We start from the raw sequence: 72,089 nt of genomic DNA, 5'->3' as shown, positions 1-72,089 counted from the left end.
TGAGGATTGCCCTCACTTATGGTTCAATTGCCAATGCAAAAAGGAGGTCCTTTTTCTCATGCAGAAGATTCTCTCCCATTCAACCCTCAAAACCTTGCACTACAAAGTTCTTCTTCTAGATAATTGCAAGGGTAGGGATGTCCCACTATGGAACATCTAGAGAGGATACATTTTGTGGTTTATATGGATTTGGAGGAACGCCTCAGTCTTTCTAGAGCCCTATTCCTATCCTCTATGTCTTGTCAGTAGGGATATGTTAAATGCATCCGATCAACTGTGTGACAAATCAGTAGATTCCCATATGGAAAATGAAACAATCTCTGTTGTCCAGAGAAATCCTAAGTGACAGCATTGGCTCAGAATTGTTCCTAGGTTTTATCATGCCCGTAGGTTCAGAATGAGAGAGGCCCTTACTCTTTGACCCTTGTAAAGCGGTTTACCCTAGGTTCAGAATGAGAGAGGCCCTTACTCTTTGACCCTTGTAGAGGGGCTTACCCACCCCCTACCTGTGGGTACCATATTGTTTTTTTTTTTCTGATCAAGCAAATTTTCTACTCTCTTCAAAAAAAAACCGATAGAAAGTGTGCCATGTGGGTTACTGAGAGGCTAGGGATACGATTTTGGCTTCTACGCTAACGTAGTAAAAACAGAGAAGTGAACAAAAGTGCAGGGTGGCCCGCCACGCCACTGGAATGCTCCCCCTAAACCTGAAGCTCCAATAGCCTACACCAACACCATCACGCATGTTCGCACTACATCCATGTTCTTCTAAAAACCATTCCAATCACTCATCTCCCACTCTCTTGCGGTGCGCACATGCGTGCGTTTGGATCGAATCGATCATGATGTTGTTGGAATGACGACAGACATGCCTACGTTCGGAGCAAAAAACCTGACACACAGAACAGCTTTTGCAGGAGGTGTTGGCAGAGCCTATGCAGACTCTTTGCAGCCAGCCTTGTAAACTCCCGCCATTTGGAAGACGAGGTGTTGGCAGAGCTTGTGCAGACGCTTTGAAGCCAGTCTTGTAAACTCTCGCCCATTTGGAATGGAGACGTTCCAAACAATCAACTTCTCTCAGCCCCCCAGAAGTCGCTCGATCCCAACGTTCCCTACCTGGATAGGGACGTGATGATGTGCCTGCTCCCCATCACAAGAAGTTTTGGACAAATTCTCAGAATAATTCCCACATTGTGACTTACCTCAACATCATGAGCTTTTGTGAGGGAGGCACTGCATACCTAGCTAGGTACGATTGGGGCAGGGGACCGGGCCGACGGTCCCCTGCCCCCAATCGTACCTAGCTAGGTATGTGGTGCCTCTCGAGCAAAAGCTCATGATGTTATTCATTGTATGAAAAACACTGGAAAAGACTCCGTTTTCCTACATGAGAAAATTTCTAAATCTTCTTGTGCATGTGCGCACTACCTCTAATTTGACATGCCCTCCAAAACCTTACTGTATGCTCTTTATCCCCCCCCCCCCAAAAAACCACACGCGCGCGCACACACAGCCTTTGGTGTACAGAAGGGAAGAAAGGGTGAGGAGCTCAAGTAGCAAGGGAATGGAGTTTGAGCAATTGCAGGGAAATCAAAGAATACCTTAGTTTTAGTTACTACTTTAATTTGGAATAGTGGCTTTTCCAAATTAATGGCCTCTCGACCATAATAGCAAATTCATCACCTTACAAGTATCGTATGCGCTCAATCTTACATACATTGCTAGGAAAAAATTTGGTTCTCTTAGTATTTTTTATGAAAGTTGCAAAAGGGAATAAATTTGGTTGCTTATCATCGCTTATGCTTGTTAAGAGAGAGAATACAAAAAAGCAAGGGGGCGATCCTGGCCTTTGGAAAGTGAGAACCAAGTTAATTGACACCCCTTTCACTGTCTCTCATAGATAAGGACCATGTGTTGTTCGCAGGGTGACTCCCCTTTTAGCCATGACCTCTAAGTTGTCATGGCTCGACATGAGCATGGCAAGAATATGTAATTTTTTGTGGTTGTCAATATAATTTACTCACAGTTTTACATAAAAAATAGATGCAACTCTCTTCACCATCACATAAATGTAACACTACCCAGAGTTTTAGACTGTTCTCTTTCAAAGCTACAATCTCTCTCTTCTTATTTACAATTTTAAGGTGCTCTCTCTAATATCGCTCGGTTTTGTGATTGCTCGGGAAGTTCACTCAAAGTCTCAAAATCCTCCTTTGGAGTTATTTTGCTTTTGGGACGACTCAAGATCCTCTACCTTGCAAATTTTGGCCCTTAGGTAGCCACAATTGCCTTGGTTTCAGATTATTGTGCCTTGTGTGGCATTCTCCCTTGTTTGGTATCGCGTTTTATAAGACCTGTGTTTGCCTCTATGTTCATGCCTCTTGGTAGAGATGTTTATCTTGGCTTGCAACTTGTACACTAAGGTGTGGTATTGGTAGCCACAACTTTGCTTGGCCTTCATAATGTCCTTGTGCCTCCAAAGGCTTCTTTGTAGTGAGCCACCCTGTTGAGTTGTTTTCCTGTCTTGACTGGCCTTCAGCCCATCGAGGCTCATCACCATCACTTACTTATTTACCTTGGACTAGCCCTAGCTACCAGTGGAGCTAAGGAATCCGGTACCAAGTTGTCCATCCTGAAATTAGGCAAATCTCCAGGATTTGTGGATGAGGAAGCATAATATCCATTGGACATTTCCCGTAGGACGTTAGGCTTCCCCATCTCAAATTGACTATGTCCAGAAATGGAAGCTAGCGCTTCACTTTCAATGGTGGGACACGGGCATTAATGGAGCCACATGATCCTTCACTCATCTTGCGAATTTGGAGCAGGTAACAATAGCATTGTAGCATTGATGGAGGTCCATCCATGGTTGACCAAGGACCATATCAACATGTGAATTCCCTCAACTTACCATGCGAAATTCAGGTTCCTCAAATGTGACTAAATGCTCCAGCTTGCAACAAAGAAATCCGCTTTACCAGTGCATGGCATGGCATTGCTAGCTTGATTTAAATAATCTCATCATGACGGCCAGAGTCTTGCATAATGCCGCATGCCTTCAAGATGTAAGCACAGCCTTCAAGACAAAAGTATAGGTGACTGAATTTGGAGAGATACACTCGCTCCGCATCCGCTGGAAAAAGCCTAGAGCTTCCTGGCCCTGCCCTTGTTCGGCATATCCTGCAATCAGTGCATTCCAAGAGTCCACATTTCGTACAGGAAGCTCCTCAAGCACTCTTTGTGCTTTCTGAAGTGCACCACATTTAGCAAACATGTCGACCAAGAAGCTGCCAAGCACGACATCTTTTTTCAACAGCCCCTGACTGACAATATCAGCATGAACTTTTGTGCCCCTATCAACAGCTTGGATACAGCCACATGCCTTCAAGATGCAGACGTACGTGATTGCATCTGGAGAGAGGCCCTCGCTTTGCATCCGCTGAAAACAGCCCAGAGCTTCCCAGCCCTGTCCCTGTTGCGCGTATCCTGCGATCAATGCATTCCAAGAGACGACATCACAGACAGAAAGCTCCTCAAGCACTTTCTGTGCTTTCTGAAGGGCACCACATTTAGCATACATGTCAACCAAGGCATTGCCAAGCACGACATCTTTTTGCAACAGCCCCAGACTAGCAATATCATCGTGAATTTTTGTGCCCATATCAGCATCTTCCAGAGAACCACATGCCTTCAAGATGCACGCATAGCTGATTGCATCTGGAAAGAGGCCCTCACTTTGCATCCGCTGAAAACAGCCCAGAGCTTTGCTGCCCTGCCCCTGATGCGTGTACCCTGTAATCAATGCATTCCAGGAGACGACGTCCCAGACAAAAAGCTCCTCAAGCACTCTTTGTGCTTTCTGAAGTAAACCACATTTGGCATACATGTCGACCAAGGCATTGCCCAGCACGACATCTTTTTGCAACATCCCCTGACTAACAATATTAGCGTGAATTTTTATGCCCATATCAGCATCTTGAATAGAGCCACATGCCTTCAAGATGCAGGCGTAGATAATTGCATCTGGAGAGAGGCCCTCGCTTCGCATCTGCTGAAAACAGCCCAGAGCTTCCCGGCCCTGCCCCTGTTGTACATATCCCGCAATCAGTGCATTCCACGAGACGACGTCCCGGACAAAAAGCTCCTCAAGCACTCTTTGTGCTTTCTGAAGGGCACCACATTTGGCATACATGTCGACCAAGGCAGTGCCAAGCATGACATTTTTTTCCAATAGCCCCTGACTAGCAATATCAGCGTGAATTTTTCTGCCCATAAAAGCATCTTGCATAGAGCCACATGCCTTCAAGATGCAGATGTAGGTGATTGCATCTGGAGAGAGGCCCTCAGTTCGCATCTGCTGAAAACAGCCCAGAGCTTCCTGGCCCTGGCCCTGGCCCTGCCCCTGTTGGGCATATCCTGCAATCAGTGCATTCCAAGAGACAACGTCCCGCACAGGAAGCTCATCAAAGACTTGTTGCGCCATGACAGGTGCACCGCACTTGACATACATACTGACCAACATGTTCCCTAAGTACGTGTTCATTTCAAGTAACCCACTATCACGAATATCAGCATGTATCCTAGTGCCTTGGTACAAATCCTTCTTCTTAGCACAGTCTTTAAGTGAGCTCACAAAAGAAAGACTCATTCGCTCCATCTCCATGTTTGCTTGTGTAGCCTTCATTGCTACTTTCTTGGCAGTGCTCTGTGAACACAAAACCAGTGGTGCTGAGAGAGAAAACGAATGTGTGTGTGTGTGTGTGTGTGCGAGTGCGCGCGCGCGTGCGTGCACAAAAGCAGCGGTTCTCACACACCGTTCCATAAAGGCGACCCCCATCGCATGTCTCTTCTGCTATGAGGGTGGGCTCCCAGCTGCGATGCTACACGCCTCATAAGGTCCGAAGCGTGGGCAAACAGCCCGCTCTTGCATGTTCTCCACCTTCTTCGCCTGTGGTGTTTGTGCTTCGTTGTTTCCAAGCTATGGTGAAGCTGGTGCAACAGCGATGATGACGCTAAAACGGAAGCGAAAGATGCCAGTGCAACAGCACATGCTGTCGATAGGCCTCTACACGCTCTTTGCCTCGTCATGGAGCCTGCTCCTGCCCGCCTTCAACCGACCTGTTCGACTTTAGCCTGTCCGCCTGATCTTGCCTGCATTCGTAGCCAACCCCTTAGTCATAGTTGAAAGAGCTAATCTATAGAGCTTCGAAAAACACAAAACCAAGCGAATCTTCCCAGATTCGCTTGGCTTAGTTTGTACAGCAAACACACTGCCACTCGTCTCTCTCTCTACCCTGCAGCAAGCTCTCTCTCTTAGTTGTTGGCATGCAAACCACGGCTATGAGAAGGTCGTGTTTGGCGATGCTTTGGACAGGAAGTGATTGTGGGGGAGTTTTGGACCACCTTGGATTGTTGCTCAAGATTAGATAAAGAAACTAGACCCCAAGTCACACAAATGCATCTTCATTTGTTATTGTGTAGATAAAGAGATGGGTTATTGTCTCTGGAACCTAGAATATAGAAGAGTTATTTGCATCTCACAATTGATATTTACTGACTTAAAGATGCACAGACACCCCGTGAAAGATGTTGAGTATGGTAAAGTGAGATTCAGGAACATAGTCTCAAGTCCAATTACACAAACAACTCAATCTACTAGCAACCCTGCCGCTATTAATACTTCAGAGAGAGCTATTGATGCTCCAGAGAGAGCAAAGTCCAGTATTCAAGCAATGAGAAAATTTACACGAGTCTCTCGTGCCCCTGAGACTTGGGAACTGACAAAGTTTCGAGAGGCAAATAAGTGTTGCCTTGCAAATGGGTGTACAAGAAGAACTACACGGGTTGTTGAGGGTTTCAAGCAAAAGAAAGGCGTGGTTTTCGATGAAATTTTCTCGTTAATGGTCAAGATGACTATGTTCTGTCTTATGCTTGGATTGGTAGCCATAAAGGACATGGAACTTGTCTAGATGGATGTGAAACTGTACTTTTCTTCATGGAGATCTTGATGAGGATGTCTACATGACACACCCAGAGGGTTTTGAAGTCAAACCTAACAAGTCTACGAGGATAGAATTGGTGTATAGATTGCATGAGGCATTTATGGCCTAAAACAAGGCTCAAGGTAGTGGTACATGAATTCTGACAAGTACATGCACTCCCAAGGGTATGAAAGGAGCCAAGAAGATCATTGATTGTATACTTGGAAGTTGAACGATGGTTCACTTATCATCTTGATACTTTACGTCAATGATATGCTCATTATTCGAGAAGTCTAAAGATGAGATTGTCATCTTGAAGAAGTCACTTAGCATGCAATTTTCTATGAAGGATTTGGGAGATGCAAGTTAGTTTCTCGGTATGCATATCAAGAGGGATAGAAAACATGGAATACTAGAGTTATCTCAGGAGGCGTATATTCACAAGTTCTTGCAGTGTTTTTAACAAATATGTTCTTGTTTACATGGATACAAGTGAGAATTCTATCATTATTTAGGAATTTTTTGGCTTAGCTGTTGTCCGTCACACTGAAGAATTGGGCTTCATATGCATGGTGGACCTCCACAACTCAGTAGTTTTTTGAATAGGATCATTAGAATGATGCCTCATTCTTATAATATTATATAAGAATGAATCTAAGACTAATTTGTTTTTGTACAAATCTTTGTCCAGTGATCTAAGACAATTGTCTTTTGAACATTATGTTCTTTTGTGTATATGTATTAAGTTTAATATAGCAACATACACGTTGGTGCAACCAAAGTTGGTCGACCATAGAAGATGGCATGGGCAAGTATGTACAGGCTTGCAGATGCATGGCAAAGGGCTAGAGCAGATACAAAGATCCTAGGCAGACAAGTATCAGTAGATGTGTATGACTGATGAGGTTTTTATAGACAAAAAATACTCGAGGATGGGCATGACAGGTGAAAGAGGATTGCAGGGCTGTTTTTTGGCTTGAGGATGTAGAACTTGAGTTGCTAAAGGAGCAGGTCCAGACAGCTCATCAAACTGAGCTTTAGAGCCCAAGATATTTGAGTTTGAAGGTGCAGTGTATTGCAGATCTCAGACGGCCAGAGTAGGTGGTGCGAGGTAGTTCGAGCCGGTTCCAGTGGATAGAGTTGTAGTGCTTGAATTATGGGCCATGCACGTCTTTTCAAGTTACGAATCGTAGCTCTAGTTTGCAAGTTACGGCCATCGGAAAATTTTTCGGGGGCCAGTTATGGGCCAAGTTGACCGCATGGGGAACCATGCCATCTGATTATTTTTGGATCTTGACAAAGTTCAAGAAGATAGTGGGTGATGCATGGAGCTAGCCGGAGCAGACATCTTGGCAAACGGATGCACGATGGTCGAGATACAGTAAGTGGAAGTGGACGGTTGATAATGACCGTAAGGAGACGCTTTTCAGTAGATGTGTATGGCTGATGAGGTTTTTATAGACAAAAAATACTCGAGGATGGGCATGACAGGTGAAAGAGGATTGCAGGTCTGTTTTTTGGCTTGAGGATGTAGAACTTGAGTTGCTAAAGGAGCAGGTCCAGACAGCTCATCAAACTGAACTTTAGAGCCCAAGATATTTGAGTTTGAAGGTGCAGTGCATTGCAGATCTCAAACGGCCAGAGTAGGTGGTGCGAGGTAGTCCGAGCCGGTTCCAGTGGATAGAGTTGTAGTGCTTGAATTATGGGCCATGCACGTCTTTTCAAGTTACGAATCGTAGCTCTAGTTTGCAAGTTACGGCCATCGGAAAATTTTTCGGGGGCCAGTTATGGGCCAAGTTGACCGCATGGGGAACCATGCCATCTGATATTTTTTGGATCTTGACAAAGTTCAAGAAGATAGTGGGTGATGCATGGAGCTAGCCGGAACAGACAGCTTGGCAAACGGATGCACGATGGTCGAGATACGGTAAGTGGAAGTGGACGGTTGATAATGACCGTAAGGAAGCTGACGCTTTTCTGCCATTTTGATGCTCGATGATTGCAAGCCTCCGACATGTCTAAGTGTAGGGCAAGCAGATAACCTTGAAGTTCGGGTTGGCGGATTTCGGTAGCACTTCATAGCTAGAGGGTTGGTTCACCAGGCAACTAGTGGCAAGGCTCTGAAGTTAGTGGACAGAGGGAATTCCAATGGGCACTACTCAGAGATTTTTTGGAGAGTTGTAGAGGGCAAGGGTCATGCCAAGGGTAGGACCGGGCAGGGCCAAGAACCAAGATGGACATGCAGTCAAGGGGGTCTCTATGTTTAGCAGGCCAAGGGCCTATATAGAGCATGGCTGGGTAGAGATTAGCATGTTCGAGTCCCCTCAACCTTATACTGGTATCAGAGCTCAGGGTGGGGGAGCCATGGAGGAGGGGGGAAGGAGATCGGCATGCATGGTCTCTCTCTCTCTCTCTCTCTCTCTCTCTCTCTCTCTCTCTCTCTGGGAGTTTTATTTACATTAATTACATCATATCATCTTGCACTTATGTCACACTTGTGCCATAAACTGCAAACATCTCTCCCTCAGCTTCCCATCAGAGACATTGATGTTAGAAAATATGACGTAGCTAAATAGATATTTGAGTAGATTACTTAATGGAGAGAGATAGATTTCACACGCACGAGATTATAGAGTAGAGAGAGAGAGAGAGAGAGTACACACAATATACGTGATTCACCCAATGTAGGCTACGTCCACGGGAAAGCAGCCATTCAATGTCTTTAGTACTTCAAAAGAAGAAGTAGTTTACAAAGGGATTATACCCTTCATAGAGCTCCCACCTTGCTTCACTCTCACCACCTCACACTCACCTTGTTGCATCAACTTCACACTATGACATGTGTGTAGAAATGGCCTCCTTTTCTAGGCCAAAAGGGTTGCCCTCTCTCATGAGAGGCAGCCATGTGTAGCCGCCCTTGTGTAGATAAGTCCAAATCGGACCCTCCAATCCGCCCATGTGTGGCCGCCCTTGAGAAGACAAGTCCACTTTTGAATTCGGCCACCGGCCACTGGCTATTGACTTCCGACCACACCGGCCACTGGCCATTGACTACCGGCCACCGGCCAACCGATCGGTCCTTTTTCGACCAGTTTCCGGCCGCCGTCCGGCCATAATATTCCGGCGAAAAGAAATATTTCGGAAAAGGGGAAAAAAAGTCTTGGGGCTTCCGCCCCCGAGGCCCCTAAAGTTGCCCCTAATTTTTGGCCATGAAAATTTTGGTTTCCGACGAGTGATTTTCCTTCACGCACGATGGCTTCTCCTCATAATGGTGGCCTTGCAAATGTGTGCTTTTACCACAGAAAATTACAAGGGGTAAATCAGGCTCCATACTTAACAATTGAGACAATCCTCCATCATCTTTTTCTTAATGATCTCCCATGGGATAGTGACTCTACAAAGTGAGACTTTTTCAAGCATGCATAATTCTCGGCATTCCAAATGAAAAAAAGTACCCATATTCTCATGGACTGCATACAAAACTGCATAGCCTCCTCTGGGTATTTGCACAAACCAAAAGCCATAGAGAAAATAGACAATTTAACAGGGACTCATTTTTGCACATGCTGAAGAATCCACAACCACCATTGTCTTACATTTTTGCAATTTCAAAACGTATGTTTAAGCGTTTCCATAGCCTTACAATTAGGACATTTCCCATCCACAATACATTTTTTAAGCAATAGTTCTCCACAGGGAAGAGAACCTATGAGCAGTCTCCACATAAACATTTTGTGCTTGTTTGAGAAAGGGAGACTCCATAAGGCAGCCAGTCTCTGTATCCACCACTCTTATGACTATTAAATCTCCAGTATCTATTGCATCTAACATATATTTCCATAGTTGGTATAAGCAAAATTGATCTATAGAAGACTTCCACCAATCGCCTGCATTCCCTGGGAGGTACCAGTCTTTGAATCTCTCCCAAAGGTTCTCTGTAATGGGAACTTGCAGCCTGAAAGTCTGAATACACAAATCTGTCCAACTTGATCTAAAGGCATTGGAAAGTCAGAACTTTCTCCTGGCTGCAAAAAAGGGAACAAACAATCCCTAAGAGTCCAACATTTGTTCAATGCATGTGATACCTTTTCTAACATCCTAATGGCTGGTTTTTTAATAATCAAAGTAGGAGGATTTTTAAAGACAAAAATCCAGAAGACATTTTATTTGCCAAGAGAGTTGCCTATATACCTAAGGCGACCTTGCCATATCAAGTTAGAGCATATATGTTTCTAGGAGCTTATCATCAGGTGAGCAATGAGACATCCTCTCTTAAGAGGGGCATGGGAGAACAATTTATCCCAATCAGACATATTCCACGTCCCATGAAAGTACACCGCTGACAAAGATATAATATCCCACATACATTTGGACCAAATAGTGTCTCTTTTGAACATATGTTTCACCATAGTAGCTCGTCTAGCACGAGCGTGTGCCTGCAAGTTTAGGACTCCCAAGTCCCCCTTGGTTCTTAGGACAGACAACAAAGTCCCATTTGATAAAGGCACGGGTTTTCCCTTTATTCCCCCAAAGAAATTTTGTCATAAAAGTTCGTATATGAGCTAAATGAGTCTTTTTCCAGTCCAACAATGGCAAGTAATACAACTGATAGGGAACAAGAATATCCTGTATAATTTTGAGCCTGACATGCAATGGCCACTTATCACAATACCATGCTGCCATTTTAGTTTGGACTCTAGATAGAACCCACTGAACCAGCTGGTTGTTGGGTGTGTGCACTCTTATAGGATACCCCAAATACCTGACAAATGACCTTTGTGAACACTCTTTCCGGACCAAATGAGATTGTCAAACTGATCAGCATTTATATCAATAAGTACAAATTTCTCCAGGTTCAAATTCATACCAATAGCGAGAGAAAACAGAGCGAGGTAAGACATGCATTTAGTCATGTTTAGATTTGTAGCATGTAAAAAGATCACAGTGTCATCAGCAAAACCAAGAGCCAGCAATTGTTCTTTGGTCAATTTCAGACCAGTAATTCTCCCTAAAGTTGCTTGTTTCTCCAAAAAGCAAAAAATTGGATGAGTACTAACTGCAAAAAAAAGAGGACTTAAGGGGCACCCTTGCCTCACTGATCTTTGAATATGCACAGGGTCTGAAAGTTGACCATTCACTATGATCCTTGAAGCAGCATTTTGACCCAGCAAGAAGATGCAGGCACTCATTTTGGCCCCAAAACCCAACTTTTGCATAATGGCATGAATAAAGTCCCAAGCTACAGTATCAAAGGCTTTGGCATAATCTAGTTGTAGCAGTACTGTGTTCTGGTTAGTTTTGACAGCATATTCAGTCCCCAATTGTATAGCCATAATGTTATCCATGATAGACTTGCCCCCAATAAACCCAGTCTGATTCATATGAATATGTTCCCTTAACAGAGGAGACGGTCTTATGGCCACCGAGTTAGCCAGAACCTTATACAACAAACCCATCATGGTTATGGGTCTCCACTAGGAGAGTGTTGAGCATAACTTTTGCTTAGGAATGAGTTTTATAATCCCCTCTTTGAGATGGGGGTCCATAGACTGTGATGCCCAGATAGCATTGATTGCCTCCTTAACCATACATTTGAGGTGGGGCCAAAAATACATCAAGAATTCCTTAGAAATCCCACAAGCTCCAGGGGTTTTATCATTCCCCAACTTGGAGACAACATAGTGAAGTTCTCCTTCATCAAATGCACTCGAGCCTCTGAGCATCACAGTTATTAATTCAAGAGTCCACAGAATCTAACATCACATCCACAATTGCCTGCTGCATTTCCTTGGAAGTATCCACTGGTTTATTGAGAATGGCTTTAAAGTGATCCACATAGGTTTGCATAAGGTTCTGGCTGTCAATGACCTCAGACCCATCTTCTCTTATAATTTTAGTGATAGCTTCTCTATTATGCTTAGCCTTAAGCTTAAGAAAAAACCCCTTAGAGGTGTCATTCACATCAGATAACTCTCTCACTCTACATTTAACCTGCACTTAGCAACCTCAGCCTCAGCTATTGAGAGAAGAGCACCCCTTATGTCCTCAATTTCTTTACATATATGTACAGTAACCTGTCCTTTGTGCACCTGATCTAGCAAGGGTTTTAATTTCTCATTCAAATCGGCCAGTCTCTGTCCTTTTTTTTGCAGCCACCATCTTACCATGATGTCTTATGCATTTTTGCATTTCAGAGAAAAAAAAAATCCAGGTATTAACAGGATCATCATTCAACCTTTTAGCATGGCTAGCACAGCTTAATACATCTTCTTGAAAGTGTTTATTGTGTAATAGCAGATTATTCACCATTAGAGGCCTCACTTTACTAGTTTTAACAGACATAGCATTAGCACCAAAAAGATTCATAATGAGAGGAAAGTGATCAGACATACAAAAGTCAACTTGAACCTGCATTTGACAATTAGCAGGTAGCCATACATCCTACATAAAACAAAATCTATCCAACCTGGACCAAGATGACATATAAGACTTAGAGTGGAAAGTGAACCCATTTGAATTGAACCCATTTAACCAGGCATTTGACAATTGTTGCAAAGATTCCAGCTCATCCCAACAAGTAGCTTCTTCCTTGCACAAGATAGTGCCCATGGAAGTGGTATCTACTAGCTTAGTTACCATGTTAAAATCACCGCCAAAAATACCATTTCCTAGATTCATCACTTTTAGCCATGACCAGAGCTCCATTCTATGAGTCCATATGTTAGCAACATACACATTGACAATATGCAGAGGTCCCCATGCCTAATCCATTGTAAAAACAGAGCATCGGCTAGAAGGGTGATCAAGCACCCACTGAGGGTTGAGAGAGTTTTTTATAAAGGTCAGTACCCCAGAATACACCCCTATTTTTCCCCCATAAAAACAAGAGTATCCTTTAAAGTGATAAATTTCTCCGGCTCTTTTATGCTAGGTATGTTCCTATATGAGCACTACATCAAGATCTTTTTGCAAAATCCATTTATTAAGCATAGCCAACCTAGTGGGGTCATTAAGACCCTTAGCATTAAAAGCTGCAATTTTCATGAGGGAGTATTCATAACAACTTGGGTGTTACCCCCTCGTGAGAGCTCTCATCTCACTATCCACCATGTTAACCTCGAGATTAATAGCAAGAGCCTCTCGATTGGGAGGTACTTTTTTAGCGGTAGTACAAGCTGCCTCAATAGCAGCTAAGGTGTCAGGTGAAGTCATATCATGTAGAATATCAAACACATTTGGGCTAATGTACCCTAAGGATTGTTTTTGAGGTTTGAAAGACTTTCTAGCAGAGACTGCTTGGAACCCCTCAGCATCAATAGGCCTTTTCCCCTTATCCATGGTTCTATTGATACCATGAGGGTTAGCAGATGAGGAAGGACCTTGGTGCCCACTACCAGATTTTTCATGGTTCCCTGCATGACTAGGATTGAATAGAGGTCTAGAGACCCCTTTAGCATGGCTAGCTATTATGTCAGGTGCATGAGCATAAGAAGGAGAGACATTTGCAGATGTCTGATTCACCACAGGACTACTGCCATTGCCTGGCTGAAATGTACTAGGAGATTTTCCAAATATTTGTTCCCTTGGAATCAAGTTCTTATTGCCTGGATAAGAGGGAATTAGATCCCTGAGGGTTGAGACACCGCGGGGTAGTTTTTAGAGAAGTGCCCCAACTTGTTACAACAAAAACATGCTCCTGTTAGAGAACCCCATTTAAGATACAGCACCATCCTACCTACAAAAGGAATGTTTATATATGTAGTTTGTGGAAAGGGGTTTTTGGTATTCCACAATAGGCATGCTTTGTTTCTGTTGGGGGAACTAATTGTGGGGGCATACAAGACTTGGCCCAATGTAGCATTAATATCCTTAATGCATAGCCACATAAAGGAGGTAAGTCAATGTATTCTACCCACACGGGGCACTTAGAGAGCAAGGCATCCTTTATCATTTTAATGGGTTTCCAATCAAACATGTGAACAACCACCCCAAACAGTATAACAATAGATTTCGACAAGAATGCAGCCTCATCTTGAGACTTAAGGAACAATACCTCGAAAATTCTTTGCCTAGCATGAAAGATTTGATCTATAACATGAGCACCAACCCCCTTATCAATGGCATGTCCTATATCATTGATTTGAGGCAGTCTACCAGTACAAAAAAGAACAACAACTCTAGCTTTGAAGACAGAGATTTGTTGCCGAACCATTTCAGAATCCAGAGATACCTGATGATCCCCTTTTATCTGAGGATCGTTAGTGATGGAATCTTGTAGAATAACAGACAGAGCCGACGCATCAAAGGAGGGGGTATTATCCAGTTGTTCATGAACTAAGCTCTGAACTTCTTCCCTAGGGTCTACACTAAAAGCCGAAGGTAATGCATAATAGGCCATAGCAAAGAACAAAGGAAGGACATGTTTATTTAAGTGGTAATCATCGAAGCAGGGTTGAAGCTAAGTGTCGAGGTGGGTATTGCAGGGTCGTTCACCAGTGTGTTGCCCGCTCATAAGAGGCTTCAGGTCGGATGCAGGCATTGTGGCGGTAGGTCCTAAGCACAGTTTCATCCTCACCTCGCCATTCTGCTCTCTCTCTCTCTCTCTCTCTCTCTCTCTCTCTCTCTCTCTCTCTCTCTCTCTCTCTCTCTCTCTCTCTCTCTCTCTCTCTCTCTCTCTCTCTCTCTCTCTCTCTCTCTCTCTCTCTCTCTCTCTCTCTCTCTCTCTCTCTCTCTCTCTCTCTCTCTCTCTCTCTCTCTCTCTCTCTCTCTCTCTCGCTTGTGAGGAGTCCTGTGGCAAGATGGACAGAGAACAGGGGACGCAGGAGCGGTCCCTTGCATGAAGGTGGCAGGTTCAACAGGGAATAAGGCCATGAGGGAAACCCCCCTTGCATGCAAGAGAAGACGCAGGTGGACCTGCACAATTGGGGGCACGATCAGAACCAAAAATAAGCACCATAGCGTACTTTGCAATTTTTGTTTCCTTGTTGAGGCCACTCGGAGTCGGAAAAAGACGACGCAAACAATTTTCTCCCTGCGTGCACTGTGTGCAGAAGCCGCCATGGCCAAGGGCTTGAAGTTCATACTTTTCAAGATTAAATTTTATCTAGGGTGCCCTATTTTTGGGCACCCACTCTCGTTGAGGGCTGAGGCCCATGGTGGACAGACCACACAAGCAAGCAGTTCATGGATGGTGGCAACAATGATTGCAGCAGAGTGTATAATGCTTCAAATCTTCCATCAAACCAGTCAATTGCAGTACAAGCTATAAATCTGCAAAATTGTGTACTCTTTACAAAGAAGAAAGTTATGGTCATAGCTTAACTAATATTAAATCAGGACGGTTGTGATCCAACATGGATTAATAGTAAGCTTGGCATGGAGGGCCATGCAACATGCAAGATGTTGCATTGTGGCTACGAAGACATGTTCCAACCATTCAAAGTGGACTTCTAAGAGTCGGTAAGCAAGTCAACTTTAAAGGTTTCAATTATGAGTTCATTGAATCTCGCAGAGCTCTCTGCATTATAAGCACGGCAAGCAAAGGCAAGCATGACAACTTATTCTTTAGTGATATTTGTCCTTAGCATGGGGCAATTTGAGCATGTTCGCTAAGTCTTGAACATTTTTCATGCATGGCATGTGATATCTTAAACGGCTATGAGCATAGTCGTTGGCCGAATGAATTATACCATCAAGGGTCTACCATTATGGATGTCAAATTCCCAGTTTTGGCTTGGAATTTTTTGGTCCTAGGCAATGTTTGCTCCTCAGGTTTAGGCAAGGCATGTTGCGTGTAAGGTTCCGGTATTTGGCTAGGATATGGCTCATAGGCAAGTTGTTTGACGTTGATGCAATCAGGCAATGTCAGGATCCACCCATTGTCGGCAAGCGGGATCCAACGAGTTTTCCAAGACATTACGGGAGCAAGGCTCCGTCTACAAATACTCAAGATAACAATAATCAAGCCTATCAGGTATGAGGTATATACTTTGCAAGAATTTTATGTTTTTCAATATGTGGTACAATTCAACAAGGTCGATTATCTATGAATGCTCGACAACGTCGACTTTCTTTTGCTATGACATTGTATGTATTGGCAAGAGTATATGTTATTCATGAGAACCAAAACTCCATGAGTACTTATTTGAATCAAGACTTTCCTTTTGACATTTGCCAATAGCGGTTTCCATAGTTTGGAATATGCTATTAGCATACGAACTTAGGGAAACTTGTCAAGATGTCTGCAGGTTCTTTAGATCACAAGAAGGTGTATATGATACATATGCTAGCTCACTCAAGCAGTATATATGGCTATGAGCCGGATTCAAGCAAATTACTAGAAACATGGCCACAAATGGGCGACAAGTTTAGTAAATTTCAAGTTATATTTGTTTTTGTCTATGTTTTTCATTTTGGAAAAGATCTCTCTACTGTGAAAGCAAAGTGCTTGGGCAGACTCCATAAGAAGCCATTGTACAAAGCAAAGTGCTTTACCCGACTTCACGTGAAGCACGGCTTCTATTATGTACCACAGTCTTCTCCATTGATTTTTTATCAACGATACTGTCATACATCTTTGGCACTACGTGGGATATAAGCTCATAGTTTATGCAATGATGCAATGTGATGTATCCATGTCAGTGTGATCGTGCAAGGCACGTATACTAGAAGCTCACATGGTTGAGACTTTCATTGAAGCCAAGGGCTTATTATTCTATTTTTTGCTATGTATGCATGGCATACTAGTACGATAGACGTATGACACCCATCATTGCACACGCTTCCACTATAACACAGCACGACTGTTGACAAAAACCCAAGATTACTAATTATTTTAGGTTTGGAAAAGACCTAGTGGTGAATACAATTCCACCTTCAATGGATCTCCTACTTCATCTATAGCATGAAGAGTGTCTATATGCGTACAGTTTGGGGGTAAGAACTAGCTCATGATTACTAAATCATTTATTCAGTGTGATGGTAAATTCTTGGAATCTTCACACTTGCGATGTCAAGGAAAGAAGTCCATAAGCTTCCAAGGGCTAGTGGATAATTTCAACCTCCAAAGTTGATTTCAGATGTTGTTGGCTGCTAGTTGAGCAGTTTCCATACAAAAATCTAACCAAGGGGTTTGGCAATGTCAACTTTAACAGAGGGGTTGGATTTCAACGGCAACACCCAAGGTTACATGTGCAATATTACTTGCATTTTACTAATTTTCAAATTAGTGCTCCCAGGCCTTTGCAGGTGGGAAATTTGGGCAAGTGCCTTTCACTACGGATAAGTGAACACTATGTTCAACCTCCAAGTACACATCTCATTTGGTTTTGTTTTGTTTTGGTTGCTTTTCCATGTAGGATGCATAAACTATGTTGTCATCCATTTTTTTCTCTTAAGAGAAATGACAAGGTCATATAAGAGCCAAGAAATTTGGGTTGTAGTGTCCAAAATAAGTTTTCGCATTACGCAGTTATAGACCCACTTGTAGGGTTTGATTTGGCACATGTTGTCTCATGGATACAACATGGTCTAGGAACTCAAGGAGTTTGGTTTAGCCAATGTGGAGCATGGATAATGAGGGTCTCTCTCACGCACATCGCATGCATGTTTATAGTTACCTCCACACCCAAGAAGATCTTGCACTTGAAGGATGTTCTTTTTTTAAACATCCTTACCTGAGACATATTCCACATGTGGAGAATATGAGTCTCTAGAACTGACACTCACACCGCTACTTCAATTAGGTGCCGCAATGATGTCCCTAGGTGCTGGTCAAATCCATTTTCTAGACCATTTTTTTCACGTTAAATCAAGAACAATCTTAGTGGCCAAAAATTGTCGGATACTTACAACGACTTGTTAAGGTATAAGTACCACTAAACAACCTTAACACATGGTTGTTTACGCATATAGCAAGGCTATGGGTTATTAATGAAAAGGTTTCATTGTTTGTACCTAGGAGTGATTGATGTTTCACCTTCTACTATGGTTCAAACGCTTCAGCAAGGCTTGCTAAATGATTGCATCGAAAAGTATTTAGTTTCTTTTCAAAACTATTTACACTCCTCTTTAATGTGTGCTAGGAGCATCACATTTGCATAAGTATTGGCAAGGCTGATCATGGATATACAGGTTCGGATTTGTTTTTTACTAAATGCATGCACACTAGGTGTTATGGGCCCTAGTGTTTAGCAAGAGCTGATTTGGAATGGCATGCACATTCATGACATGGATCTAACAATCACCAATAGAGGTCATGGCTCGGTTTGAGTGCCTGTGGATCTTTCAAGTTAACCACGATAGTCATTCATACCATTGTTGATTTCTCAACAATGTTGTAAGGAATGGTGATCCCTATTTATCAATCATTTTGAAAGACTGTCTATAAACCATGGGAAAACACACCTCAATACTGTCAGTACCCAAAGGGATAGGCAGATTACAAAACCTCAATACTATCAGTATCCAAGGGGATAGGTAGATTAAAAGTGTAATCTTGTGCTAAATATATGCAAAGTGTGTATGTTAGCACCAAGCAATCCAATTAGTAAGCATTTATTGCTCTAGTTGGAGTTTGCTTACCATAAGTTAAAGCATGTTTGCGACTAGGTTTAGTCTCTTCATGTATAATTCAGGTTCTTAACATAGAACACTCGTTATGGTGGGGTTGTTTACTAATGAGAATTGAGAACAAGTCAAGGACTTATATTTTGCTGATAAGTTACCTCAGCCAATTACTTTCATAGAAAGTGAAAAGAGGTACTCTTTTGGGTACATCTTTGTTGTGATACCTCATTTCGCATGCTCATGTGCATTCTAAATGGAGTCTACACACTATGTTGGATCGGAGCCGGTAATGATGGTTGCAAATGGACAACAGTGTGAAAAATCAAGATGTTACTCTTAGTTTTATTGAACCTCCTACTGAACCATGTTCCGGTCAAGCAAACAGTTGGATCCATGGAGGATGCCACTGTGGAAAACATTGTTGTCTCACTACTCTGGTTTTTGAGGACAAAAACACTTCTCCAAGGGGGGAGTAATGTCATGCCAAGGGTAGGACCTGGTAGGGCCAAGGGCCAGGACGGACATGCACTCAAGGGGGTCTCTATGTTTAGCAGGCCAAGGGCCTATATAGAGCATCACTTGGTGGATATTAGCATGTTCGAGTCCCCTCTCCCTTATAGCAAGGCCCTTGCGAGTGCCACATGGCGGGCAGAAGATCCCACATGCGGGGTTTTGAAGTGAGCAGGCAGGGTGTAAGTCCGGGTCCATGGCCCATATGGGGAGTGTACAAAGAAGAGAAAGAGTTTCTATCTGCGTGCCTCGCTATGCGTGCTTGTCAAGGCGCTGCATGCGTGGCAGTGGGCAAAAATTGGCAAGTTTGGTGGGCACAGTGGGCGCGTAGGCTGTCAGACGGCGGTCCTGGGTAGAGCCAGTGACAGTGGTGACATGGCATGGCGCCCGCCAGGGCCGGGTTCCCACAGGCTTGAGCCTACTAGCGAGGTCGCTAATGCTTGGGGCCTAGGGGTAGGAGATGAATACCATGAAAAGGGAGAAAGAGAGGGTGAAAGAGAGAGAGAGAGAGAGAGAGAGAGAGAGAGAGAGAGAGAGAGAGAGAGAGAACCCAAAGGGCAAAGTGGGCGGCCAAGCTAGGCAGAAAAATCAAGGGAGGAGTCATGTGAGCATGTGAGAGAGAGGAAATAGAAGCTTGCCGATGTGGCGAGCCCATGCAATTATGCCTAAAAATGAACAGGCCAAGTGTATGCAAAGCAAGAAAATCCTATAAGGAGTGTTGAATTTCACAAGCTAGGGAATCCATCTTTTTCTTTTTTTGAGCTTAGTCATTCCTATAAAAAGAGGATCTCACACCATTTTTTGGGCTTTTGGCCATCTTGACGGTACGGATAGCCAGAGAGGGTTGCCGACCCGGATTTTGAGCTCGTCGAAACTGTGTCGATTGAGCCGTTTTGAACATGGTTGTGTTGATGATAATGGAATCCATCATTGCTATTTCTCTCGGCGTCAACTCCCCTCTCCCCCTTCTCTTCTCTGATTGTGTGCGTGTGTTGGCGTGTGTGCCCCCCGAAGTTTGTTGTGCAAAGGGAGATAGAGAGAGGCTGAAGGCTATGAGTTGAGCGGAGAGGAATGATTGGGTATGTTTGGTGCATTGCAAAGCGTGTGTGCGTATGGTCGTGTGCAAGCAATGGTTTGCTTGTGGATAGTGTCAACTTTTGAAGGTGAACTCTAGTGGATTGGGGCGCTATGCAAACCCTGGGCTATAGTGAGGCATTGTGTTGTGTTTTGGGTGTGTTCCCCTTTCCCCCTCTCCATCTTCTGGTGCCCCCACTCAGGAGCTGTCTGATGCTCAATGTTTGGTAGTCGACAAAGCGGTTGGCTAATGGTCAAAGTGTTTGGTGGTTGAGTTTGAGGCTAAGAGAGATGATGTAGCCAAGTTTTGGCCCCATATTTATGAGAGTTGAAGATCGTGATGATTGGTTAGTAGATTTTGAGCTATGGTTGTTGGAGATGCATATGTGACGGATGAGGAAAAGCTGCAGATGGTGTCACCGTTGATGCACGAATGGGCCAAGATGTGGTTCGATGATTTAAAGAGCAGTGATCGAGGATCATGGCAAGAGCTGCAGAGTCAGCTTCTGGAGCCGTTTCGAGCAGTGATTACTCCGGAGGAAGCTGGTCGAAAGCTGAAGACGGTACGCCAAGACGTAAGTAAGGATTTTTCCATTTTTCTTGTTGGGAGTAGTTAAAGATTGCTACTCGGTTAAAAGGCAATCAGTATTTGAAGTTGTTAAAGCTATTAGAGTGCTTTGATCTGAGGATTAGAGAAAAGGTCGATGAAGACATGGTCTATCTGGCCAACATGAAGAGCTGAAAGGTAAAGCGGAAGCTGCAATTGGGCGTGTTGAATCCTATAGATTATGTGCATGTTGTGGTGGTAGCAGAGTGCTCTTTGGTTGACTAAAGGTGGTTCCAATTGTTTTAAGTGCAAAGCATGTGGAGGTAAGGCCTATGGTTGGTATGTTCCTTGGAGGTTTCCAGTTTGTGATGTGCATGTGCCGAGGGTGGACTAGTTTGCCAACGAGGAGAAGCCCCATGTTGAAGCGAACCAGGTACAAATGGTAGCAAATGTTGAGGTTCTCGTGCGGATTAAAGAGGTAAAGCCTATTCTTGTGGAAAGTTTTTTGAAAAGGTAGCGGAATGCAATCAGGTTGCAGATACCAAGAGCTTGGAAGCAGATGAAGAAAGTGTGCAAAGCCAAAGAGATGGTCAAGCATTTATGGAGCAGCAAGCAAATGAAGATAGATACGGAGTCGATATATGATGCTGGTGAGGGAGAAGAGAGGATAGAGAGGATGAGTCCACATCCTATGGTGAGGAAACAGAGTCTGATGAACTTGAGCTGGTAAAGGTAAAGCTGCCTTATTATGTGCTTGATGATATGGTGATAGAGAATGTTCAAGAACAGCAAGGAACCAAGCAAGCCATTGTGCTTGATGGAAACCAAATGGAGGAGTCTATGCCCACCAATGGAGGTATGCAGATGAGACGATGCATTATCGCAAGGGATGAAGTGGCCCTACCTATGGATGACGACCAAGAGGAGGCAGTGTGGGGAGAATTTCTCTCTGCCTTGGAAGAGTATGATGCAGCGGTAAAAGAGGAGATCCAAGCACAAGCAAATGAAGTTAATATGCAAACAAAGATGATTGATCTTCAAGAGCAGCTGGTTGAAGCAGGAGGGGTGGATGATGCTATAGTCCAGTGCTTGGCTGATGAAGAGGAGGTCATGGTGCCAAAGATGGTGGAGATTCCAGTTCAGCAGGCATGTCCAGTGGTGGATCCAGGAGAGTCCCAGGCGGTAGCTCTGCTTCCATTGAAGGTATGTGAGCTATGGTTGATGATCATGGACCATGGTGGTAGATACTGTTGTGTGGTGGATGGTTCAACAGGTGCAGGGGTCTATTGATGAGGCCTGCACTTTACTTGGTTGGGAGGGAGGGTCGGATATGCGTTCAAGTGTGTTGTCAGGTACATGTTTCTTGCATGTTGGTATGCTTGGTGATGCTTGGTATGGAGTATGCAGTTTGCAAGTGAGTGCATGGAGTGTTGAAGGAAGGCTATGGGTGGCCTATATACATGATGGTCTATGTGTTGGAGTGTAGCACAATGGAATTGTGTTGCAGATGGGTGGACGTAACCAATGGCATGTTTTTTATCAAGGCGGAAGCTATGTGATGCAGGGGGTGGGGCAACCCACTTGAAGGTTTGGAAATAGGCTACAATAAAAAGTATATATGGTTTTGGTTGTTGATAGTGTGTGCCATGTTTTGCAGTTAGAAGTGGAATAAAGCTCTTTTTTGGTTCAAATTAAATGTTCAACTAGGGGGTGGGCAATGATGGTGCAGCCAAAGTTGGTCGACCATAGAAGATGGCATGGGCAGGTATGTACAAGCTTGCAGATGCATGGCAAAGAGCTAGAGCATATCAAAGATCCTGGGCAGACATGTAACAGCGGATGTGTATGGTTGATGAGGTTTTATAGACCAAAAAGGCTCAAGGATAGGCCTGACATGATGAAAAATGAAAGAAGGTTGCAGGGTTGTTTTTTGGCTTGAGGATGTAGAGGTTGAGTTGCTGCCAAGGAGCAGGTCTAGACGGCTCGTCAAACCGACCTATAGAGCCCAAGACATTTGAGTTTGAAGGTGCAGTGCATTGCAGATTTGAGACGAATAAGGCATGTGGTGCCAGGTAGTCCGAGGTGGTTTCAATGGATAGAGTTGCACTGCTTGAATTATGGGCCAAGTTGACCGCATGGGGAACCATGCCATCTTGCATTTTTTGGATCTTGACAAAGTTCAAGAAGATAGTGGGTGATGCATGGAGCTAGCCGGAACAGATGGCTTGGCAAACGGATGCACGATGACCGAGATACAGCAAGTCGAAGTGGGTGGTTGATAATGACCGTAAAAAGGAAGCTAATGCTTTTCTACCATTTTGATGCTTGATGATCGCGGGCCTCGAACATGTCTAAGTGCAGGGCAAGCAAGTAATTTGAATTTTGGGTTGGTGGATTTCGGTAGCACTTCACAGCTAGAGGGTTGGTTCACTAGGCAGCCAATGGCAAGTGTTACGAGACTGGGCACCCTCCTGTTGTAGTGGTTAGCTGCAATTGGGATAGTTGGGCAAAATGGTTAATTGTGTGCTGTCTATTTATTTTACTAATTGAGTTGATGATGATTCTGTAGAGAGGAATGCGGGGAGTTGATGAAGAGGTGACGGCAATTACTCTTGGCCACTTTATATTTGCACAGTATCTTAGAACATCATTTCAATAAGCCACTATGGCTCTGTAAATAGTTGTAGTGGGAACTCCCCTTATGGGTCATGCAAGAACTAATGAGCTTCACTCATTTACAAAAGTAAAGTGGTTGTAAAAGAGGGGCCTCAATTTTTGGCACCCTAAACTCAAAAATAATATATTAAATACCAACTCCACAAGAGAGGTGCCGTGGAGTTTGGGGCTGGATTTAGGCCTTTCTCTTGCAGATTCTCTTCTCTACTCTCTTAAGCTATGGTTATTTGCTCTGTACTCTCTAATTTAGTCTCCATCTCTTACGCATCTCTTACACTCTCTTACAAGCATGTCTATGTCAATTCTATGTTTACTGTGTGTGTGTGTGTGTGTGTGTGTGTGTGTGTGTGTGTGTGTGTGTGTGTGTGTGTGTGTGTGTGTGTGTGTGTCATAGTCTAGGTGAGTGTGTGTGCTTGGAAATTGGAAGAAGAGGTGGACAGTTTGATGGTGATGGCTTGAAAGCTTGTGTTGAATATTCTAAGTGGTCGATCTCCCCCTCTTCTCCCAACAGCAAGGCTCTGAAGTTAGTGGACAAAGGGATTTCCAATGGATAATACTTAGAGATTTTTTGGAGAGTTTTAGAGGGCAAGCCCCTTGCGAGCGCCACGTGGCAGGTGGAAGATCCCACATGCAAGGTTTTGAAGTTGGCATGAAGGGTATAAGTTTGGGGCCGTGACCCATATGGGGAGTGTACAAAGGAGAGAAAGAGCTTCTCTCTGCGTGCTTGTGGCTATGGCGTGCTTGTCGGGGCGCTGCGTGCACGACAGTGGGCCAAAATCGCCAGTCTTGGTGGGCCCAGTGGACGTGCAGGCTGTCAAATGGCGGTCCTATGGCAGATCCATTGACGGTGGTATGTGGCATGGTGCCCACCAGGTCCGAGTTCCCATGGGTGTGAGCCTCTCAAAAATTTTGAAGTCAAGGCACCCCCCCCTTCCACTAGCGAGGTCGCTCGTGCTTGGGCCTAGGGGTAGGAGATGAATCCCATGCAAAGGGAGAAATAGGGAGTAAGAGAGAGAGAGAGAGAGAGAGAGAGAGAGAGAGAGTTCAAAGGTAAGTCTCAAAGCTCGGGCATCTTGCGACAATTTTGTGTGTGTGTGTGTGTGTGTGTGTGTGTGTGTGTGTGTGTGTGTGTGTGTGTGTGTGTGTGTGTGTGTGTGTGTGTGTGTGTGTGTGTGTGAGAGAGAGAGAGAGAGAGAGAGAGAGAGAGAGAGAGAGAGAGAACCCAAGGGGCAAAGTGGGCAGCCAAGCGGGGTAGACAAAACAAAGGGAGGATTCATGTGAGCATGTGAGAGAGAGGAAATAGAAGCTTGTTGATGTGGCGGGCCCATGCAATTATGCCTAAAAATGAACAGGGCAAGTGTATGCAAAGCAAAAAAATGCTATAAGGAGCTCAAAGTTAAATTGCACGAGCTAGGGAATCCATCTTTTTCTTTTTTTGAGCTTAGCTATTCCTATAAAAGGAGGATCTCACGCCATTTTACAGGCTTTTGGCCATTTTGGTGGTACGGATAGCCAGAGAGGGCTGTCAACCCCGAATTTTGAGCTGGTCGGAACTGTGTCAATTGAGCTGTTTTGTACATGGTTGTGTTGATGATAGTGGAATCCATCATAGATGTCTCTCGACGTTGTGCGAAGGGAGAGAGAGAGAGAGAGAGAGAGAGAGAGAGAGAGAGAGAGAGAGAGAGAGAGAGAGAGAGAGAGGATGTGTGTGTGTGGAAGGCTGTGAGTTGAGCGGAGCGGAATGATTGGGTATGTTTGGTGCATTGCAAAGCATGTGTGCATATGGTCATGTGCAAGCGGTGGTTTGCTTGCGGATAGTGTCAAGTTTTGAAGGTGAAGTCTAGTGGATTGGGGCGCTATGTAAACCCTGGTCTATAGCAAGGCATTGTGTTGTGTTCTGGGTGTGTTCCCCTTTCCCCCTCTCCAACATCCTTAACAGAAGGCCCTCCGAGGTTACTAGGAGGACTAGGACGCTGGCTTTAGATTATTTTTTTGTCTATAGGCTTTGATTGACCCACTGTTTGTAATTCCTTTTTAGGTTGACAGGTGTTAAGTGGTCTTTCCTTGTCTATAGATTGGGTTCCTACTCACCGGTAATGTAGTCTTTGACTCTGCTGGTTTTAGGTTGCATGCTAGTTCAAAATTACTTACCCATGTGTAGTTATTTTGATTCTTTTGATTTCAAGAACATTTTACCTATAAACGGACTACTCTTTGATGGATTATACATGACCCTGTGCAATAGGAAAAATTTTGGAAAACATCCATGAAAGACTACGTACGACATCTACACTAATTTTTACTAGCTACAAATCTTAAAACTCCTACCGGAGTAAATTCTTCTTTGAAGACATTATCGGGTATTATTCTGTTGAGATCTACTTCACTATGGACTTCTTGATGTGGTACATCTCTTGTAAGTTTCAAACTTAACTATTTCACTCTCATCAACTTTATGACGGAGTAGGCCCATACTCATTGGGTCTACTTCCTTAACATTGAGTATGGTGCCTGGGTAAGGGTGGGCGGGGCGTGCGTGCACACACACACACACACACACAATTGGTCACTATACTTAGCCTGGGCTGTTTCATCCTGGACTCACACACACTTTTTTGATTTACCCCTGCTGCGGTCTCAATGGTAGGAGATCTGACTGTATTATGCAGAATGATGCTGATGGAACTTATCCTTTATAGTTCACCTAAGCATACTAATCATCTGTGGTGGTACCTTGTGTTTCTTTGATGCTTAATTATGAATAGTACTTTTTGTGGTACATGATACTTATGAGATCATGTACCACAAAAAGTTGAGATCTACTTCACTATGGACTTCTTGATGTGGTACATCTCTTGTAAGTTTCAAACTAAACTATTTCACTCTCATCAACTTGATGACGGAGTAGGCCCATACTCATTGGGTCTACTTCCTTAACATTGAGTATGGTGCCTGGGTAAGGGTGGGCGTGCGTGCACACACACACACACACACACACACACAATTGGTCACTATACTTAGCCTGGGCTGCTTCATCCTGGACTCACACACACTTTTTTTATTTACCCCTGCTTCGGTCTCAATGGTAGGAGATCTGACTCTATTATGCAGAATGATGCTGATGGAACTTATCCTTTATAGTTCACCTAAGCATACTAATCATCTGTGGTGGTACCTTGTGTTTCTTTGATGCTTAATTATGAATAGTACTTTTTGTGGTACATGATACTTATGAATGGGAGAATCTCTCTCTAAATTGCCTAATAGAGATTATGGGTATGATTACTTCACTTGGCTTTGATTGCTACACCCGACTTACTTTGTGACTGGTTTGCCGTTTGGTATTTTTTTCCAAATTTTCTTTTTTACCTTCTACCTTGAGTGAATAATTATGGCAATGAGAGAGTGTACTATCCACCTTCATCTGCTACAGCCTACTAAACTAAGTCTTTTTGCTATAAATTAGTTCTATTCCAAATATGATCTCGACCAGTACATAAATATTTTTAGATGGTTCTAAGTGTGTGAATCTACCCTATTCTATCATTCTTGGTGAGAATAACCATCACCACCTAACTTAATAATCGTGGGCTTCTGGATGTATTGATTATATTGATTTTTTTTCTGTTTTGGCTGCATCAAGGCTTGTCCTAAAACTTTCTCCTGGCATTTCCTGCACTAGCTGGCTTACACTGTCAACCCTCTCGACTCCCTTAGTCATCTCCCTCTGCACCTCAAGCTTTGTATGATGGTCCCTCCCTACCTATTCATCTCTACCTTCTCTCTTCTACTCTCTCTTTCTCCCCTATACCACCTTAAGGCCTTGCCTAGTGTGAATACTTGTATTGACATGGGTCCTCGCCTATCGAGCATATCTGTGAAGACTTCATACCAAGATATGATGGTGATAGTGTAGCCATGCATGGTTGAATTTTCTGCACACAATGAGGAGGGAATTTCTCATTTCATCTATAGACTCACCTCCCATTTAACCAAGTGAGGGTTTTATTCCCTCACTTAGCCTTGCATTACGTGGTTATGTTTGTCTAAAAGAATGTTGAGGATCGTGGTGATACCACCTACTGATCCTTGTTTTACACATCATGGATATGTTGAATCAAACTACCATGCCTCAAGTGCTCTTTCATTGTGGATTTGAATCTATTAAATCTACTTCTGGTTGGTATATATTGGCAATAGTCTTCTATAAGTACTTTTTGATGATTAAGTGATCATTGGAGATAGTGAGCACAAGTATTATGGATATACTTTTTCACTACATTGAGAAAGTTTGAATAAAGAGTTCTTTGTGAATCCTATGGTTGAATGTCTGGACTTGGTGATTTTAGAAACTATGTTAGGTGGTCTTCCCTTGTCTATAGATTGGGTTCCTACTCACACACACACAACCACAATAATCTGTATGGTTGTCAATGTCACGCACAACTCACTACCAAATTTAATGCATTACACATGGAAACTGACTAATGATAACTAGATGTCATTAAATACATCGTAATTGTCCAATTAGTTTTTGTCACACTTCCACCAAACTTGACATACCACATTTGGTAGGCATGGATTGCTAGCATCTCTTCATCAAAATATAGAGGTGTTTGTTGCAATTATTGTCCAAGAGATAGACATAGCAAAACCTGTAGTGAGAGAGAGAGAGAGAGAATATTCCATCATAGCAATGAAGCAACTATACCTCAAGTTATTCGTGAAAGGACTTCTACACGGAAGGCATCTACATGATTGCACCTCCACAAGACTAAGCATTTGACTTTCTTTTCAAAGCTTTGGAACTCCACTTTTGAAATGCAAATTTTTAGTTCATTTTTTGATAAAAATAAAACATTTACTCATTATGATAGTTCATTTTCTACTAAAAATAAAACATTTAAGCAGTAATAATTTAAAAAACTAATTAATTAATTATGAGATAATTATCCCGAGTCTCTACCAGTAGTATATGATGTGCACAAACCTCCTAAGGTTGTCAAGCAAACTAGAGACGGTACATGTAAAGATTGCTAAGCTAAAGAACAAGATGTCCACTTAAATATGAAGCAAACAACAAAGATGTCTATTGCTAAACCCAACGGAGAAGCCCAAGAATAAGACCAACATTAAGTTGCATATATTTTATCATGCAGTTCTCAAGAATTCATGATGGGGATAGTGGGTCTCCCTGATTTCAGAAAAATCAAAAACCTTTAGAAACATCAAGAATTCATATAGGGGTAGTACTTGGTGTAATTAGAGCTTGATGCATTAATTGTAGTAAGATATTGACTCATCTCAACTTGAATATCCCTCTCTGTGATGGTCTCCCACATTTTAGCTATCCTTAGGTTGGCTCCTTTACCCTAGCACCCTATTAACATTTCTTCCAAAGTTTTTTTACCTTAAGAGCAGTTGACTTCCACCAAATTCGCCATGCCAGCTTGAAATACAAATATGCTGAGAGGAAGTGCCTAGATTTTGAGGGAAAGTGTGAAGTTTTATAAGTTAGCTTAATTCTTCCAAATTAATCTCAAGAAATTAACAAAAAAGAAATGTGGAGTGTATGGTTGCAAAAATGATTTTTCTCAAAAATGATTTTTGGGGATGGGAAGGCATGGTATACACACCAAAAGTCTATAGTCCTTCCTTATAACTTAACTGTTTTGTCAATTAAGCTATAAGGAATCCTCCTCTAATTCTCACTATAGTCAGCTCAACCCCCGCCCGAGCTTGCACAAGTGGTCTTGCCTGCCACACTACTATCGGCAACTTGTTCGCGCAATCAACAAGCCCCCTTTGGGAAGGTGGTGTGTAACCAACCTCATTATTTTGACCAGTTTCTCTACCCAGAAGCAAGTAAAACCTCTCTTTAACTAAGACAAGGGGTTTGTGCTGCTTAATTTGTCCCTTAAAATCTCTTCATGTACGATGGGATCTCTTGAATAACCAATGCATCTTCAAAATCATTTTTCACCCAGAAATAAGAACCTTCGAAGAATTTGGGGAACAATACCCGCGATTCTTTTGCTTTAAAACCTACAAATTAAGCAAGCAAGCCGGGGCAATTGCTCCAAATGTGTTTAACTGGCCTATATCAGACAGGTTACAAACATGAAACACCGGAGAAAGCAAAAACCGTGAAAGCAAAAACCAAAGGTTTCAAGCAGTTGCAATATCGTACAGAGCCACTTTGAGTGACTTACAACAATTCTACAGGTTGAGGCAGGCACATCCCAACGAGCTAATGGACTGCACTGGTACAAAAGTTAGAGAATGAATACTGACGACTGTAGTGTAATTACAGATTGAACCACTCGTATCTACCTCTCAAGGGCCTTTCCAAGAGGGGATCAAAATTAAACCTGCGAGCAATCAACAAGTCACTCCCATGCATACAAAATCACAATGCAAATGGAAAGTCGGCCCAGTCTAAAACAATGACCAGTGCAAATGTTAAAGTGCAATACCGATTTATGAAGCGTCTACGTTCACGTTGCTCTGCACTGGAAAGAAATGCCTCGATTTCGTTAGCATTTGGAGCTTCACAACTACTGACAACAGCGGGTGCAGGTAGCGGCCTGGCTTGTATAGAAGGTCGTGCCTTGGAGGTCGATCCAGGGGCTTCGGTGTCTCGAATAAAGCTATCTGGCGTGCATTCACGCGCCCTCTTCGTGCTCGACGGTTCACACTCCCTAATAGATCAAACGACATCACTCCGAAATGTAACATTTCCTCTAGCTGACCCTAGAACTTGAGAAAGGATTCGTAGAACTGCACACTTCATTACCTGGCTTTGTCGCAGGCATCAGCACCGATGGGACTCTCTCCACAGCAAACTTCTACCTGCCAGTCTGAACCTCGTTAAGTAACCCAAACTGCGTCTCCAAAAGAAGATAATTGCCCTTCACGTGCAGAGATGTTGGGGTTGTCTTACCTCTTCACCAAACAATGCAATTCTGGCTAGACTCCTACTAAAAAATGAAGTGTTCTACAGCTTACCTCAATGTGCCGCTTGTTACGAGGGTCGGCCAAATTTTGCGACAGTAAGAATGCGTCCATGTCCACAGCAGCTTCCGAATTCAATGCTGAGCTGCAGGCAAGTTCTTGTCTCCGGTTTCGCGTGAGTATTCCGAGTGGCCTGTTCTCTGCAATGGAGACAGCAGAATGCCCCAGAGAATGATTTGAGGACGCTGTGGGGGCTACAGTCATACGAAGCCTAGGACTTCCAGAAGGTAACCTGTTCTGGCTTGTAGAGTCGCTGCCTTGCATACTGCAGCTCCCTGTTTGAAGCCAAATTCTACAACGCTCTTTGTCAAATGAACGCAGCTCTGTAGAAAGAGGTGAAAAGAGCCTGCTACTACTCGTCTTCTTGCAAAGCTCCGGCATATCAAAAGTTTGGTCAATGCCCTTGTCTTTTCCGCTTCTAATGCCCTTTTCTAGCTTTCTGCTTCGCAGTTCCATGTATAGAGGCTGTGTAGAAAGGGCATGCGAGCTGCTTCCACTAGCTTTACTGCTACTTGCTGTGGTTGCAGAAGTGGAGAAGCTATGGTGGAGAAGAGAGAGGCTTCCTACCACTTTTTCCTTCTCCATGGCGAGAGACTTCGCTCTGGTCCTTACACCAACAAGAGTACCCTGCGAAACTTCCATCTTCCCTACACCTTTACCTTTCCTCATGTATTTTCCCATCCTCTCTAAAGGAGCCGGTGAATTATCCCCGCACGGCGTGCAACTTTATCTGCATGAGCAGCCGAGAAGAGAAAAGAGAGAAGAGAAGAGGCTGTTTTTTCATGTTGTGGCAACTCTGAAACGGTCACAACATTGCGGATGTTGAAGCGCAGCTCAGCACGCTACTTTCATAACCAAGCCCTTTGCCAAGTTAGGCGACAAGAAACCTCAAGAAACTGTCCCGCTACACTATGAAGCTGGAGCTTGTGAAATTAGCTCTTTCTAATCACAAAAATCTCACCAGAAAACCCTAACAAAGCTTGCCACAGCGAGATAGAAAGAAGTTCAGTAGCCAAAAGCAGCATTCTACTCCAATTTGTGTGCTTTTCCACGCGCGTGTGAAGTTTGAAAAGTATTACCCACACAGAAAGCAGTTACAAAGTGCTGGTTTCGAGCTACCACCAACGGCAACAAACTACCAAGCTTGCGGCTACGTCTGCAAGCACAAGACAAGGGATGAGCGCATTGTAGACTTGTAGGGCCGAGAAACAATCTGCAGGGACAAGAAAGAAAGCAGAAGAACAGGAGCTGCGGCTTCGCTAAAGGCAGGCAGAAGAAGAGAGGAAGAAGTCTGGAAAATCGGAACTTGCAAGAGAGGAAGCCTTTTCACAAGTTAAAAGGCTGCAATACCTTGAGCAAGAAGAAGATGCTCGCAGCGTCGCAGGAAATCTTGATGAGTGAGGCAATGTGCAGGCTGCATCTGATGACACCTCTGCTTACGCCTTCCCTTTGCAGGAGCTGGACCGGTGATGAAGAGCCAGAAGAGGAATAGAGTGGGAAGGAATCAAACCGTAGGGGAGCGAATATGAGCATGATGACATATTAGCAGACAAATCTTGCAGAAAGCGGAACGTGGAAACCTGAAAAAGCGTGAAAGGTTCCCCTTCCCCGGACCCAGCTATGGCGAAGGTTGTGCAGACGAGCAGCCTATCACAGCAAAAAGCGGGGGAAAAGGCGTCGCAACTTCCAAACATGAGGAAGGCGATGACGTGTCTGTCTCAGTCTGTCCAGCCCCCACATCCAACGGTTCAAAGTTGCACCCAAGGCCCGCTCTTCGGTTCGATGAGGTCGCTTAATCTCTCCCGTCCATTTCACATCCAATGGTATCGAGTAATATTCCTTGGTGATCCCATATCGAACGGTCAAAACACCCAGTACATACATGTTTGGACAGGCCAAACGGTCAGGATTTCGGTAACTTTTGAATTCAAGCACATGGAGCTAACAATTTTCACGGGCAAACTAGTTTTTTTTTTGGAGAACTGCAAAATATATTAAAAAGAGGGGAAAATTACCAAAATACCCCTCTAATTTGTGAAAATTCCCAAAATACCCCTCAAATTTCAAAAATTCCCAAAATACCCTTGTATCTATTTTGGTTGAATTATTTAAGCTTATCATTCCTTTATTCTTTTCTGACAATCAAGATCCGTTTTTGAGTGCTTAGCATGTGATTTGTCACAAATTACCTCGCAAAAAAGGGCAATTATATCTTTAAAAAATGAAGCAATTCATCTATAAAGCCTACATAACCTACTCAAATTCTAGTTTTAGTATCTTGTATTGATAGACAATCAGTCTTCTTATGAAAGGTATAAATTTTTTAATCTTTGGAAAATTTTTATCTCACAACCAGGGGTATTTTGGGAATTTTGGAAAATTTGAGGGGTATTTTGGGAAATTATGACAAAATATCGGGGGTATTTTGGAAATTTTTGAAATTTGAGGGGTATTTTGGGAATTTCCACAAATTAGAGGGGTATTTTGGTAATTTTCCCTAAAAAGAAAACTGAATGTCACAATGGACCTCAAAGGAGGGGAAAGAGGTCATCCCAACAACTATATGACATGTAGCGCACACATGGGTACGTTCGGCCAAACGATCGGTGACCTTGAACATTTGCTAATCTAAACGTGCTCATGCACACATGGTGAGCGTTCAGCTTCAGCCTGAGCGAGCCATAGCAGCTTTTGTAGGTTTCATGGCAGAGAGGCGAAAGCAAGTCTTTGATTGGTTAAGACCTAATGAATGTCGTGAACGTTTGGTGAATGCATGGAGAGGGGTGGTCTTCATTACGACACGTTAGTTCATGGCACTAGTTCATGGCACAATACACCTCAATCCAAAATAAGGTGGCCACCCTCTTCAAAATCCACCAAACGGAGGTTGTGATCTCTTCATGTGTGCACCACAAGAGTTTTAGAATGTCTGCTAACATGAGAAGCCTTTCCTTGGAATACCATCTAATCATGTTCCTACACCAGACTTGCCATTTAAATTGTTTCTAGACTTATGTAAAGGGGATTTTGGGGCATCCTTAATACTAGAAGTACAACAGGATGAGAGCCTTTTAAGCTCAAAAAGAAGGGGTTGATCATTAAACTCTTGTGCAATGAATTATTTTCTAACACCAACAATGCCAAAGATAGCTACTTCTCCACATATTCCACAAGGGTATGTCCATGTACCTACATTCTCCCAACAAAATCTCCTTATTAGAGAAATGGTGTGGATGAACTGTAGAACAGCCTTGCTATCAAGCCAGGAGATTGGCCACCTTGGGACCGCTAAAAAATAGATATCCCATGTCTTCAACTCTTTGGCACCTGGGGCAAATTCCTTGTCCAATGTTCAGCTTTGTTGCCCTTCGATAGTCCAGACCCCCTGGTGGATGATCAACCAACAAAGATAGTTGTGCTTTGTTGGGATAGGAAAAGCCCAGAGACATTTGAACCTATATAACCATTGCTTGCTGCTCCATTGGATCTTCCATTTTTTGTTAAGCTTCCTCTTGAGGTCCTCTTGGAATTTAGAGATCCTTGAGAAATCTCTATAAGCTGACTTTGCAATTGCAGCCAAGTCAGCTCTTTCTTGTTCCCCTAGTAATGCTTTGATGTCATCAAATTGAACTTTTTTGACTTGTATAGCACCTCAACAAGACAGTTGGTAGTGAGGTTAATGTTATGAGAAATCATATCAGCTATCATAGGTTGATCATTGTGAAATGATCTCCCCAGGTTTTTATCCCAGCCCTGAAGCATTTATGTGCTTTGATGTGAGGTGCACGAATGCGTGCATGCAAAAAAGGGGGAGAAGTAGGAGCACACAGTCTTGGTAGAGCGCAGAATTAGGATAACGAGCACCTCACAGTGCCTTATTCTTTGTATTATCCATGAATAAGGTTAGATATTAGGTGATGGGTTAGTAATGGTCTGGCCGATTGGCTTGAAGAACCCCAACAATCTTCCACTTGAAGGCCAGCGTGGCCCAAATGGCCTATATATGTACAACATGTACAACCGTAAATCATTCCAATGGCTTCACCCTACACCCATCATCTCAATGCAATGTGCAAACCACTTTGAGACTAGGCTCTTCGTGAATGCATTTGCAGGGTTGTCATCCATATGAACCTTGCCTATCTCAATGCGCTTGCTACCCAGTATGTCCCGTATCACATGATATATGACTTCTATGTGGTTCGACGAGTGAAACACGGGGTCGCTAATGCAATAGCACTCTGACTATCACAATGCAGCATAGAAGTCTAGTAAATTCCAAGGTGTCCCACTAGACGAGCTAACCATACAGCTTCCTTGCTGGCACTAGAAACTACAACGTACTCTGCCTTTGTGGTGGAAGATGAAGTGTAATCTTAGAGACATAATCACCATGGCATGGCTGCTCTAGCAAATAGGAATACATAGCCAGACAAAGATCTTTGACTATCCACACAACCCGCATAGTCCACATCTGTGTAACCCACTATGAATGCATCACTGTTCCTTCCCAACGCATAAGTTGTTAATATTCAGGCAAGTGGCTAGACGCCCATCACTAACCATATCTATTCTTTGGATAGTGTAGAAGAATAAGGAGTGGTGAGTTATCTTCTCATCGAGAGCTCCACCAAAACCTGTGTTCTACTGCAGTGCAGTGCACTGCACTCGCACTTGCACACACGCGCTCCGTGCACACTCACAAGTGGTATCAGAGCACGGCGGTTCTTGATCCGCTTCCGACGACGTGTGCACAAGCTCTGAAACAAGCTAAGGCTTTTATCTTTAGTGTGCAGAGAATTTTGGAGCTCAATTGTTCCCAAGTTGGGTTTGGAAGCGTACGACACTTCTGAAAGAAAAAGCTTCGAGTTCAATTCTTTTTTGCATAGCTTGGCAAGGAATTTTTTGCAAAGTAGGTAGCGTTGGCTTTTTATGAGAATAGTACTACATGAGCTTATTCAGTAGCGCTAAATTCTACAACACAAGTTGAGAACACAAGTAGCACAAAGAAAGAATTAAACATGAAATGAAACCAGCGTTGAATCTTAGCCTTCAATTGTAGCGCTACATAGAGGGAGAAGGAAAGCACAACGTTAGGCTTTTTGCCATAGGTATAGAGATCAAACCAGTAGTAGCAGCTTTGAAGCACGCAAGAAGAAGCGGGAGAGTGTGAGCTCTCGGGTTTACGCAAGCGGCAAAGTGTGTTTGTGTACACGCTATCGCGGGTTATGGGGTTCGAGAGAGGAGTCGGGAAAAGAGAGAGGAGAAGATGCACAACACCGAATAGTAGGCTAACAACCACGTTGACAATGTAAACGAAGCATTAAACACTTGAAATTGATAGCATAGATAAGATTTGAAGCTTGGTTGCCAAAGCAGGCCGTTAACGGCACCGTAACTTGGATTAAATGAGAATTAAGGAGTTTAAGCTCCTTGCAAAATTCTACGTAAATTTATAATTATGATTAATAGAGCATAAGCGTGAGAGCCCAATAATGATGGAGGGAGAGATGGAAACCTTGATTACCATGAGCTCCCTGTAGAACTCTCCTTCCAAGAACTCTCTCTGCCCGCCCCCCCCCCCCCCCCCCCCCCGGAAATGCAAAAATAAAAAATTGCCCTTATAGGACATCCTTGTTTTTTGGTCCCTTCTATTTTTTTCGAGTTCTCTCTTTAGCTCCATGCACGGGAACTATCACTTCTACTTTCGGCCTCCTTCTATGTAGGGTAGTGGCACCCGGCGCTACGAGTGGGAGCCCCCCTTTGCCTTCAACAAAGTTTTGGCTCTCTTGGGCATGAGAACTATCCCAATGGTTGCACCACATCATCTTCAACATCGCCGTCCAACGGCCGGCAACAGCACCACCCACCTCCACTCACCATCGTGTGGTCAAAACCAACGCCAAGGTCCGCCAGAGCAATGCCCGTGTGCTGCCTGCAAAAGGTCACCATAGCCCACGCATGAGAGGACTCCCTCTCTCTCTCTCTCTCTCCCTTTGCTTGTACACAATGGAGTTCATGCTCCAGCCTTTATATTGCGGGCTTCATCGTCTATCCATTGCCTATGGACCATTACGTTGCCACATGGCATGCCCACACCCTCCAAACTCCTCCAAAAACTCCACAAATCAAATCACAGAAATCTTTTTTTTTTCGGTGACTTCAACACCCTTGCCATTCACTACCCTGTGCTCTGATTCTCGAATCGCAAAAACCAGTAAGAAATTCACTTTGACGATTTCAAACTCCACAATCCCCACCGCATTCTTACTCCACCAAGGCCTCGAATGGCGTGTTCAAAAGTAGAAAAAAATTCATCTATTGTGACTTCACTGCAGCTTCTCCCTAACTTCAAACTTTTGTATCTTGATGATCAGAGTTCCCCAATCGATGTGCCGTAAAGATAGGTCTATGGAGCATTCTGAGTGCTACATTTTTAATCCATAAACTTCCATTTTGACAACTTTAAACATATCCACTTTTAGCATCAAAAACATAGTTTTTAGCCCTTTAAACTCGCATTTGGCATACATTTAGCATTAAACTTGCATGTTATTGAGCCTTGGTCACTGCTCAATAAAAATATAGACTTCAAATAGGCTTATTCTACATCATTTTTCTCTTTTTCCCATCGTGAAAGCATAGCGACACGACATTCACCCCCTCTGAACTTGCACATCCTCCGGCATGTGCCAAAAAAAAAAATCTAGCCTTCTCCCTTTTAATTCTTTTCCCTACTTGCGGCAGTTCCATCACGCTCACATAATTTGTATGTCCCATTGTCATAAGGATGAAGTACCACATATGGTCCAAACCATCGTTTGACCATTTTTTGCATAGCAGTGTATTGATTCTCCAAACTACTGTCGTAAACAAGTACCTAATCACAATCTTTAATAGTGTAAGATGGTAACTTATGCTTGTCATCAAATGCTACCTTATCCTTCAATCGTGCCTCCTTGAGCTTTGATCTTCCTTGCTCCATATGTGCATGACGCAAATCAAGTTGGCGAATACGTAAAGCAAGCAAATCTTCCATAGCCTGTTTCCCATGGCAATGCAGTCCAAGACATAACCGCATCTTACGTAGGCATAATGGGTTTTGTCCATACATCAGTTTGAATGGCATAAAACCTGTAGCATAACTATGTGTAGTGCAATTAGCCCATACATCAAAAGGTAAAATTTTAGGCCATTAATCACCAATATGCCCTTGGTATGCCTTTGCTAGAGCTTTCACAATAGGTGATGTCCCCTTTCAATTTTTCCATTACCCTATGGATTGTATGTTGTAGTGAGAGCCAATTGATGCCTAAATAAGCAAAGAACTCTCGAACTTCATCTGTATCTACCTATCCTTTGTCATTAGTGATTTTACCAACACATTCGCACCTAAAAATCACATCTTTGAGCAAAAACTTGCATGCAAAACTTGTGGCTTTGGTACGCAAAGCTCTTCCTTCAACCTTGTTAGTAAGATCTTCTCTAGCAAGAATAATATACCTCATTTGCTAAACACCTACTGGCATTGTAATCAGGTCCACCATCCACTTGTAGTGCATAGTCAATGGATAAGTGGGATGTAATTCATCTCGTATCGTACATTAGAATATTGTTGGCATATCAAGAAAGTATCCACAAACGGAGCCACATCTTTGTACATACCTTTCCACCAATAACGGTCCTTGATCTTGACAAAGGTTGCCCATATTCCTTTATGTCTAGCCCATAGGCTTTCATGAAACTCTTTTATCACAGGTTGTTGAGTTGCTTTGTCGCAAACAAGCCATTGTGGTATGTTAGTAGCAAGCTAACACGGATACCATTTTTCAGAGTTCTCTTGGTAAAACACTTATTATTTTGATAAATCGGGAATATTGTAACTCTTATTTTCTCGAATAAACTCTGTAATTAATGAGTTAGGGCTGCAAGCTTCCAGATTGTATCAACCTGTCATTACCCAGCTTTGGTAGAACTCCAGATTATTAGTTTTGACCACCCAAAAACCTTGGCTAAGGTATAAACACCAATTTTTGTAAGTTTTTTATAAGTTTTGGATAATGAAATACACAACGTGAGCTAACGGCGCTCACTCCTCTCCTTCTCGTGCTTCCTACTCTCTCCCCTGTTGTCACATTGTAGTCACGTTTGTTACATTGCAACCGCAGGTAAGAGCTCTACGCATTGACGTAAGCAGTTCACAGTAATTCGTAGCTTTTTGCGTCGCCGACCTGCGGCCTAAATTCATCATAACTAGGAATTTACACTTTCAAATCAAAAACTAAGCATAGGTGGGGTATTGGGGGCATCATTGCTAAGCATTTAGATGCATTCTGGGTCGAAAGCGACTAGGTCAAAAATCCATTGCTGTTAATAATTGCGATTTTGGAACTTGACCTAAAGTGGGGTTAGAGACCATAAGCATGTGTGCTTAGGTCTTATAAACTTATCCTAGAAGTTTCATTATGTTTGGATGTCATTTGATGCTGTAACGGATGTGATTTGTTTGTCGATGAGCGATTGCTTTTGGTGATTTCAGTCACTTGAGTGTAGCTTGAGTTAGATGCGAGTTGTCAGTTGTTTTCCGAGAGATTGACAACCTCTTGTAGCCTCTATGCACTAGTCGAGTCAACTTCATCCCATGGATTGACAAATTAACCGTGGTTCTCGCTTATATTGCAATAAGATAGGATGGTGAGGTTAGACATGCGTCCCACATTTGGCGCCGCTGTCAGGGATCGAAGAGATCTAAACTAGGGAAAAACACGAGCGTCTTGTGAAGTTATCCTTTAACTTTCTCTAGGTTCACTTAGAGCTCAAAACTTTCTTTTAGAAACTGCATAGCTTAAGATTGTCGTCTTTTGCTGTGTAGAGGTAGCTTAGAAGTAATCGTACTTGCCGAGTGCCTTTAGGATTGTAGGATTGTAGAAATAGATTAGGATTTTGAGGATGATTGGTGGACGAAACAAGTCTTAAGATCCGTGCTCAAAAAACCATAAAAGACAAGAAAACGAGTGTTTGTGGACACTTTCCACAACCCCATTGCATGAGAATCTAGGAGTAGGGTGAGTAGGATCCGAGGTGGATTTCAAAACATTGCTCTCTCTGAAAGAATCAAGTGTGAGTTGTTATTGGAAGTTGCAGAATTTCAGGTTTACGGCTAGAAATAGTTCGAAAAGACTCGAAACCACTCAATCCGACTGGAGAGTAACCTTAAAAGTTGTCTGAACCAGTTGGTAAGCTCAAAGACACATCGAGGTAAAAATTTCAAGAGTTGGCCAAAACTCAGATTATTTACTTTTTCTTGACATTTTAGGCCAAATTAAGTTTTGACTTGGTTCATAGACTTAAAATAGATCATGTAAAGACTGTCTTTGAAAAAATTACAAAAAAGTGTTCATTTTAAGCCTGAAGTTAATAATCACGATTATTAACTAACTGCTCTAAATGGACCAAGGTTTATACCATTGACTCATTGCATGTGTACAAACAACTTTTGTAAAGACCCAAAAGATTTGGATCACCAAACTGGCAAAAAACTGGGTAAAAAATAAAGTTTGTACTGACTTTCTTGAGTGTAAATTGGAAAAAAATTTGCTCAAACTTGTTGAAATTTGATTCATAGGCTTATATTAATGTGATAAACATGTGTACATGCTCAGTTGACCAAAAAGAAGCAAAAAGTTGTCAGTTGTAAATAATCATGATTATTTACATTTGTCCCATTTTTTAATTTTCTTGACCAAGTCAGCATACCACTAGTTTAGCCATGTTGTAATAAGCCCACAAACCAAATTTGGTAAGATTTGGATCACTAGATTGAAAATTGTGACCAAATTTGCAAAGTTAGTCAGCGGACAGAAAATTGATGACCATTTGACCAAAAATTGCCCAAACTTGATGAAACTTGGCTAGTGACCTTAACTTGAGGTGCTTAACAGATCTGTGTCAAAGTTGGGACAAAAAGTTACAAAAATATATCTAGAGTAAATAATCGCGATTATTTACATCTGCTTCAAAAATTGATAATTTTACACATTTGAGTATACCACAAGGTCAAGCATATCAAGTATACCTCACAAATCAATTTTGGTGAAATCTAGATCTCAAAAGTGAGACTTAAGCCAAATTCTTAAAATCAGAGTCTGCGGACATAAAACAATTGATAAACTTGATCAGATTTTGTCCAAACTTGTTGAAACTTGTCCAGGGACTTTAACAAGTTGTATACTTGCCAAACCAATCCAAAAAGTGCAAAACATTAGCAAAAGCAAATAATCGCAATTATTTACTACTGCTACTCAGAGACATCAGTTTTAATTTTGAAGTGTTAGACCAACATAATATAAAGCCAATGGGCAATTTTGGGTTCAATCGGATCAAAATTGGTACATGTTCACTCAGTTTCCAGGTTGTAGATTAAACCTTTGATTTTTTGCTAAAGTCGAATCTGAAAGTGAAATTTTGACTCCCATAGCTCGATTTGAAGTGATACACATAGACCAATCACGAGATTTAGCAAAAACTCTACTGTCTTTATAGAAGAATAGCTAACTTGATCAAATTTGTACAGGAATCAGGTTGCAGACGAGGAATCAATGGCTTGACAGAAAGTAGCAATCGATCAAGTGGAAATTGACGACAAGTCAATCCAAAGGTGAGTACTCTATCCAGGGCTTCATAAGTCTATATGAACCTTAGATCTGGTCGTGTACTAGGAAATCAGGGCATACTTGGAGAAACCTCCAGTAGAGTATCCATCGAAGAAAGTGTGAATCAAGGATTGTGAGGTTCCCAACCTCGATAATATTGGGGCGACTTTGATAGATGGCCTTCCTTTATTCTCCTTTTCCATTGACGACACCCTACTCTATTTCCACAAAGTAGAGATACGAGCAACAGAAGAGAGGAAGTCCTCTATCCATCATTTACATGGTTATAAGGGTCATACGCCACAAGTCAAGTCGATAAATATAGAAATCCAATGAAGCTGTTTCCTAACATAAAGATGAAATCCCATTGACATATTTAGAATCCATAAACAACGCCTTTTTTTCCACGTTTAAGAGGCACGACCGCCATCCATAAACCATAAATATGATATAAGACTTAGTCCAAACTAAATAGTAATCTTTTGTCACGTAAATTTGGGTCATCTCGACTCCTTGCATAATGAGTCCCTAATTTCACTTCTCTTAATAAGAGAGAGTGGAGAGTTTCTCGACTAATCGAGACCACCCATCCTTGACTGGCAACCTGAGCCAGCCCCCACTTTCCACCCCACACGCACACTTTTTACCACACTGTTTTACATATACAAACAGTGTTTCTTAATTAATTTTCAAACACAGGTTCTTTTATACAACCCTTCAAACAATACCAAAACAATTCAAACAAGGCCTAATGAAGACAGCCATATTTTTCAACAAAAACAACTTTTCCAATGGCTCATGAGTTTGCCGCTACCCGCGGACTTCCTCTGTCTAACCAACATAGCCTTTGCAAAGGATTTATTCACTAACCGCGAATTGTGCAACCTTCCCATCCTGCTAACCACGAGGCATCCCGCTAACCGCCAGGCATCCCGCTACCCGCGAGGCATCCCGCTAACCGCTAGGCATCTTGCTGACCGCCAGGCATCCCGCTAACCGCGAGGAACAAAAGATATTCTTTCAACAATTCTTCTCTTTAACATAATCAATCAATTCTTCATATCAATCAGAATCCACTTATCAAACAATAATAACTTATTAAGCAATAACAATTCAACAGACAGTGATAATTTATTAAAGTGTCCCTTCACTAATCTATGAAAACATATGCTTGTCTCTTGTGATAGAATCACATTTCTCGGACAGTTTAAGGGGTTCCCTATGCTTAGCTTCCCAAGTCAAACATGAATAACAATGCAAAATTATAAATTTGTCTTACTGGATTTGGAGCGCGTGCGGCTAACTCCTGTGCTGGAGGTTGGACGGCTTCGACTTCTTCTTCGGTTGATGCTTCTGCATGAGATACGTTCGGAGTAGACACCTTTCTTCCTACCTTCCTGGGTGGTGCAACGGCATGGGTGTCCTTAGAACTTCGCGTTACACGCTTCGGAGCCATAGCTTCGGAATAGAGAAAAGAAAAAGGTGTTGTTGGAGAGAGAGAGAGAGTGTTCACAAACCGGGAGACGACACTTTGATGATTTGATGGAGATGGCTTGAAGGTGAGAGGTTGAGGGAGAGAGGCTTCCTTTGGCGCGTCTTGCAAGAGAGCTTCCGCTTTTGTAGATGTGTTCAAAGTGAGAGGAGAAGGGTCCTTTATATAGGCCCTAAGGGGGTGCTATGAGTACTGAGAGGTTTCAAGAAAAGGAGAAGGAAAAGCTCACGTGTCCTCGCAACTCTTTTTTTTTTTTGTGACGTTCGCGAATTCTGTGCGCGTTTTTTTTAAAAAGCCCTATACTTACAAGTTCCCATTCTATCTTGAGAGAGAGAAAGAAAAAAGTATCTTAATTTTGACTCACCTCTCTTTCTTTCCTAAAAATACTATCTCTAAGATTTTTCTTCACACATAGATTAGGTTCCCACATAAACCTATTGTTCCACATAAAGAAAGATCATAAATAAATAGATTTTGAACCCGATTTTCAATCCGATTGCTCTGATAAACTCGTGATGACTCACAAAATTGAGAATTTCAATTACTTTGCAAAATAACTGAAATGAATTATATGGATAAATGTTGGGTACATTACAATCAAGGCAATTCCTTGCACACAATTCTTGAAGAAGTTTTAGACAACTTTTCAGATTCAACATTCGAAATGTTTTCTTACTCGACTCACTCGGAAACCGGAACGAAAATGCGCTATAAGCATATACTCTCTTTTTACAAGACTAACTGCCATGGAGCCCAGGTTTACTTGGACCCTAACGAAGAGTATGCTATTCACATTGATGACCATGGTATTGAGTTTGAAGAAGAGATTAGGGTAAACAAACAAGGAAAAATGTACATGGACAGAAATGAAACTCAGTATGTACAGGTCGAAAACCCTGATGTGGGAGACAAATGGGGGTTAGAAGTAAACACCATAATCCCAGATATGTCAGCAAAAGAAGAACCGCCAACTTTAGAATTTGAGGGATATGATCAAGTAGATTTGAAGCCTTTGAAATGACTTGGTATGGATAACTAGGATCGGAGTCTATTGTTGGGAAGATAGAAACATAAAAGATCTTCTATGGACTTCGCATGCCAAACCAGGACAACTAACGGCCATGAAGATCATCTATATCTTCAAGATCAAGGATAAGGGATCAACGGACCTACCAACCTACCTGTTTAGGGATTGTTATAACAACAACTTTGTTATGATGACTCCTGAGGAGGTAGAACAAACCAAATACCAAGGGTATTCCATACGGGATTGGATATTGGGACAAGGACCAGAAACAATTCCAAGAGATGAACACCGTGAGAGATTATCTGAGAGTAATGTAAAGAAACCAGAAACCACCTCATCACGTAGAAAATTTGGTGACACTAAGGCCAGTCTAGGGCTACATGAGTCACTATTTCCAACAGACTGGTTTGAAGGACTCGGAATAGGACCAACTGCTAGGAGACCGGGAGTTGAACCAAACAGACGCGTCAGACCAGCTGATTTTCAGAAATGGGTAAGGAAATACAGTGGATCAGGGGATCCATACGACCACTTAGAAAGCTCTAAGCAAGTGCTAAGAGCATAACGTATATTCGATTTTCATACTCAATTCGAAGGGTTTGAAATGACATTAGAAGGAAAAGCATTGACATGGTTCCAAAACATTCCACCAAGGTCAATCATGGACTTGAACACACTAGCTCAAGGATTTGTAGCTGCTTGTTCCAAAACGGGGATCAAACATAATATGGTAGCTCAAATCTACAGCTTTAAACAAAAACATGGTGAGTCTGCTAGGGATTGTGCAGCTCGAATGAAACAATACATTGCCAGATGCCCAGGGCTAGAGATACCTGCAGAAGAACGATTGTATCTTTGTTTCTAGAGGGATTGGTAAACAAAGAACTTCATGCTATACTCTATAGTAAAAAGCATACAACCCTAGAAGAGTGTGTGTCAGATGCTATTGACTTAGGAGACAGTTGTGATATTTTTAACAAAGAAGATGTCCCTAAGGATAACCAAAGCAAGAAAACAACATCTACTAAACCAACACAAGTGAGAACGGCTGCTGCAACACCACTTTCGGCCATAGAAGATATGCTCAAAAGGATGAACGACATGATGAACAACATGCAAAAAGCACCTACGAAGGGACCAAGACCGGGGATACCTCAATAGGGACAACCAATTAGGCCAGAAATGGTGTGCAATTGAGGGTAAATGGAGCAACCATGAGACCCACGAGTGCTACTTCAGATCAAAGTATGATGGAATGTTCAGTACGTGTCCATGAGGCCACAAGGACAACCCATGTACAGATATCAGCCTAATATGGCCCAAGCTCAAAGACCACCAATGGGTATGGAAAGAACTCAACCTGTGTTGGGTCAACAACCTTCGTATCCAAGACATAATGCAGTGCCTGTAAAGTACATGCACTCCAAAGGAGTCATAGATGAACAAGCATTAGTGCCTGTTACACCCTATGCTGAGCCTATTCCATCTACAGTAATGGTAGAAGGAGTCATAGATGAACAAGCATTAGTGCCTGTTACACCCTATGCTGAGCCTATTCCATCTATAGTAATGGTAGAAGGAGATTGATATCATTCACATCCACCAACAATGGAAGAAATCGTGACTTATGCTCCACCAGAGCTCGCACCAATGTATTATGTAGCTAATCAAGGTGTCAAACCTCCTATGGTGAGACCCATGATTAAGTGAAGAACAGGAAACTGTCACAACTGTGGTGCTGATGATCACTGAAAAAACGAATGTCCAGAGCCTGACAAAAACCTCAAGCCAGTTGAAGCCTATTGCATACAATGTTGCAAAAAAGGAGGACACTTTCCGGAAGATTGTCCTAAAAATCCTTTAAACAAGGGTAAAACAGTAGTAAACGTAGTCCAAGTGATACCTAGTAGCTCATCAGAGAGTGAACCGATTGTTCCAATCAAGGTAATCACTAGAGCCCATGCCAAGAAAAAGAAACACAACTCCTCTGATGATTCGGAAAACACGAAAGTTTCCTCTCAAAGAATCAAAAGGAGCAGAAGCAAGAGATATGAGATGAGAAAACAAAAACAACCGGTTGAAACCGAGGAGAAAGCAAAAAAGCTATTCTAGGAAAAGTTGAAAGAAATTGGAAGTGAAATCAAGGAAACAACCGTGAAATCTGGAGGATCCATTCTGGTTGATAAAATTTTTAAGCCTATTAATGTCGCCTTGGAAGCCTACCAAGTAGGACTTAAAGCAGGCCAAAACATGGAAAACAAATGGAAAAACTATCCTTCTCCAGACATGGAAGCAGCTAAACTGGAAGCTTATCAAAATTTGGTAAGAATCATGCAAGAAATGCTAAAAAAAAAAAAACCCAAGCTTGAAAGTATTGCAAAACCTGAGGAGCTTGTGGTAAGAGACACTAAAGAAAAATATGATGTGGTGGCAGAACCCCACCTTGAAACAAAAGAACCAGAACTTATAGTGCCGGACAGCGAAGATGCCTTAGATGGAATTCTATTCATAGAGGAAGACTAGTCAGGACACTTATGGGAAAAAGTGAGAGAGATCAATGATGGGAGCCTAACTCTAAAGTTAGCTCCTATAGAGGAAGTCTGGTTGGATAACCTACCTTCTGATGTGACATGGATGTACAATCCTTGTACGGGGATCGCGGATCTGAAAGCTTCAGTAATGTCAAAACCATTGACCTTGAAAACATTACTTGGGAGATAACGAAGATGAATCCATAGTGTGTAAGACCACTCAAGTAAAAAGAGCTGAACGGACCCTAGAAGTAGACAACATTCATTCAATCATGTCTACACCCATCTAATGCACTCTTACCTTGGGAGAACTGTTAAAACTCAGACCATACTTATGGAATGATCTACAGAAAACCCTAGAGAAGGTGGGGATAACGGGGCTAATCTTGAAAAATTTGGAAAATTTGAAAAATGAAATGGACAACAAAGAGATTCGATGTGTTCCCATGAACAAAGTTGGAGAATATTACGAAGGGGAAGAAGGAAACACCACCCTCCCAGTGAAATATAATGACATTGAAACCATGGCAATACTGGATAGTGGAGCAGGCATAGCCATAGCCAGGAAAGCAGTATTGGAATCCTAGGGACAACCAGCCATTAGAAAAACTTGAATGAAATTGCAATTGGCTGATGGACACATTGAGAGACTGCTTGAAAAGGTGATAGTCAATTCTTGTGGAATTGAATATCAACACACTTTTGCCATAGTAGACTTTGGGAAAAAACTCAAGTATGAAATCATATTGGGAAGACCTTTCATGCAATAGGTACAACTTATCCAAGATTGGGGAAACAATTATCTGTACTTGAAGCAAGTGGGATCTATAACAAGACTAAATCTAAAAGATCACACTTATAGAGATGTCTTGAAAACACCCACAAGAGTTTGATTCAGTCTCTTCGGCTGAAACTAAGCTTCCATCCTGGTTAAACAAGGACACTCCTATTTGGATGTGTGGAGCTTCAAAAAATGGAAGCTTAAGATGAGAAGAATGTATCCTAAAAAGGGACTGCACAGACGAAGCCTATGTACCTGAACCCTTTCTAGAGCATTTGTTTGAGCCATCCGAATGGACTCAAATTTTAGCAACCATGGATGTATGTGTGAATACATCTATGTCTACTCAATTTTGCAATGAGGATGGCTACGACATAATTCCCATCCAAATGATTTCAATCCTCAACATTGAAGACAAAAATGTGGAACCCAAGGACATAATGAAAGCTCAACAAGTCTTTTCAGACCTCTATTACGATGCAACTGATGAGTTAGATGAACACTCAGCTACCTCAGAAGGTTCGGGGTCAGAAAAAGAACATATGAGAGCTAAGCTACTCTTAAAAGGAGGGGATGATTTTTTTTTTGACTTTCCAAACCAGAAATCAAGAAGACAAAAATGGTATAGATGAAAAAGAGACACCAGAATTGTGAAAACACGACCTACGCCATCAATCTCCAGTAGAACACAATTCCTGATGCAGATAGATGCAACTGATTGTGTCAATGATAAAATCACTGGCAGATATCCTTCAAACAAAAATTCAGAAATGTCTCAAACATCAAGAAAAACAAGGAAGGGTACTCAAGCAAACCCACAGGATAAGAAACCACTCATGACTCGAGTCGAGCGGAAAAAGAAATATCAAGAGTTGAAAAACGCTCTAATGGAGATATATACGATCGAAATGGAGACCACGGAAGAGGATGGTAAGGATGTAATGAGTGTTCCATTCCTTTATGAAAAGTATACTCTCCAAGATCAAAAAATCATAGTTGAACAACCTATTAGGGAACTACGAAAACAGGGTGAGTCTTACGAAGGACCTGAAAACGCTAAAAAGATAGACTTGGCTGAACCAGGAGAAGAGCCTAGACCTGCTTACATTGCGAATGACCTAATAGAAGAAGAAGAAGAGCTCTTGCTGAGCTTGTTAAAGGAATACCGAGATATCTTCTCTTGGTCTTACAAGGATCTCAAGAGTGTTGATCCAGAAATCTGTCAACATACCATACCCATGAGAGATGATGCGAAACCAAGTAGACAAAGGCCATACACGTATAATGAAACATTTGCAAGGAAGATAAAAGAAGAGATTGAAAAACTAAAGGAAGCCGAATTCATATATGAAATTGAACCCACAGATTGGGTGTCTCCAATTGTGGTAGTAACCAAGAAGAATGGAAAATTACGAGTGTGTGTTAATCTCAAAAAGGTGAATGCAGCTACCATTAGAGACAACTTTCTTCTTTCGATAACTGAGCATGTTTAGGAACGAGTTGCAGGAAAAGAAGCTTACAGCTTCTTAGAGGGATTTTCGGGATACAATCAACTTTTGGTTGACCCAAAAGATCAGCATAAAATTGCCTTTGCAACAGAATGGGGTATATTTGTCTATCGGGTTATGCCGTTTGGGTTAACTAATGCTCTAGCCACATTTCAAAGTTTGATGAGCCATGCTTTCAAAGAATATCTTAAGAAATTCTTAGAAGTATATATGGATGATTTATGTATACATTCATCAATCCAGGTTGATCATTTTGAACACCTCAAAAAGGTATTCAAAAAATGTAGACTTTATAGGATTTTCTTAAATCCTGAAAGGTGCACATTCATGGGTAGACAAGGAAAAATTCTTGGACATATAGTGTCTAAAAATGGCATAGCTACTGATATTGAGAAGATTCATGTCATTGTTGATTTTCCTAGACCAACAACAGTCAAGGGGGTACAAGCCTTCGTGGGGCATTGTGGATATTACCGACGGTTCATCTACATGTACGCTATAATTGCAAAACCCATGTATAGCTTGATTACACACTTTGAGTGGATTGAGGCACGTGAAGAATCCTTCATGAAGCTTAAGCAAGCTCTCACCTCAGCTCCAATATTGAAAGAACCAGATTGGAATAAGATATTTCACATACATGTAGATGCTTCCAATTTTGCTATTAGTTGTATACTAGCTCAACTAAGAGACGGGAAAATTGACTTTCCTATTTCTTATGCTAGCCGACAATTGAACATGGCGGAAAAGAATTACACCACCACCGAAAGGGAAGGATTAGGAATGATCTATGTCGTTAAAAAGTATAGACATTACCTATTAGCCAACACAATTGTGTTCTTTGTGGACTACCAAGCTTTGTTGTATTTGGTCAACAAGCCATGCAGCACAGGAAGAATAGTGAGATGGTTCATCATTCTTCTGGAATTTGATTTCATTGTGGTTGTAAAAAAGGGCACTACACATCAATGAGTAGATCATTTGTCAAGGTTTGTTTCAGGAGAATCACCTAAAGGGGTAGACAATGATCTACCAGATGCCTATTTGTTCTCCGTGGAAATGATACCTAGATGGTTGGAAAACATTGTGTCATTGATGACAATAGCTCAAGTGGATTCAGAAATACCACTTCCTATCACGATCAGATTAATCTAGCAATTGATTATGTATCAATTACTAGTTGGTAGACTATACAAAAGAAATCGAGATGGGATATTTCTCTTATGCATTAATCCTGAAGAAAAACAACAGTACCTGAGTCAAGCACATGTTACCATAGTAGTACTTCACTTTGCGTAAGACCAAACTATGCAACGAATCTTGAGACTTGGAGTATTTTGACCGACTATGAGGAGCGATGTTCGATATTTTGTAAAGTATTGCTCTCAATGTCAAAAAAAAACACCCATACCTCATGTAACTTTGTTTCAAATGTCACCTGTTCCTAAGTGGAGTAACTATCTAGTTACTTATGTATCAAGCCAAACATTTCCTGAGGATATGAGTAAACACCGTCAAAGAGCAATTGAAACTGAAGCAAGAGACTATGCTCTTATTGGGAACCAATTGTATCGGAGAGGTAAAGGTCAACATTTGCGTCTTTGTGCAAATGAAGACGAGTATATTCCGATTATAGAACAAGCACATGCTGGATTAGCTGGAGGTCACTTTTCTGGTGAGACCACCACAAGAGCAATCTTAGTGGCAGGCATATGGTGGCCAACACTTTTTGCAGATGCCAAAGAATATGTTCGAATGTGTGATGCTTGTCAACGAGCAAAAATGCCAACATGTGTAGATAGCATGCCCTTGAGACCAATGATGGGGTTTAGAGCTTTTACAAAATAGGGTATAGATTTTGTTGGGCCAATACAGCCACCTGCTTATAGAACCCAAGCTCAATATATCATTATAGGTATGGACTATTTGACCAAGTGGGCCAAGGCTAAAGCGACTCAAAAGAATGATGCCAGAACCACTGCTACATTCTTAAATGAGTATGTATTCACGAGATATGGACTACCAATAGAAATTGTCAGTGATCGGGGAACTCATTTCCTCAATGAGATAATCGAGTATTTGCTTAATGAGTTTATGGTCATCCATAACAAATCAGCTCCCTATCACCCACAAGCAAATGGACAAGCTGAGCATACGAATAAAATTCTTAGCTCAATGCTGACTAAAGTAGTTAGTTCAGGAAGGACAAACTAGGAAATGAATCTGCATGCTGCTCTATGGGCTTATCGAGTTTCATTCAAAACAACTTTAAATGCTACACCCTTTAACCTTGTTTATGGTCTTGATGCCATACTACCAATAGAATTTCCATTGCTGACATTAAGGATAGCAAGAAATCTTGAGTGGACTAGACATGAATTGTCAGAAAGACTTGAAGATTTGGAAAAGCTAGATGAGCAAAGGCTAACTGCTGTAGCTCACATCTATGCACAAAAGCGGAAACAAAAACAGTTTTTTGATTCCCACTTAATCACAAAAATCTTCAAGAAAGGGGACTTAGTTTTAGTCTATTCCCTTAAGCAACACATTCCCAAGTTTAAGAAAAAGGAAAACGGACCGTTTATCATTGAAGATGTATCTCCAAGTGGAGCAGTAAAATTGTTCACCCTAGATGGTGAACCAATGGCTAATTGGATTAGTGGATGTCGTTTAAAGAAATACAATTTGCCGATAACCAATGAATTGTTAGAAAGAATGCATGCAGCCAAGCAAAGGAAGATTAAACGACATCATGTTATTGATGAAGCCCAAGAGGAAGCTCGGCTTTGGGTAATCAAACAAAAAGCTGCTTGCAAGAATCAATAGATACCGATTCCATCAACACTCTAGAAATAGATGACCGACAATGGGAATTACCTAAAGATTCATTTTCGACAGATGATGACTGGTTAGACAGAATGGACCTGCGCATCAAAGTACAACTCAACAATCATAGCACCAATGCCTTATTCGACACAAGATCTAGAGTAAATGCAGTAAGTTATTCCACGTACAAGAAGGCAACAAGTCAAGCATTGACAGCAGGAATAACGACAATCAAGAGATGCAACAAGAACCCAACCCCAACATTGGGAGTAGTCAACTTGAACGTGATAGTACATGGATGTTCATGTCCTCATCAGTTTGTATGCTTACCAGATGAACACATGAATGAGACGATGATTCTTGGAATTCCCTGGATGCGAACATACTAAGCAGTACTAGATTGGGATACAAATCAGCTAAAGCTATCACCTAAAGGCGGGCAACTCATTGTTCCAATTGCACCAAGCAAGGAGGAATGGAAAAGAAGCAATCAGCAGACCAAACCACAAAGTAGTCAATCTTCTCCATCCCCTCGACAAGCAAATGCTCCAAGTAGCATGCAAGGAGTCAACCAAATTTGGGTACCAAAAGCACATCTTAAGGATAAGCTGATTCAGATCTGGGTGCCTAAAACTTCACTGACAAAACAAAAGAAGGTTCCAAGAGTTAAAACACAGAGACAAGCATCTCCGAGTAAGGAACCTAACCTGAAATTGGTTTGGAAGGAAAAGGAGCACGTATCTTCTCCACAAATCGTAAAACCAATCAGGCAATGGCGAGTAAAGTCTCAAAAGACTCCACCACACCATACAACAACAAGTAAATCAAGCTACCAATATCAAGAAAAAGCTCGACAAGAGTCAAAAGTGCTACCAACAGCTCAAGCAATCAGTGTGCTGAAGCATCCTGATGGTACAATCAAACAGAGAGCACACAAGCTACAAGATTTGCTCTTTGGAAGACATCATCAACAAACCTCGACATCAGAAACCCTTGAGTTAATTACTCAAGACCCAGCTCTTGCACATCATAGTGGTTTGAATTGAATTGATCGTCAAAGCATGTTAGAGCCAACCACGGCTATGCTAGACACAATTGTTCAACCCATGCACATAGTCGTCCCGGAGTACGCCATCTATGAGGGGTGGAAGGGCACTAAATACTAAGTAATTAAGGTCAATGTTTGAAGAGGGAGAAAAAAGTTCGATGTTAACGTGTGATTTTTTGCAAAATTACCTAATAATGCCCTTATAATTCATCATCAAGGGAAAATTCACTAATGATATCTTCCCGATGAGTGTAAATAGTGTATATACTATTAGAAAATCATCAAAAAATAGTCCTTTTTGGGTATTTTTCATCATGTTTATTGATCACGAGACTTTAAAATAGAAAAATCCAACAAAAATAATAAAGCTGTGTTTTTCAATGGATTTTCTTGATTATTAGATTTTCACTTTACTTTTTTAGAGCATTTTGCTATTTTCTTTGATTTTTTAAATAAACAGGTCAAAAATTAATAATAAATAGCAAGGAAGCTCAGATGGAAAAACGGAAGATACGATAGTGATCAGAAAGACAAGGCGGACAAGCCCAAAAAATTTCAAAGAAATTAGAAGATGGAAGCGGGAAGCCTAAATTAGGCGGCTAAGCCTACTTTTGCAAAATTCTTGCAAAATGAGCTAGAGGAATCCGATCAAGGAAATTTTTGAGTCTAACATAGATAACACGGTCTAGTAGGACTAATGGGGGAATCTGGGGAAAATTGGTTCAGGAAGCCCGGGTATAGATATCCAAGGTAGGTTAAAACCACCTCATTTTCACTTGCAGCCTTTGCAGAGAGAGCTTTCGACCTCTTTCGCGCGGTTTTTCCGGAGTCCACAGTTGCCCGTTTTCAACGTCGTCCCACACGAGACATGAGTGGTAAGTTCTTTACTCGTCAATGATCCATTTTGTATGGCCGATAGCTAGCTTAAACCCCTAGAAAAAAACCCTAGAAACCAAGCAGTGCACGAAGACCTATGACCAAAAACTGACCATAGCGGCTTGTCAGCTCGACCAAATCAGATGGGATTTGAACTGTAGCATGCCCTAACATAATAGAACCTTTCTATATCCTCAGTTGACCATTCGACAGGGGTCGAGGGGGTGCCCAGTAGAAAAGCTAGGTTTTGGCGGATGCCAGAATTTCGATTTGACTCCACAGATAGCTTGTCTACGAGGTTCATATACAATGTATATGATTGGTCTGGTGAAATCAATCAAGCAAAGCCCTCGAAAAGCAAAAAACGGCTCAAAGGCTACAAAGCATCAAATTCGACATACGGGGTCAAACTGACTCCAAATGAGCCAGAATTGGATGAGTTGCTTCATGACTATGTTGCGGACAAGTCCAAAGCCTCAAAGTTGACTGACCAACCCAACAGGCAGTGTAGTCACAAAAATTGGTGATTTCAAAGTCGACAAAGCACAAAGTGTTGCCGGCATGACCAAACTTGACCAAATTCAATTTAGGACTTGTTTTAGGTGTATAGAATGTGTCTAGGTCAAAGTTGTAAGTTTTGCAAAAAATTTGTCACTATTGTAAATAATCGTGATTATTTACTTTTGCACTATTTTTGCTTGGAAATTGTCACATCACCTTACTTATCACGTGTACACACCGATTACATGCCAAAAATAAAGTATGAGCCAAAATGAGCATCTATAACTTGGAAAATTGCCAGAAAATGCAAGAAGTCTTTGCAAGCCAATTTTTTGGGTTATGGACAACATTTCTTGATCCAATTGACCTCATATCTCATACACAAGGTCTATACAATGCCTAGAACCAATTTGCACCAAAAAATGTTTTGGTAAAAAAGTTAATATGCGATTATTTACTTTCTAGATTGGGGGAGTTTTGATATTTTGCCATCATACATCCAAAGTACATGATGTGTTAATCCCACTAGCCAAATTTGAACCAATTTGGAGCTCAAAATCTCAAATTTCCTTTATATCTACTATTTCAGAGACCTAAAGCCAAAATTTGCTCCCATTTTCACCCCCTATGCATCCAAATGAGCCCATATTTCACTCAGAGTATGTATTTGGTATATACTTCAAGCCTGTGAATCCAAGTTTGCAAAAAGTTGAAAAAAATACTCAAATGTAAATAATCGCGATTATTTAATTTGGTTGCAAAAATTTGTTTTGACTTTACAGTTTTGTTCCTTGCATGTTTTATGCATCTATGCTTGTTCAAAAATTGATTTGAAGCAAATTGGACCAAAATTGTCAGCATTTCAGACTAAAGGACATTTCAGAGAAAATTTCAAAAACTCTGCTAACTTTGATAATCTATTCACTGAATAGGAGCCATGCAAGCAACAGAGAGGGCCAAGAAAAAGCTCAACCAGAAGGAAAAGTTACAAGAACTGCCCGCATATCAATTGGATCCAGATTCAGTTAAAGCCACCAAGGCAGCTTATCTCTCCAAAGAACAGCTAGAAGAGCATCACACCACAGTCTTCACCGGCAGATAATTCAAGAGTGAGGAGGGACATCAAGTCGAGTTACAAATCCTACCTAAGGAAGTATATGATGTTGCCGCGAAGCCTGAGACCAAAGAAGCCAACCGTAGGCTAGGACTCAGAGACTTTTATGAACAGGAGCCTTGTGGAGTGGATTTTCAAAAAGCTTACGAGCTTTTGTCCACTATTAAAGAAGATGGAACTGCCCAAATATCTGACACGTAGGGAAATAAGATCGAAGTGGTAATAACTAAAGAAATAGTGGCAGAGGCACTCAGACTGCCCACAGAAGGAATGACCATGAGAGCAAGGGACAGGAGAATGGCAGGTACATTCACCAAAGAAACCGACGCAGCCACTTTTTCAGATTTAATTCACAAGCAAGTTGAAGAACTAGCCAGGTTATACCATCATCACTTCCACTTCTTGGCTAAAAGGCCACCAAGGTACACCACGCCAAATCACGCGGTTGCCACCACTTTCACACAAGTTCTCAAGTCAACAACCAGGCAATCGGTGGACCACGCCCAATACGGCCTGACCACTCTGAAGGGCACAAATAAAGAAGGGAAGATCACTTACTTGGGTGCACCAGAAGTCTTGACAAGGATTGTGTACCATGCCATCGTCATGGCCAACAACCTACAGCCTATCCCAGACCAAAACACATGGATATTAGCAGCACAACCATCTCCTAGAGCTACAAGGTCAGCCAAAAGATCCTATAAATCAGATGAAGAATTGATTGAAAGCTTGCCGAAAAGGCACAGCAGCAAGAGCTCTGATAATGAGGAAAAGAGGGCAAGAAGAGAGGAGATGAAGAGGAAAGCTGTGGCCGCCCACCAAGAAGAACTAGTGCAAAAGCAAGCTCGTTTTGAAAGACAAAAACATGCCTACCAGCGCAGCCGACAAGCACAAGGAAAGGACCCCGAAAAATGGGTACCTAGCGGACTTAAGGGCCCAAGGACAAAGCATCACATGAGAAAAGAGGCTGAAGATTCAACACAGTCTTTGGAAAAAACGTACCAAGAAGCAGAAGCCCTCAAGCTGAAAGAAGCCCAAGAAGAGGCAAGGAAAACAAAAGAGGCGGAGGAACAGAGACAAGCCGAGGAAACGGCAAGGGAAGAAGCACACGACCAAGGTTAAGGGTCTCCCCGACCCACTTCACCGTCTACTGAACAACAAGAAAATCCTATGCCAAGCCCACCACCATCACCTGCAAGTAAAGACACCACTAAAAAATTTGAGCTTGAGAAAGAAAGCCACAGAAGCTGAACCCACCAAAGAGACATAACCTGAATCAAAGGAAGTAGAAGAATCTGCACAAGAGGCTGTCCAGTAAGAGAAACAAAAAGAGAAAGAAGATGAGCCTGAACAGCAAAAGGTAGAAGAACCTGCACAACAGGCAACCACTGCACAAGAGGACACAACAAAGTCTGAGCCAACACCTTCTACTTCCACACAGCAAGAAGCAGCCGAGGCATCCACAAATGTTACCATATACATGTGGTAGTTATGTGTGTGAACACACTAGGACCGTCGGGGCATTTTTTCCCTCTTTAGGAGGTTTTTTCCCCCGTGCATTGTATATACGGCCATCACTCTAGGGCTATCTATCTTTCCATTGCACACTAAGTAACACACTCTCTATTGTGTGCCTTGAGCTTCCTTCGTCTTCTCCAAGCTGTGTGTGTTTCTGTGCAACCCTAATTCCAACAATTGGTATCAGAGCAGGTCACGTCCTCCTGGGCTTAGTCGCCAGCTGCTCCAACACACGCCTGCTCACTTTCTTCGATTTCAGTGAGATTTGGCGAGCGTTCGCAGGTCGACAAATATTTTGGGAGAGCTCGACGAGCTTGGTCTGCTCAGAATTTTGATTTGGGCTCATTTCGGCCTGCGTTTCCACTACAGGCAGTACTGCACAGGCTATTTCGTCATTTTGTGCAGAATTTCTGTCAGTGCCGTTTTTTGCATAACAGGTGCCTTATAGTCTTCTACGGTTTGTGCTATATAGCACAGGTTGTTCCCGCTCGGTTTCTCCTATTTTCGGGCAGTTTTCACAGCAGGTGCAACATTTACCATGGCTGACAACAACAACACAGATGTGTTCATGATGTTTGTTGCTGAGGACAGGTTGGATGGGGACAACTACCCTATGTGGGCTTTTATGATGCAACATGTTCTTGTGTCAAAGGGTGTCTGGAACATTGTGCAGGGCATTGATGTATGTCCTGGTTCTGAGAATGTAGGCGATGTTGAGGATGTTGCAGGTCTTGCTGCAAGGATTGCAGCTGTTAGAGTTGTTTTGCCTACGGCAGAACAAGCTCGTTGGGATGTTAAGGATGCGCAGGCTCATGCATTGATTGCGTTGTCTGTGAAGCGCACCATCGTTCCTCACATCCGTTCAGCAAAATCTGCAAAACAGGCTTGGGATATTTTAGCAGGTCTTATGCAAGCCGCAATGAGGCTAAAATTGCTTTGTTGCGTAAAGAGCTGGAGTCGAAGATTATGCATGAGGAAGATGATATGGACACTTTCCTTGCTAGTGTCAAGGATATCAATGAGTAGCTTATTTCTGTAGGTGAAGTCATTTCAGACAGTTCCCTTGTGCGGACTATTCTTGATGCCTTACCAGATTCCTACCAGACTTTTGCTAGGTGAAGTCATTTCAGACAGTTCCCTTGTGCAGACTGTTCTTGATGCCTTACCAAATTCCTACCAGACTTTTGCTAGTACTTGGAGACTGATGACCCAAGGAAATCGTGAAGTTGTCAAGTTTGATGCATTATGCACATTGCTGGTGCAAGAGTCACTTTCTAGAAAAAACAGGACTAGGCAGTGTGCAATTGAACAGGCTTTTATTGCTTCTCAAAGAAAGGGTGGTAATAGTAATGCAACCACTTCTTATGGTTCTGCTGCGAGTGGCAAAAATTCTGTTCCTAATGCTTCTGCTGGCAGTACTTCGTCTGGAAATTCTGGTGATAAGGGCAAAAAGAAGATGTGTTGCCATTATTGTAAAGCTAATGATCACTTGATCAAGTCGTGTCCTAAGTTGAAGGCCAAAGAGGCTAAGAAGAAAGAGGGTGGTTCCACTGCAAATGCTGGTTCCACTACAAATGCAGCCATTTTTGAGTCTTCTGTGAAAGGAGAATGTGTTGCTGATGTTGATGCAGAATGGGCTTTTAGCGCAGAGTGCACTTACAATCCTGCTGTCCATGATGCATGCTTGTCCGTTGCTACAGATTCACATGTGTGGTAGTTCGACAGTGGTGCTACAAAGCACATTACCTCACATCGTGAATTGTTTGCCTCTCTTGAGTCTGTCCCTCATGGGAATTCAGTCACTTGTGCCAACAATGCCTCTTATCCAGTTTAGGGAGTTGGAAAGATTGTGCTCACTGCTGCTAATGGCAGTTACTTCACAATTGTTGATGCACTTTATGTACCTGGGATCAAGAAGAACCTCTTGTCTGTATTCGCACTTGCTAGACTTGGACTTGTAGTCAAATTTGTGGATGACAGATATACAGTTCATGATCTCAGTTTTGGTGATGAAATTGTTGCATCTGGGCTTTTGTGCCGTGGGTTGTATAAGCTCACTTTGTATGACAAGTGTGGACAAAACTTTGCAAATGCTGTTGCAGATTCAAGGGCTATTTCAGATGCAAAACTTTGGCATGCACGTTTTGGTCATCTGAATTTTGCCAGTTTGCTGCGTTTGCAGAAATCTGATATGGTTGCTTCTTTGCCGCCTCTTGAAGCACCTGCCAAACATGTTTGTGAAGGCTGTATTTTGGGTAAGATGCATCGTTCTAAGTTTCCAAACGATGGTTCAGTTCGGGTCACATGCAGGTTGCAGCTTGTGCATAGTGATGTTTGTGGGCCCATGCAAACTCCGTCCTTGGGCAATTACCTGTATTTCGTGACTTTCATTGATGATTACTCCAGGCATGCATGGGTATTTCCGCTTATAGCGAAGTCCGAAGTTTTTATGTGCTTCAAACAATTTCTGGCTATGGCTGAAAATGTCTCGAAATGTACTATGGGCACCCTCCGTTCCGATCGAGAGGGGGAGTATATGTCTCATGAATTTAATGCATTTCTGGCTAGTCGTGGGATAAAACACCAATGTACAGTGCCTTATACACCTCAGCAAAATGGTGTTGCTGAGAGGAAAAATAGGTCATTGATGGAAATGGCACGATGTATGGTCAAAAGTCAAGCTTTGCCGCATTCTTTTTGGCCTGAGGCCATCATGTGTGCCACTTACGTACTTAACAGGTGTCCTACGAAAGCTTTGCAGTCTATTACTCCATGTGAAGCATGGCATGATAGAAAACCTTCTATTGAGCACATGTGTGTTTTTGGCTGTTTGGCATATGCTTTGGTGCCACAAGTGCAGCGCAGAAAATTGGATGATAAGGCTGTCAAATGTATTTTTGTTGGTTATAGTGCTGAAAGCAAAGGTTATAGGTTGTATCATCCGCAAACAAAACGTATTCTGGTTTCTCGGGATGTAGTGTTTGTGGAAGATTCTGTTCAGCCCTTGCTGTCATGTACTAGAGACAGTAATGTAAGCTCACAGGACATTTATGACACTTTGTTGCCTCTTTTCAGTGGTGGAAATACGAATGTAAGTTCCAATGAGGCAAATGTACAGCCTATGGGGGTTTTTGAAAACGTTTCAGATCAGCCTATTACTGATGCAGATGTACATGATGTACTTGATGAGGAAAGGGCTGAAAATGAGCAGGCTAGAGGCATGCCAAAATGGCTGGTGTACACTTTGCGTGACAGTAAATTGGATGCACCTTTGTCTAGTCGTACTCGTTCAGGCTCTTGCCATGCATCTTATGCATCAGATTGTTATGCTTTGGCGGTGTCTAGCTTACCTGATGTTGAGGAGCCTCTGTCTTTTGATGAAGCACAGAATTCAGAAAATTGGATGGCTGCCATGCAATCAGAATATGCTGCACTTATAGAAAATGACACATGGACTTTATGTGATTTGCCTCCTGGCAAAAAGGCCATTGGTACGAAGTGGGTTTACAAGTTGAAACGCAAGCCGAATGGTGAGATCGATCGCCATAAGGCTCGACTTGGTGCAAAGGGTTATGCACAGCAAAAAGGCATAGATTATGAAGAGACTTTTGCTCCCACTTGTCGTATGACTACTGTGCGTTTTCTATGTGCATTGGTAGCTCATTTTGGTTGGGATGTACATCAATCAGACATTGTTACTGCTTTCTTGAATGGTGACATATTTGAGGAAGTTTATGTAACGCAACCTCGCAGTTTTGTCATAAAAGGACAAGAGGACAAAGTGTGCAAATGTAACAAGGCTTTGTATGGGTTGAAGCAATCTCCTCGTGCTTGGTATGAGAAAGCTGACACTCATTTGGTGAAACAAGGCTTTCATAACAGTCCAACAGAAAGCACATTGTATGTAAAGCGTGAGGGTGATGTACTTCTCATTGTGGTTCTTTATGTTGATGATTTGCTGATCACTCGACCAAATGAGAGACACATTGCTAAAATTAAGTCTGATTTGAATGCTACTTTCAAGATGAAAGATTTGGGGCTGTTGCATCATTACTTGGGTATACAATTTAAGCAGTGTGATGGTGGTATTGCCTTGTGTCAAAAAAGTTACATAGAGACATTGCTATGTAAGTTTGGACTTGAGGATTGCAAACCTATTGCCACTCCTATGGAAACAGGTTTGAAGTTGAGTCTACATGATGCTGGCGATCCTGCTGATGTCACTCTTTACCAAACTGCTGTTGGATGCCTCATTTATGTATGCAACATGAGGCCAGATATTCAGTTTGCAGTCTCACAGGTTAGCAGATTTATGCATAGCCCAGGGTCTAAGCATTGGCAGGCTGTCAAGAGGATTTTCCGCTACCTTAGTGGCACTTTACATCTTGGCTTGTTTTATCCCAAGGGGGGATCATTGCCGCCAGACTTACATGCTTTTTCAGACTCAGATTGGGCTGGTTGTTTTGACACGAGAGTGTCCACAAGTGGTTTTTGTTTCATGCTTGGCAGTTCATGTATATCATGGTTGAGCAAGAAGCAACCTACTGTGGCCACTTCAAGTTGTGAGGCTGAGTACAGGGCAGCCTTCACAGCTACGGTTGAGTGTGTATGGCTCAGACGCCTTATGGCTGATTTGGGTGTTGGATAGGACACTGCCAACACTATCTACACTGACAGTCAGAGCGCATTGGCAGTTGCGAGGAACCTAGTTTTTCATGCTCGCACAAAGCAAATTGAGGTGAATTACCACTATCTCATGGAGAGGCTCTCAGCAGGAGAGATCAGCTTGGCTTATGTGCCAACACAGGACAACCTTGCAGATCTTTTCACAAAGGCATTGTCTCGTGAGAAGCTTGAAGCTTTCCGCAAAGCTTTGGGCTTACTCCCCTTTGTGGACTGATCCTGTCCTCAGGGCATGCGAGCTCTCGTTCACTGCATCACTCCAGGGGGGATTTGTTACCATATACATGTGGTAGTGATGTGTGTGAACACACTAGGACCGACGGGGCATTTTTTCCCTCTTTAGGAGGTTTTTTTCCCCGTGCATTGTATATACGCCCATCACTCTAGGGCTATCTATCTTTCCATTGCACACTAAGTAACACACCCTCTATTGTGTGCCTTGAGCTTCCTTCGTCTTCTCCAAGCTGTGTGTGTTTCTCTGCAACCCTAATTCCAACAACAAAGCCTCAGGAAGAGAAGGAAGAAAAAGAACAGCCACATCCTCAAGGGCAAGAAGAATCAACAGCCACGACACAGCAGAAGGACACATAAGAGGCTGTAGGCACATCAACTCAACTAGCAAGACAAGAGGGTTGGCAATCGATGATGAGGTAATCCTGCAAGTAAACAAATATGCAAGGCAAATGCAAGATATGACGGAGAGACTCCGATCAACAGCACTCGGCCGTAGCACAAAGTCCAAGGAGTTAGAGATGGTGATTGACACGAGGAGAGTTAGAAGACAGAATGAACATCATCACCGATCTTCAGAGGCAAGTGCAAGAAATGAAAGCCAATGTTGAACAACATCAGCTAGCCAGAGATAGACAACATAAAAAGATGGAAGAGCTAGGTGATCTGCTCACAAAGTTATCGAATGCTTGCAAAGCGAAAGACGAACAACTAACAGAAGTTACAAATGAACTTCTAACGACAACCCTGTCAGCTCAGAAAATTCAAGTGCAATTGGATGTCGCAAATACTTCTTTATAATACTCCAAACAAAGAATAAATGATCAGGCAATCTTCTTATGGCAAATAAGAGAGAATCCAGTCGTAGCCTCGATCAAAGGAACAGATGAGGTCTATAAAGCATTGGAGAAGAAGAACAAGGACCTTGATCTGGAGTTAAAGATGGAGCAATCTCAACGCAGGGACCTGGCTTTGATGCGGGTCCAAAGAGAAGAAGAGCTCCTAAAAGAAATAGGTGAGCTCAAAAGAGTTAACCAGCTCCTGAGAGATGGAAAGTCGGAAACCCAGAAGAGGTAAGCACTTTAGAGCCGCCACAAATAGATATACCCTCGGTTTCATTTGCTGAATTGGAGACACAGTCCACAACAAAGTTGAGTGGTGAAGATGATTTTCAGATAAACATTACAGAGGCAAACACAGTGCCCATGGTCCAGCTATCAAAAGCTGAAGAAGATGCACTAAAAAAAAAGATCACACAAGAGGTGGATGAGGAGTGGAAAGCAACAATGGATTGGGAGTTGCGAGTTCTTCATTCCGTCAACGTCACTCAACTCACTCCCAATCAGATCAATGTGCAATGGCATCAGCAATCCCTGATATACCCTCTTGTAAAAGTGGAGTTACTATAGGTTAAAGAAAGGCTTTATGCAGACTTGCAAACAGATGGTACAGATAAAGACCACCCCAAGTGGAGGCTGAGCTGGTTGAACAAAACCCAAGGTACTTGATTTTGTTCACAAGAGCACCTGCAGCGCTGCAAAGAGATCCCACATTTTGTCTTGTACCAAGAGTAAGGACTTGGCAAGAGCATGAGGCACTGACAAAGAAGTGACCAACTTGGCTGAACTACCCACGACTGCCAGCTCCAGAAAAGGGACCGGCCAAAGAGGAATACATGGTGAAAACCCTAATGGGCGCCATGTCTTTCTTCAAAAGTCTACGGATCTCTCTTGTGCAATGTTATCTAAAATATGTCGAATGCTGCTCACCTGTATTGAAGTTTTTCATGAGCCAGAGTAAGCAGGCGCCCCGTGGATATCATTCCTCGAGGGAAATAAAGGGCTATGCTATGATCTCAGTGGTCAGCCTTCCGAAGAAGTCCTCTATGGCTTCTACGCACGATGTATGTTCTTACCATCACATAATATGTTGGCGTTCGAGGAAGCTTTCTACATGGGATTCTTCACTTGGCAAACAAAGATATTTGCACTAGTGATCAGCAACCTCACATCCAGGTTTGTAGGCTACTTAGCGGTGGAGCTGAAGAACAGAGTGACCATGTAGTTTCTACAAGTGCTGGATAAAGAATGGGAAATCAGATACCAAAAGGCACTGAATGCGCTTAAAGACCGACTCGCCAGTCTCGCCAGCCCGAAGACTATTTCAGCCCATAAAGCTGTGTCAAGGGACGACACAAGCGAGGAGGGAGGGAATGTTAGCAGCAAGCTAACACGAATACCATTTTTTGGAGTTCTCTTTTGTAAAACACTTATTATTTTGATAAATCGGAAATATTGTAACTCCTATTTTCTTGGATAAACTCTGTAATTAATGAGTCGGGGCTACAAGCTTCCAGATTGTATCAACCTGTCATTACCCAAATTTGGTAGAACTCCAGATTATTAGTTTTGACCACCCAAAAACCTTGGCTAAGGTATAAAAGCCAATTTTTGTAAGTTTTTAATAAGTTTTGGATAATGAAATACACAGCATGAGCTAACGGCGCTCACTCCCTCTCCTTCTCGCGCTTCCTACTCCCTCCTCGGTTGTCACATTGCAGTTGCGTTTGTTGCATTGCAACCGCGGGTAAGAGCTCTACGCATTGACGTAAGCAGTTCACAATAATTTGTAGCTTTTCGTCGCCGACCCGCAGCCTAAATTCATCATAACTAGGAATTTACACTTTCAAATAAAAAACTAAGCATAGGTGGGGTATTGGGGCATCATTGCTAAGCATTTAGATGCATTTTGGGTCAAAAACGACTAGGTAAAAAATCCACTGCTATTAATAATCACGATTTTGGAACTTGATCTAAAGTGGGATTAGAGACCACAAGCATGTGTGCTTAGGTCTTATAAACTTGTCCTAGAAGTTTCGTCATGTTTGGATGTCATTGATGCTGTAACGGGTGTGATTTGTTTGCCGATGAGTGATTGGCTTTTGGTGATTTCAGTCACTTGAGTGTAGCTTGAGTTAGATGCGAGTTGTTAGTTGTTTTCCGAGACATTGACAACCTCTTGTAGCCTCTATGCACTGGGCAAGTCAGCTTCATCCCATGGATTGACAAATTAATTGTGGTTCTCACTAATACTGCAATAAGATAGGATAGTGAGGTTAGACATGCGTCCCACATGGTACCTCTCCTGGATGTTGTGGCTGCTTCCATAAATGACCATACCTAAGAAAGTAGCCATAAGCCTTTCTTCGGATGCTATTATAATCTTGATCACTCCATTGTTCTTGCTTGGTAAGAGTGCCAAGGTAGCGGCCAATCAAAAGCCACTCTCCCTCGTAAAATTCTTTAGAAAATAATTCAAAAACATGAGCAACAATACCACAACTTGCATGTAAATGAGAAGAGGTATAGAAATTTAAGCCCACATCATCACTTGTGGTAAGCATCTCTTCTTCATTTTCAAACCTAGCCCTTGATAACATATCCGCCACCGAATTATCTCTACCTGCAATATGACAAAATTCTAGGTTAAGAGACTTAATATAAGCTATTCATCTTAGCATGGCAATGTCCATAGTAGAGAAATTTGCAATCATCCCTATCCATGGAAAACAATATGTCTCTACCACAACTAAAGCCCCAAAAAATTGTTAGACCTTAGAGTAGTAATAACGCCTCAAAGTTCTCTCTTAACCTGTGGGTAACCTTGTTGACGAGCATTGAGCACCTTTGCTCCAAATCAAACTACATACATGTGTCCTTTTGCATCATCCTGATCTATAGCCCACCCAATACGGGTTGGTGTCAATTGTTAAAATTACTGGCCTTCCACACTTCTAAGCATCTTCTTTAATCTCTTAATAGCCTTCGTGTGAGCTTCTTCCCATACAAACCTTTTTCCTTTCCTCCATAGTAGGTAAAGCACCTCTACAACCTGAGCAAAATGTGGCAACCAAATAAGGTAGAACACACATGCACCCAGAAACCAACGAACTTCAGTAACTGAAGAGCATGTTTCTTTTATCTTTTGTATAGATTCAACTTTAACTGGACCCTCTTTGGACCACACAAATATCCCACAATTAAAACCTCTTTAGCACCAAAAGTTGATTTTTGCCCCGAAAGTGTCAAGTTAACTTCTTCAAGCATAGATAAAATAGCATCACAGTCAGCAATATGTTGAGCAACAAACAACCTGTACCCCCTTTGATCTTTTACCTCATTTTGGACCCCTCTTTAAATGCTTTGATTGGTAGATCATCAATGAAAGGTATAGTAGCATGAGGAATAAAGTCCCTTAATACCTTATTCATGTCATTTAGCATATGAGCTACCGAATTAGTAGAACCCAGTGGTAGAGTGCACATCCTTACCAAACCGAGTGGTGTGCACATTGGAGTAAGATCCTTGCTCCCAAAGCTAACTGAATTTGGTTGTATCTAGAGTAGAGATCACCCATGGAATATATAGAACTTCTTGCAAAAGCTTCAGCAAACTCATCCACAATTAGACATGTATCCCACATTGTGGATTGTTACCTTGTTAACTGGTTGCATGTAATGTATGAACCTCAGGGTACCATTTTTATTCAGAATAGTAAAGCGTTGATTGAAGTTACAACATAACCCAAAGTTATCGATGCTTTGTATATCGACGCCCGTGCCTTTCCATGATCATATCGACGTACTTACCGTCCGTCGATATATGCGTCGATATCTGCGTCGATACCTACGTTGAAAGGTTAATTTTCCCACGCGTATATCGACGGAAGTAATTTGGGGAAAAAAAGCGGAACCCGCGCGAAGGGGACATTTTCGCCCTCAACGCGCGCGTTCTCAGATCTTGGCCGAAACCTATTGCGACGTATTATGGCACTCTTCCCCCCCCTAACCCCTCTCTCTCTCTCTCTCTCTCTCTCTCTCTCTCTCTTTCTCCCCACATCGTGTGTGTGTGTCTAGGAAAGAGATAGAGAGAGAGAGCGGTGTGTGTGTGTGTATATGTAGGAAAGAGAGAGAGAGAGAGCGGTGTGTGTGTGTGTTTGTGTAGGAAAGAGAGAGAGAGAGAGCGGTGTGTGTGTGTGTGTAGGAAAGAGAGAGAGAGAGAAAGAGAGAAGTGTGTGTGCGTGTAGGAAATTAAAGAGAGAGATAGAGAGCGGTGTGTGTGTGTGTGTATGTAGGAAAGAGAGAGAGAGAGAAGTGTGTGTGTGTGTAGGAAAGAGAGAGAAAGAGAGAAGTGTGTGTGCGTGTAGGAAATTAAAGAGAGAGAAAAATGTGCGTAGGAAATTAAAACGAGAGAGAGAGAGAGAGAGAGAGAGAGAGAGAGAGAGAGAGAGAGAGAGAGAGAGAGAGTTTGCGTAAAAAATTAAAATTAAAGAAAGAAATGAAATGAAATGTTATGTTAACTCTTCAAAAGGCCAAAATGACATATGAGACCAGAAAGTTACAATGTGGTAGACTGATACTAGGTTAGAATAACAAAATGACAAAATCACATATTATGGAATCCTAAACTGCTGGGTGTGGACTAAGCAGCTAAAACAGCTAGCTGAAACCATCCGTAGACGATTAGGTAGTATTTAGGCAATGTCAAGAGCGCGTATGGCAAGCCGTAGGTCAAACGGATAGAAGAAACGCCAAATACACAAGCCGTAGGTCAAATCCGGTTGCATTTTTCTACGAAAAAACGCAAAAGGACTTCGGAAATGGCTTCTATGCCTTTTGAAACTATCCGTAGACGATTAGGTAGTCTTTAGGCAATGTCAAGAGCGCGTATGGTAACCCGTAGGTCAAACGGATAGAAGAAACGCCAAATACACAAGCCGTAGGTCAAATCCGGTTGCGTTTTTCTACGAAAAAACGCAAACGGACTTCGAAAATGGCTTCTATGCCTACTGAAACCATCCGTAGACGATTAGGTAGTCTTTAGGCAATGTCAAGAGCGCGTATGGCAAGCCGTAGGTCAAACAAATAGAAGAAACGCCAAATACACAAGCCGTAGGTCAAATCCGGTTACGTTTTTCTACGGAAAAACGCAAACGGACTTTGGAAATGGCTTCTATGCCTTCCGAAACCATCCGTAGACGATTAGGTAGTCTTTAGGCAATGTCAAGAGCGCGTATGGCAAGCCGTAGGTCAAACGGATAGAAGAAACTCCAAAGACACAAGCCGTAGGTCAAATTCGGTTGCGTTTTTCTACGAAAAAACGCAAATGGACTTCGGAAATGGCTTCTATGCCTACTGAAACCATACGTAAACGATTAGGTAGTCTTTAGGCAATGTCAAGAGCATGTATGGCAATCCGTAGGTCAAACGGATAGAAGAAACGCCAAATACACAAGCCGTAGGTCAAATTCGGTTGCGTTTTTCTACAAGAAAACGCAAAACGGACTTCGGAAATGGCTTCTATGCCTTTTGAAACCATCCGTAGATGATTAGGTAGTCTTTAGGCAATGTCAAGAGCGCGTATGGCAATCCGTAGGTCAAACGGATAGAAGAAACGCCAAATACACAAGCCGTAGATCAAATCCAGTTGCGTTTTTCTACGGAAAAACGCAAACGGACTTCGGAAATGGCTTCTATGCCTACTGAAACCATCTGTAGACGATTAGGTAGTCTTTAGGCAATGTCAAGAGCGCGTATGGCAAGCCGTAGGTCAAACGGATAGAAGAAACGCCAAATACACAAGCCGTAGGTCAAATCCGATTGCGTTTTTCTACGGAAAAACGCAAACGGACTTCGGAAATGGCTTCTATGTCTTTTGAAACCATCCGTAGACGATTAGGTAGTCTTTAGGCAATGTCAAGAGCGTGTATGGCAACCCGTAGGTCAAACAGATAGAAGAAACGCCAAATACACAAGCCGTAGGTCAAATCCGATTGCGTTTTTCTACGGAAAAACGCAAACGGACTTCGGAAATGGCTTCTATGCCTACTGAAACCATCTGTAGACGATTAGGTAGTCTTTAGGCAATGTCAAGAGCGTGTATGGCAAGCCGTAGGTCAAACGGATAGAAGAAACGCCAAATACACAAGCCGTAGGTCAAATCCGATTGCGTTTTTCTACGGAAAAACGCAAACGGACTTCAGAAATGGCTTCTATGCCTTTTGAAACCATCCGTAGACGATTAGGTAGTCTTTAGGTAATGTCAAGAGCACGTATGGAAAGCCGTAGGTCAAACGGATAGAAGAAACGCCAAATACACAAACCGTAGGTCAAATCAGGTTGCGTTTTTCTACGAAAAAATGCAAACGGACTTCGGAAATGGCTTCTATGCCTTCTGAAGCGATGAGGAGGATGCAAGACTGGTGGGCGAGGAGCCGCAAGGGCAAGGGGTGCCGAAGAAAATGAACGACGCCATGCGAGAAAAGATCATGAAGTTCTATATACTAAATTCAGCGCTGATGCAAAACTGGCTTGAAAGGTACGAAGAAGAGAAAGAGAGACGCAATAGGGAGCGACAGGATTTCAGGCGAAGTCGAACGACTAGAGGTTTACCCTTGCCAGACTATCTCGCTCCTCTACCTGAATTCCCTACAATGGCATGGTTGGACAAGACAGTGAGAGCAGCTCGACAGATCGGAGAACCCATATCTCTAGAAGAGGAAGAGCTGGCTATTGGATGTGATTGGAAGTATCATACATACATGGCACTGTGGTCGCATGGAAAGCATTTTAGAACACGACAAATTGACAGCAAAAGAAACACGTTTGACAGTGGGGTAATGGTTAGTTTCATGCAAAAGAGCAGGGCTAGTGCTAGAGACACGAATGAGAGCACTAGCAACCTAGATTACTGTGGTCTGGTGTCAGATATCCTGAAAGTAAGCTTCAGGTGGTTTGAGATGTTTTTGTTGGATGTGAAGTGGTTCAAGGTGATTACTTTTGGTCGCAATGCAACGGTACGCAGAGATGGAAACAAACTTGTGCAAATAGATTCTACAAAGGTTTGGACAGATGCGAGCGACACATTTGTTCTCCCCGAACATTGCGAGTAAGTGGTCTTTGTACCGGACCCTCGAGAGCGACAGTGGTGGTTTGTGGTTCAGGTTGCTCCAAGAAATAAACAAGTATTTGAAGGGCAAGATCTCCTCGAGGAAAGTCAGTCAGACGACGTCCATACTACTGTGACATTAGATGAGATGGACGAAGGTATGGCAGAGGAAAATGGCTTCTATGCCAGGGATGACACAGACGAGCCAAAATTGACACTTGTAGATGAAGATGCAATGGATGAAGACAATCTGCTAGAACGAGTTGGGGCAGAGTTATGTTTGCAATTAGAGATAGACGATGAAACGGTGCAAGATCTTATCGATGATGCCTCACTCGTCAAGGCCTAGGCCTGTAAGTGTTTGTGTGAAGACGTTGATTTAAAATTAAGCTTATAGTTAATTTAAACAACTGTGTTCTGACGCTTTATTTTAATTTCTTTGTGCAGGACTTTAGTATGGCAGACCAATTTCCAGATCCCGCTTCTATGAGTGCAGATGCATTCATGGGCTTCGTTACACGGATGACACCTGCTCAGATGGTAGAGGCTTCTCAGTACTAGGTAGCCCGAGGCACGGGTACTTCGCCTCCGGGCTTCACACCCGAGGGTCTGACGCCTAGGGGGGGGATGCCTATGGGGGGGGAGGACGCCTATGGGTACGACGCCTGCTTCTCCCATCACGGCCGCTTCGACACCTAGGGGTGGGGCAGAGGCGGGTACGTCCTTATCTCCGCAGCACAGGTGCACTCGCCAATCTCGACGATCGTCAAGTGGAGGTGGTGGTTGCTGTGGAGGAGGGTCCACAGATGCTTCGATCCCTCCTCGCTCACGACCCCCGTCCTACCCAGACACACCTCTCGACACACCTCTTGGCACACCTCGGACACCTTGGGGGGCACACGATCCTAGTGCCTCCAAGCTCTATACTGTACGGCCAGATGGTTTTGTTGACATGGATAGAGTCGGGACTGAGATGAGACAGCGGATTCGCCAGCTCGCGGAGCTACCGTTTTCGACCAGCATTTTAACGTCTTGGGATCAGCAGGAAAAGGACAAAGTCAATTACATAGTGGAGACCATCCTGAGAGAGTACCAGCCTGCTCCGAGTTCTGACGTTGTTCCGAGGAGCTGGATCAAGGGTGTTGCACGGGACACCGTGAAACATTGACGAGATGCAGCTCGGAAGGCTTTCAGGATCGGCTCGCCGAAGCCTTCGGGAATCCCACATGAGACGTGGCTTCAGATCAGGGAGGATGAATGGACAGTGGCCACGCGGTTCAGACAGCAGCGTGAGGCTGCGCAGGTATGACAGATGACCAGGGGGACATCTCATCTTGGCAACGGAGGCTTCGACACCTTTCGCTATGAGTTTGTGAGTTTCTAATCCAATCTTAACTATGGCGTTTTTTAAAACGCGATGAATCATGTATTCTTATTACTTTGATTTTTGTATAAACGCAGAATCTTGCGATGCATCGAGCCCCGACACGTCAGGAGGAGTCAGATGGATATCGCAAAGATATCTATGAAGTATTGAATGATCTTGATGCTTCAAGAGAGCCTGTAGACTGGGCGGCCTTACAGTCTCTCTGATCGCTTGAGGTGAGACGTTAATATGTGTGAGTTGATTTAATTAAGTAAGTATATGTGAATACTAATTTTGTTAGTTGTCCTGTTTGCAGGTTGTGACGCCTAGTTATCAGTGGCCCGGATTTCATATATATGCTTTGTGAGACACAGACACGCTTCTGTGTCTCCTTTTGTATAGACATATATATGGTTATGATTATTTTTCAGATAGTTATTGTTTTCCTTATGGTTATGGTTATTGTCATTGTCATTGTATAGACATGGTTATTTCTCCTATTCTTGTATAGACATAATTATGGTTCAGGTTTTGTTTATGGTTATGTTTAACTTTCTGGTTATGCTTATGGTTATTGTTAATTTTGTTTCTGGTTATGATCAAAGTGGTTATATTGGTCGGTTATGGTTTTAAGTTATGATTATGGTTTGTTATGGTCATTGGCCTTAAATCTCATGTGAGATCCTACATGGATAGCATGTAGGAGGCGTATACATGATATATATTTTTTGAAAAGTTTATGTAAAAACGAAGGGAACTCTTCCGAAATTTCTGCGGGAGCACGGTTGATTTTGGTGCTGCTCGCTTTCTTGGGCAAAGGGCAGGAAGTCTGGCTGTGGTTCCTGTGTCCATCTTTTCATTGGGCACAGGCCAGGCTACCTGCCCTCTGCCCAAGAATTTTTTTTTACTATTATGGTCGTCGATATACGCGTCGCTATACCCGTCTATAACAGTGTCGATATACGCGTCGCTATCCGGGTCGCTAATAAAGCCTTTCCACGCGTATATCGACGCTCTTTGCGACAGATTCACAGGGACGCTTATATCGACGCGTATAGCGACGTTGTGCGTCGCTATATACGTCGATAACCCCCTTTTTTGTTGTAGTGATGGTGCACATAATGGCTCCAAAATTTCCATCTGTATCTTCTCGTTAAGAAAGTCTATAAGCTTTGGCAAGTGAGCTTTAGGAACTGGAATAGGACACAAGCTCCATGGCATGTGAGGAATAGTGAATATAACCATAGGTGAGACAACACTTGGATCTACACACAAATCTCACTTGGCTCAAAAGAAAAGGCCTTACCATGATTTTCAAGCATACCTTGAAAGCATTTGATCTCCTCTTTGTTAAGGAAACCATCTTCTCCAATCTTCAGCTGCTTAAATGTCTCCTTAGTAAATTTGTGTCCGATGTTCTTCTGATCTCTGAGCATAGGCTATTGAGAGGCTTCCTTTATCACTCAATTGCTTCCTTTTGCGAAAGGTGTAGCCACCAGTCTTACTTTCTTTGCAACGGTTTTATACTTTGTCTCCACCTAGGACTCAACTGCATCACGCAAATCTTCCTTTCCCTGTATAAGTGCTTCATATTGAGGGCGAGCTTTTTGAAATGGGGCC

The 72,089-nt window shown here is 42.5% G+C and overlaps 3 protein-coding genes and 1 pseudogene across 3 annotated transcripts; 1 reads left to right on the top strand and 3 right to left on the bottom strand.

The window, feature by feature from the left end:
• Positions 1-2,061: 2,061 nt before the first annotated feature.
• LOC147461183 (pentatricopeptide repeat-containing protein At3g09040, mitochondrial-like) lies at positions 2,062-5,204 on the bottom strand. The gene is made up of 2 exons (XM_086508804.1): positions 4,815-5,204; positions 2,062-4,705 (listed from the first exon to the last, which is right to left on the bottom strand). The coding sequence occupies exon 2, from the start codon at positions 4,682-4,684 to the stop codon at positions 3,059-3,061; it is 1,626 nt and encodes a 541-aa protein (XP_086364930.1). The 5' UTR covers positions 4,685-4,705; positions 4,815-5,204; the 3' UTR covers positions 2,062-3,058.
• A 9,835-nt stretch (positions 5,205-15,039) lies between these two features.
• Positions 15,040-15,600, top strand: LOC147461182 (uncharacterized; annotated as a pseudogene).
• Positions 15,601-29,502: 13,902 nt separating this feature from the next.
• Positions 29,503-31,709, bottom strand: LOC147461181 (uncharacterized). The gene is made up of 4 exons (XM_086508803.1): positions 30,364-31,709; positions 30,152-30,207; positions 29,832-30,056; positions 29,503-29,726 (listed from the first exon to the last, which is right to left on the bottom strand). The coding sequence occupies exons 1-4, from the start codon at positions 31,048-31,050 to the stop codon at positions 29,663-29,665; spliced, it is 1,032 nt and encodes a 343-aa protein (XP_086364929.1). The 5' UTR covers positions 31,051-31,709; the 3' UTR covers positions 29,503-29,662.
• LOC147461180 (uncharacterized) lies at positions 31,520-32,282 on the bottom strand. Its single transcript, XM_086504994.1, has 3 exons — positions 31,950-32,282; positions 31,720-31,827; positions 31,520-31,582 (listed from the first exon to the last, which is right to left on the bottom strand). The coding sequence occupies exons 1-3, from the start codon at positions 32,061-32,063 to the stop codon at positions 31,520-31,522; spliced, it is 285 nt and encodes a 94-aa protein (XP_086361120.1). The 5' UTR covers positions 32,064-32,282.
• Between the last annotated feature and the right edge of the window lie 39,807 nt (positions 32,283-72,089).

Source organism: Adiantum capillus-veneris, chromosome 3 (genome assembly GCF_014529385.1).
Source record: "Adiantum capillus-veneris isolate H3 chromosome 3, ASM1452938v2, whole genome shotgun sequence".
NCBI lineage: Eukaryota > Viridiplantae > Streptophyta > Polypodiopsida > Polypodiales > Pteridaceae > Adiantum > Adiantum capillus-veneris.
Note: the sequence above shows the minus strand (reverse complement) of the source record. Positions and strands in the feature narration are given on the sequence as shown.

Coding starts and splice junctions, on each gene's coding strand:
- LOC147461183 (XM_086508804.1), bottom strand. CDS start 4,684: ATGAAGGCTACACAAGCAAACATGGAGATGGAGCGAATGAGTCTTTCT.
- LOC147461181 (XM_086508803.1), bottom strand. CDS start 31,050: ATGGGAAAATACATGAGGAAAGGTAAAGGTGTAGGGAAGATGGAAGTT. Junction 30,208..30,363: donor GTAACAAGCGGCACATTGAG/GTAAGCTGTAGA, acceptor TCAGACTGGCAG/GTAGAAGTTTGCTGTGGAGA. Junction 30,057..30,151: donor GATGCCTGCGACAAAGCCAG/GTAATGAAGTGT, acceptor TTGATCTATTAG/GGAGTGTGAACCGTCGAGCA.
- LOC147461180 (XM_086504994.1), bottom strand. CDS start 32,063: ATGTTTGGAAGTTGCGACGCCTTTTCCCCCGCTTTTTGCTGTGATAGG. Junction 31,828..31,949: donor AACCTTTCACGCTTTTTCAG/GTTTCCACGTTC, acceptor TCACCGGTCCAG/CTCCTGCAAAGGGAAGGCGT. Junction 31,583..31,719: donor GCATCTTCTTCTTGCTCAAG/GTATTGCAGCCT, acceptor TTGTCCCTGCAG/ATTGTTTCTCGGCCCTACAA.